The 72,089-nt window shown below is 42.6% G+C and overlaps 2 protein-coding genes across 16 annotated transcripts; one reads left to right on the plus strand and one right to left on the minus strand.

Moving 5' to 3' along the window:
- Positions 1-29,420: 29,420 nt before the first annotated feature.
- On the minus strand, positions 29,421-43,270 carry LOC311115572 (uncharacterized protein). Of its 15 annotated transcripts, none has more exons than XM_084190731.1 (12): positions 43,184-43,242; positions 42,345-42,459; positions 41,838-42,028; positions 39,175-39,261; positions 38,896-39,089; positions 37,110-38,748; positions 36,811-36,876; positions 35,369-35,501; positions 34,825-34,926; positions 33,699-33,892; positions 33,486-33,546; positions 31,372-31,429 (listed from the first exon to the last, which is right to left on the minus strand). In XM_084190731.1, exons 6-10 carry the CDS (start codon positions 37,940-37,942, stop codon positions 33,845-33,847), a joined length of 1,182 nt encoding a protein of 393 aa, XP_084046857.1. In that variant the 5' UTR covers positions 37,943-38,748; positions 38,896-39,089; positions 39,175-39,261; positions 41,838-42,028; positions 42,345-42,459; positions 43,184-43,242; the 3' UTR covers positions 31,372-31,429; positions 33,486-33,546; positions 33,699-33,844. The 15 variants fall into 15 exon arrangements, with proteins under 15 accessions (XP_084046852.1, XP_084046845.1, XP_084046853.1 ...); XM_084190733.1 differs by lacking the exon at positions 31,372-31,429 and adding an exon at positions 32,857-33,393; XM_084190726.1 differs by lacking the exons at positions 33,486-33,546; positions 33,699-33,892 and adding an exon at positions 29,421-29,536 and having other exon boundaries at positions 29,787-31,429; positions 41,838-42,031; positions 43,184-43,270.
- Positions 43,271-62,817: 19,547 nt separating this feature from the next.
- On the plus strand, positions 62,818-66,140 carry LOC311115575 (uncharacterized protein). The gene is made up of 7 exons (XM_084190734.1): positions 62,818-63,002; positions 63,659-63,853; positions 64,164-64,250; positions 64,929-65,182; positions 65,263-65,388; positions 65,618-65,758; positions 65,924-66,140. Exons 1-7 carry the CDS (start codon positions 62,999-63,001, stop codon positions 66,095-66,097), a joined length of 981 nt encoding a protein of 326 aa, XP_084046860.1. The 5' UTR covers positions 62,818-62,998; the 3' UTR covers positions 66,098-66,140.
- Positions 66,141-72,089: the final 5,949 nt, after the last annotated feature.

A 72,089-nucleotide genomic window follows, 5' to 3' on the forward strand; every position in this document is an offset into this window, starting at 1 on the left:
TAGTCTACTATATGTCCGTGCTATGTGAAGTAAGTATGGTGATTATTATTAAGGTTCTGGTCGTCTGGGATACCAACAAGTAAGGCTATACAACATACAATATCAATAAATATATATTTTCTCCTATTAGTGTATTTGAGTTTGTTCTGTCGTTTCTGGATGATTTAATTGAAATTGCAACCAACTTTCTAAGGCTTGTTTTAGATATAGTGATATTTGAGAGATTATTTCATTTCAAATAACTGAAAGTGAGAGGTTGTAATTTGAATAAATGGGGGAAATACCATTACTGAACATGTGGTGATTAGAACAAAAGATTTTACTCTTGACTTTGATGAATATTATCGCGCGGCAGTGTCCTAATGCCTGCGCGCAGTGGACTATTGGCATCGTTCGCCATAGCAGGCTGACATTAGATTAGAACATAAGATTTCACTCTTGACTTCAGCGACTATTATTGCGCATAAAGGGCCGGCAGTGTACTTTTGCGCGCACATTGTGCTTTTGCCTGCGCGCAGTGTGCAGTTGCATCCGCGCAGTGTACTATTGGCCTCGTTTGCCATAGCAGGCTAGCATTAAATTATAACACAAGATTTCACTCTTGACTTCAGCGACTATTATTGCGCATAAAGGGCCGGCAGTGTACTTTTGCGCGCACATTGTGCTTTTGCCTGCGCGCAGTGTGCAGTTGCATCCGCGCAGTGTACTATTGGCCTCGTTTGCCATAGCAGGCTAGCATTAAATTATAACACAAGATTTCACTCTTGACTATGGCGACTATTATTGCCTGTAAAGGCCAGCAGGGATCTATTGTTTTGGGCGCGCAGTGTATTATTGCGGGCGCACGCAAAGTGTATTGTTTTTTGGCGTACAGTGTGTTTTATGGGCACGCAGTGTATTGTTTTGGGTGCGCAGTGTACTGTTTTGGGTGCGCGGTCAAAAAAAAAGAGAAGCAAAGCATCCCTTCCGATAGCCGACAGAGGAGGCCTCCGTAACGGGCCAATCGGGGTGGTGGGGAGATGGTGTCCAATCAGCAGATGCCACTGCCGGCTTTATACATTTCACATGGGCATTTCGAGGCTATACTCCGACTGTCTAAGAAGGAAGCTAGCGCCATGGCCAGAACCAAGCAAACCGCTCGCAAATCCACCCGTGGCAAAGCCTACAGGATGCAGCTCGCCGCCATGGCTGCGCGCAGGAGAGCCTCCCCGTTACAGGCCTGGCACCGTGTCTCAGAGAGATCCGTCGTTACCAAAGCTCCACTGAGCTGCTCATCCGCAATGTGCCCTTCCAGCGCCTGGGGAGAAAAATCGCCCTGTTCTTCAAGACCGACCTGCGCTTCCAGAGCTCCGCCGTGATGGCCCTGCAGGAGGCCAGCGAGGCTTACCTGGTCGGTCTGTTTGAGGACATCAAACTGTGTGCCATCCACGCAAAGAGGGTGCATATCGTGCCCTAGGACATCGAGCTGGCCCGCCTTATTTGCAGAGAGCGCGCGTAAATTATGAAGTGATCTCCAAAATCCCACCTCAATATTTCCATCAAAAAGGCATAATTGATCTATTTATACGTGGTCCTCTGTAGCTCAATTGGTAGAGCATGGCGCTTGTAACGCCAGGGTAGTGGGTTCCATCCCTGGGACCACCCATACGTAAACATGTATGCGCACATGACTGTAAATCGCTTTGGATAAAAGCGTCTGCTAAATGGCATATTATTATTATATACGCGCACGTCTACATTTCCAACCACTTCGCCGGGAAAGAGCGACGCAACCGGCTACGGAAGAGACACCAACGGCCGGGTGAGTCCATTCAAAGCTACGTGGCTAATCTGAGGGATTTGGCTAGCTCTTGTAACTACGGGACACTTCAGGACGAGATCATCAGGGATCAGTTGATAGAGGGGACGTTATGTGAAAAGACATGGGAGAAACTGCTTTTGGAATCGGATAATTTACAACTAGATGGAGCTATTAAAATAGCACTCCAGGTTGAAGCGGCGTTGGAATGCTCTTCAATGCTAACAGACAGCTCTGCAGCATACACTCGGCCCCCAGCCATTCTCACACAGCAGCTTCAGCCAGAGCAGGCGCACTACAACGATCACGCGCTGCGCACGCCCTCCCACGTCGATAGCTGCATGGACACAGACACCGGCATGCCCGTGCAGCAGGCACACAGACAAACCAACAGAAGTAGCTGTGGCAACTGTGGGGCTAGCTCTCACAATTCAAGGGCTTCAAACTGCCCAGCCCGTGGGAAAATATGCAAGAACTGTTCAAAATACAATCACTTTGCGAAAGTGAGTGTGTCGTTCGGCCCCTGCTACTAGCTCGAAGTTGTCGATCATCCAAGTGTCAGACTGGGTCCGAGCCCGACGGCCTCAGCAGTACAACAAAATGCCCTCATTCTGGTCGGACCCCTTGCAGGTCAGTCGACAACTGGGGCCCGCCATATTTCATGATGAGCAATGGATCACGCTGGCACGCCAGCCGCCTCAGAAAAGTCCCTGCCCCTCGAGGAACACAAAGGCACACAAAACAGACATGCAGGCCAGAGACGCCACCGGATGGACCTCCTCCACCACTACCACCCGAGCCCCAGCCTCTGTGGGCTCCCCAAGGGCCAGATCCACAAGCGGTGGCGGATGAAGAAAGGCCTATGCGGGCACGAACTCGCCCTGCTTATCTGGGGGACTACTTAACCTCTTTTCATTCTTAGGCTCCGTTAGGTGTCTTAGTCAACCTCCAGGTTAATGGACTGAACTGGCTAGTTTGGAGAGTCCATCCGTTTAAGGGTTAATGTTTATTTCTTACAGGTATCACTCTAGGTTCTTGCCCTATGGACATTTTATATATGGTACCAGTCCCTGGTTTTGGAAAGGGGGGGAAATGTTATGTATGGTACGACGTGCTGTACGTCGTACTGTACGTTGTTATGGTTTACGATAGTGTGCTGCTTTACGGATGAATGGGTTGTCAGAATGTGTGGCACATTCATTAAACGACAGAGTGATGTACAATGTGAAACTGTGCAGATGTCCGTTCTTCTACAGCTAGGCTAGATATAACAAATATGACTCAAGTAAAAGTAGTCATCCAAATAATTACTTGAGTAAGAGTAAAAAAGTACTTGGTGAAAAAACTACTCAAGTACTGAGTAACTGTTGAGTTACTTGAGTTTATTTTTTAACACAAGGCAACAATCAGACAGACAAAAATACAAAATAATCATCTTTAGGCAAATTATAGTTCATCCAACAATAAAATAAATTAAAAATGAATTACAAAATAGCTTAAATTAAAATAATTCCGGTAAATTCAAGTACTTATCAAATAAAAAATAAAAAATAAAAAAATAAGCACAAGTAACACACATTTCCAAACCTTTATACTTTTTTTTACCAGGCAGAACTAGAATGAGGCAGCCCATAAACTCTCATAAACTGTGTATGTGTGTGTCTCCACAGTGACAGAACAACAGAAGGAAACACAAACATTTCATACCAGGTATGCTGAACAGAAAACTGCACACCAGAAGGAAGCGGTCAACATAAAATAATCAATAGGTGTTGATTAGGCCTACTCAGTACCTTTGTATTGCATGGCAAGCAACAGCCCTTTTTCTGTGTGCCTAGAAATTAATACTCTGATCTGTGATTAGGCCACACTGCACATCTCACTGAGCAGAGGAAAAGAGCAGCAATACACATCAACTGAAAAAGCACCAGTCCATGATAGATGGCCAAATAAAACAATATTGTAGGCCTAGTATCCCAGAACACAAATTAAGCTGAATGCATGTTCTCTAAAAGGCATCAGAGGAGAGTGATGTAGTTGTAGATGGGGCATTATGTTTACTTCCATCTCCAATATCTAACAAGAAAAGTCAGCAAAAAAAAAGTCACTTGTCCCCACCCCCCCAAGATAAGCAGCATAAAGCATGTATGATGTGTCTTTACAATGGAGTTATACATTAATAGCTCTGTGCTCTCTAGCACAACCATTACACAGTTAAGGGGATTACACGCTTTGCTCAAAAGCAGCTGAGAGAGGAGCAGCTTCCCCCATCTAGACTCCCACAGGCAGACAACAGATTTGGCAATATTCTAACCTTTAGGCTGACACTGGCCCTTTGACTGGTTGACTTCAGTCAACACTCCAGGAACTCTTTGGCACAGTAACATGAAAACCCTTTTATATTGAAGGCCCCAATGGGAGTTTGTGTGTGTGTGTCAAAACATGCAGAAACAAACTATTTCACCAAAGAATCGCTCAGTGATGTCACTATTAAGCTTCAACAGTAGCTGGCTCTCAAGGTTCTTGCTGTGAAGCTGTGATCGTTCAGCAGTGAACAAGAGTCCTGCATGACTGAAAAGTCTCTCACAGGCTGCAGATGCAGGAAGACCTGTGTTGACTTTGAGTGACAGCTTCTTGATGCGAGGAAAGGTGTGGAGTAGATCCATACCTGCAGGGGACAGACATGAAAGGTACCTCTCCAGCTCTCCTACTTGTGATTTTCCCAACTCCATGGATGCAAAGAAGTCGTCTTCATCAGAGAGGCCGCTGTTTGCGCTGGTGACATCATCCAAGTCGGTGTTGAGGTGATTTCTGATGTAGTCAAGGCCTGTGGGTTTTAGGGCAAGATAAATCGTTTTTCAAACGAATTAAGTCTGCACATTATTCTTACCCTTCTACTGTATAGGCTGTCAAGCTGCTGATGTTTGACATTAAAAGCTACCTGAGCTTCTAACTATATTGCCACCCTGTGGTTTGTCACTGACACACTATAATCCTAAATTACAGTAATATTATACAGAGTTATATAGGTCAATGTCTACTGGTTCACATTTGAATTGATAAACAATTATATTTACCAGCATTCAAGATGTTCTCCTCTGTGGTCCAGGATGTTCTGAATCTTGGTAGGAGTATTGCTGCTGCAATCAGCTCAGGCTCTTTCATGACGTCTCCAAAACGTTTCTGGATCCCTTGCTGCAGGGCGTGAACAAGAGGTGTACACATTTTGCAAGTTGACTTCAACCTCTTCAGCTTGTCCCGCAACTGGTAAGGTGTTGGCAGCAGGAGGCCCATATGCACAGATGATTCCCCTTGGAGGATATTAAGGACCATGGCAACAGGCTTCATCACAGCAGCATACTCGACCAAAAACCCAATTTCAGCTGGATTGAACCTATAAAAGATGTAACGATAAAACAATTACTTATAGCTATTTCTGGTACAATGTGTTTATTATGCATTGTACATGTTAAATGCACAAATAAATAAAAATAAAATAAATTAGTTAAATTATTTCATTCAAGTCATCCACAATTGTCACACCACCATGCAAAGAAAACTTAGTTACTTGAGACAAGTGGAATCACCCATTAATCAGCAAGGCTTATTTATTTCTATTATTCTTTTAAAACAAAATATACATTTAGTCAACTTACATCTTTATCTTTAATGCTGTGCAGACATTGCGAATTGCTTGTTCTCCTTGCTCTCGGTGAATGCGCACAATCCTTTCTACAGCGAGGAACAGGGAGCTCCAGCGTGTCTGATTGGGTCGGAGAAACAGCAGCTTGCATTCACGTTCCACTGTTTACATTTACATTTACATTTTAGTCATTTAGCAGACGCTCTTATCCAGAGCGACTTACAGGAGCAATTAGGGTTAAGTGCCTTGCTCAAGGGCACATTTACGTCATTTAGCAGACGCTCTTATCCAGAGCGACTACAAATTGATGCATTCACCCTATAGCCAATGTGATAACCACTTTACAATTATATATATATATATATTTTTGTTTTTCATTTGTTTTTATTTTTTATTTTTTAAATTTAAATTTTATTTTATTTATTTTTTCTTATTTTTTTATTTTTTTTGGGGGGGGGGTACTTACTTTATCCTATCCCAGGTGTTCCTTAAAGAGGTGGGGTTTCAAATGTCTCCGGAAGGTGGTGAGTGACTCCGCTGTCCTGGCGTCGTGAGGGAGCTTGTTCCACCATTGGGGTGCCAGAGCAGCGAACAGCTTTGACTGGGCTGAGCGGGAACTATGCTTCCGCAGAGGAAGGGGAGCCAGCAGGCCAGAGGTGGATGAAGGCAATGCCCTCGCCTGGGTGTAGGGACTGATCAGAGCCTGAAGGTACGGAGGTGCCGTTCCCCTCACTGCTCCATAGGCAAGCACCATGGTCTTGTAACGGATGCGAGCTTCAACTGGAAGCCAGTGTAGTGTGCGGAGGAGGGGGGTGACGTGAGAGAACTTGTGCCTGGATTAGGACCTGTGCCGCTTCCTGTGTAAGGCAGGGTCGTACTCTCCGAATGTTGTAGAGCATGAACCTGCAGGATCGGGTCACCGCCTTGATGTTGGCGGAGAACGACAGGGTGTTGTCCAGGGTCACGCCAAGGCTCTTCGCACTCTGGGAGGAGGACACAACGGAGTTGTCAACCGTGATGGCGAGATCATGGAACGGGCAGTCCTTCCCCGGGAGGAAGAGCAGCTCCGTCTTGCCAGGGTTCAGCTTGAGGTGGTGATCCGTCATCCATACTGATATGTCGGCCAGACATGCAGAGATGCGATTCGCCACCTGGTTATCAGAAGGGGGAAAGGAGAAGATTAGTTGTGTATCGTCAGCGTAGCAATGATAGGAGAGGCCATGTGAGGATATGACAGAGCCAAGTGATTTGGTGTATAGGGAGAAAAGGAGAGGGCCTAGAACTGAGCCCTGGGGGACACCAGTGGTGAGAGCACGTGGTGCGGAGACAGCTTCTCGCCACGCCACTTGGTAGGAGCGACCGGTCAGGTAGGACGCAATCCAGGAGTGAGCCGCGCCGGAGATGCCCAGCTCGGAGAGGGTGGAGAGGAGGATCTGATGGTTCACTGTATCAAAGGCAGCAGACAGGTCTAGAAGGACAAGAGCAGAGGAGAGAGAGTTAGCTTTAGCAGTGCGGAGAGCCTCCGTGACACAGAGAAGAGCAGTCTCAGTTGAATGACCAGTCCTGAAACCTGACTGGTTTGGATCAAGAAGGTCATTCTGAGAGAGATAGCAAGAGAGTTGGCTAAAGACGGCACGCTCAATAGTTTTGGAAAGAAAAGAAAGAAGGGATACTGGTCTGTAGTTGTTGACATCAGTGGGATCGAGTGTTGGTTTTTTGAGAAGGGGTGCAACTCTCGCTCTCTTGAAGACGGAAGGGACATGGCCAGCGGTCAAGGATGAGTTGATCAGCGAGGTGAGGTAGGGGAGAAGGTCACCGGAGATGGTCTGGAGAAGAGAGGAGGGGATGGGGTCAAGCGGGCAGGTTGTTGGGCGGCCTGCAGTCACTAGTCGCAAGATTATATCTGGAGAGAGAGGGGAGAAAGAAGTCAAAGCATAGGGTAGGGCAGTGTGAGCAGGACCAGCAGTGTCATTAGACTTAACAAACGAGGATCGGATGTCGTCAACCTTCTTTTCAAAGTGGTTGACAAAGTCATCCACAGAGAGGGGGGGGGGGGGGGGGGGGGATTCAGCAGTGAGGAGAATGTGGCAAAGAGCTTCCTAGGGTTAGAGGCAGATGCTTGGAATTTAGAGTGGTAGAAAGTGGCCTTAGCAGCAGAAACAGATGAAGAAAATGTAGAGAGGAGGGAGTGAAAAGATGCCAGGTCGGCAGGGAGTTTAGTTTTCTTCCATTTCCGCTCAGCTGCCCGGAGCTCTGTTCTGTGAGCTCGCAATGAGTCATCAAGCCACAGAGCTGGAGGGGAGGACCGAGCCGGCCGGGAGGATAGGGGACACAGGGAGTCAAAGGATGCAGAAAGGGAGGAGAGGAGGGTTGAGGAGGCAGAATCAGGAGATTGGAGGGAGAAGGATTAAGCAGAGGGAAGAGATGATAGGATGGAAGAGGAGAGAGTAGTGGGAGAGAGAGAGAGCGAAGGTTGCGGCGGCGCGTTACCATCTGTGTAGGGGCAGAGTGAGTAGTGTTGGAGGAGAGCGAGAGAGAAAAGGATACAAAGTAGTGGTCGGAGACATGGAGGGGAGTTGCAGTGAGATTAGTAGAAGAGCAACATCTAGTAAAGATGAAGTCAAGCGTATTGCCTGCCTTGTGAGTGGGGGGGGGATGGTGAGAGGGTGAGGTCAAAAGAGGAGAGGAGTGGAAAGAAGGAGGCAGAGAGAAATTAGTCAAATGTAGACGTGGGGAGGTTGAAATCCCCCAAAACTGTGAAGGGTGAGCCATCCTCAGGAAAGGAACTTATCAAGGCGTCAAGCTCATTGATGAACTCTCCAAGGGAACCTGGAGGGCGATAGATGACAAGGATATTAAGCTTAAATGGGCTAGTGACTGTGACAGCGTGGAATTCAAATGAGGAGATAGACACATGGGTTAGGAGAAAAATTGAGAATGACCACTTGGGAGAGATGAGGATTCCTGTGCCACCACCCCTCTGAACAGATGCTCTCGGGGTATGCGAGAACACATGGTCAGACGAGGAGAGAGAAGTAGGAGTAGCAGTGTTTTCAGTGGTAATCCATGTTTCCGTCAGTGCCAGGAAGTCGAGGGACTGGAGGGTAGCATAGGCTGGGATGAAGTCAGCCTTGTTGGCGGCAGAACGGCAGTTCCAGAGGCTGCCTGAGACCTGATACTCCAGGTGTGTGGTGCGTGCAGGGACCACCAGGTTAGAGAGGCAGCAGCCACGCGGTGTGAGGCGTTTGTGTAGCCTGTGCGGAGAGGAGAGAACAGGGATAGGCAGAGGCAGAGGCATAGTTGACAGGCTGCAGCAAATGGCTACAATAATGCAGAGGAGATCGGAATAAAATGAACTAAACATCAGGGAAAGGAGAGAGCAGGCCTCCCTCACCAAAAAAAAAGAAATATATATATATATATAACTCTCCCAACTTCCACCTCAGAAACTATAATTGTTTCACTGAACCACCCGAGTAAAACTCTCACAACTTCCACTTTAGAAATTAGAATTGTTGTAAACTACAGCAGACTGTTATCAGACTGGTTGACCTGCGGGTTTTATTCCAAAGAGCATGACACTTTGCAAAATCAGACCGAGACAGCCTCTTGTAGGTTTCGTTTGCAGCTCCTCCTGCAGCAGTGGCATCAACTGTGGATATAAGATTGAGGAGATGGCATGCACACTTTTGGTGCCTTGGAAGTTGGTACTCAAGGCCTGTGTTGTCATCCAGAATAGCAGACACATCTTGACACTCCACCTCTGACTCACTCTGATCTTCTGTTGCATCATCAAGGGTGGAGTCACTCTTCTTGTACATTGATGGCTTCCTCCTTTTTCTCCTCACCATATAATCAAAAGGCCTTCAGGAAGTTTGAGCCACTGTCTGTTGTCGCCATGGTCAATTTTTCCCTGATGTGGTACTCAGAATGTATTTCCTCTAATGCAGCAGCACGGACATCAAACGTGTGCGAGCCTTTGACAGGTCTACAAGCCAATGCAGCGGAGTGCCTCTCCAGTGAGGTGTTGTCTATCCAGTGACAGGTGACACCTAAGTAGCTACGTTGTCTGGCAGACCAGCAGTCTGTTGTGGTAGCAACATAGTTCACAGCACTCAGCTTTTTGATGATTATGCTCTTCTTGTGTTTTGCAGCTTCTTGTATTCTTGTGCATAACGTTTTCCTTGTCATTACTGTTTGAGGTTGCAAGGTTTCTATCAAAGTCTTGAAGGATGGCGTCTCAACCACAGAAAATGGTTGGTTGGCCTCACATACAAAATTTAGCACCAGCTTGTCAAGCGTTGCTTGTGTTACCCGTCCTGGGGCAGCAAAGGCTGTGATTTTTGCATTTTTCACAAGAGTATCACTGGAAGAGGAGGACTTACGCTTTCTGTGGTTCTCTAGTAAGTCTGTGTACTTTGCCAGTTTGTTGGGGAGAACCCTCTGTGGATAAAAAAAAAAAACTTTCATCATACATGTCAACTATGACAGACAAATTGAGAAATTTGTTTCCAGAAAATCACATTGTAGGATTTTTTATGAATTTATTTGCAAATGATGGTGGGAAATAAGTATTTGGTCACCTACAAACAAGCAAGATTTCTGGCTCTCACAGACCTGTGACTTCTTCTTTAAGAGGCTCCCCTGTCCTCCACTCGTTACCTGTATTAATGGCACCTGTTTGAACTTGTTATCAGTATAAAAGTCACCTGTCCACAACCTCAAACAGTCACACTCCAAACTCCACTATGGCCAAGACCAAAGAGCTGTCAAAGGAACCATAAACAAAATTGTAGACCTGCAACAGGCTGGGAAGACTGAATCTGCAATAGGTAAGCAGCTTGGTTTGAAGAAATCAACTGTGGGAGCAATTATTATGAAATGGAAGACATACAAGACCACTGATAATCTCCCTCGATCTGGGGCTCCACACAAGATCTCACCCCGTGGGGTCAAACTGATCACAAGAACGGTGAGCAAAAATCCCAGAACCACACGGGGGGACCTAGTGAATGACCTGCAGAGAGTTGGGACCAAAGTAACAAAGCCTACCATCAGTAACACACTACGCCGCCGGGGACTCAAATCCTGCAGTGCCAGACGTGTCCCCCTGCTTAAGCCAGTACATGTCCAGGCCCGTCTGAAGTTTGCTAGAGTGCATTTGGATGATCCAGAAGAGGATTGGGAGAATGTCATATGGTCAGATGAAACCAAAATATAACTTTTTGGTAAAAACTCAACTTGTCGTGTTTGGAGGACAAAGAATGCTGAGTTGCATCCAAAGAACACCATACCTATTGTGAAGCATGGGGGTGGAAACATCATGCTTTGGGGCTGTTTTTCTGCAAAGGGACCAGGACGACTGATCCGTGTAAAGGAAAGAATGAATGGGGCCATGTATCGTGAGATTTTGAGTGAAAACCTCCTTCCATCAGCAAGGGCATTGAAGATGAAACGTGGCTGGGTCTTTCAGCATGACAATGATCCCAAACACACCACCCGGGCAACAAAGGAGTGGCTTCGTAAGAAGCATTTCAAGGTCCTGGAGTGGCCTAGCCAGTCTCCAGATCTCAACCCCATAGAAAATCTTTGGAGGGAGTTGAAAGTCCGTGTTGCCCAGCGACAGCCCCAAAACATCACTGCTCTAGAGGAGATCTGCATGGAGGAATGGGCCAAAATACCAGCAACAGTGTGTGAAAACCTTGTGAAGACTTACAGAAAACATTTGACCTGTGTCATTGCCAACAGAGGGTATATAACAAAGTATTGAGTAACTTTTGTTATTGACCAAATACTTATTTTCCACCATAATTTGCAAATAAATTCATAAAAAATCCTACAATGTGATTTTCTGGATTTTTTTTCTTCTCATTTTCTCTGTCATAGTTGACCTATGATGAAAATTACAGGCCTCTCATCTTTTTAAGTGGGAGAACTTGCACAGTTGGTGGCTGACTAAATACTTTTTTCCCCCACTGTGTGTATGTATATATATATATATACACACACACACACACACAGTATCTCACAAAAGTGAGTACACCCCTCACATTTTTGTAAATATTTGAGTATATCTTTTCATGCGACATCACTGAAGAAATGACACTTTGCTACAATGTAAAGTATTGAGTGTACAGCTTGTATAACAGTGTAAATTTGCTGTCCCCTCAAAATAACACAACACACAGCCATTAATGTCTAAATCGCTGGCAACAAAAGTGAGTACACCCCTAAGTGAAAATGTCCAAATTGGGCCCAAAGTGTCAATATTTTGTGTGGCCACCATCATTTTCCAGCACTGCCTTAACCCTCTTGGGCATGGAGTTCACCAGAGCTTCACAGGTTGCCACTGGAGTCCTCTTCCACTCCGCCATGACGACATCACGGAGCTGGTGGATGTTAGAGACCTTGGTTCCCTCAATGAACTGTAGCTCCCCAGTGCCGGCAGCACTCATGCAGCCCCAGACCATGACACTCCCACCACCATGTTTGACTGTAGGCAAGACACTTGTCTTTGTATTCCTCACCTGGTTGCCGCCACACACGCTTGACACTATCTCAACCAAATAAGTTTATCTTGGTCTCATCAGACCACAGGACATGGTTCCAGTAATCCATGTCCTTAGTCTGCTTGTCTTCAGCTAAATGTTTGCGGTCTTTCTTGTGCATCATCTTTAGAAGAGGCTTCCTTCTGGGACGACAGCCATGCAGACCAATTTGGTGCAGTGTATGGTCTGAGCACTGACAGGCTGACCCCCGACCCCTTCAACCGCTGCAGCAATGCTGGCAGCACTCATACGTCTATTTCCCAAAGACAACCTCTGGATATGACGCTGAGCACGTTCACTCAACTTCTTTGGTCGACCATGGTGAGGCCTGTTCTGAGTGGAACTTGTCCTGTTAAACCGCTGTATGGTCTTGGCCACCGTGCTGCAGCTCAGTTTCAGGGTCTTGGCAATCTTCTTATAGCCCAGGCCATCTTTATGTAGAGCAACAATTCTTTTTTTCAGATCCTCAGAGTTCTTTGCCATGAGGTGCCATGTTGAACTTCCAGTGACCAGTATGAGGGAGTGTGAGAGCGATGACACCAAATTTTAACACACCTGCTCCCCATTCACACCTGAGACCTTGTAACACTAACGAGTGAACATTTTCACTTAGGGGTGTACTCACTTTTGTTGCCAGCGGTTTAGACATTAATGGCTGTGTGTTGAGTTATTTTGAGGGGACAGCAAATGTACACTGTTATTCAAGCTGTACATTCACTACTCTACAATGTAGCAAAGTGTCATTTCTTCAGTGTTGTCACATGAAAAGATATACTCCAAACTGCTACAGACCTATATCCAACCTGCCCTGCCTTTCGAAAGTATTCGAAAGCCAAGTTAACAAACAGATCATCGACCATTTCGAATACCACCGTACCTTCTCCGCTATGCAATCCGGTTTCCGAGCTGGTCACGGGTGCACTTCAGCCACGCTCAAGGTCCTAAACTATATTATAACCCCGATTGATAATAGACAGTACTGTGCAGCCGTCTTCATCGACCTGGCCAAGGCTTTCGACTCTGTCAACCACCGCATTCTTATTGGCAGACTAAATAGCCTTGGTTTCTCAAATGACTGCCTCGCCTGGTTCACCAACTACTTCTCAGATATAGTTCAGTGTGTCAAATCGGAGGGCTTGTTGTCTGGACCTATGGCAGTCTCTATGGGGGTGCCACAGGCTTCAATTCTTGGGCCGACACTTTTCTCCGTGTATATCAATGATGTCGCTCTTGCTGCTGGTGACTCTCAGATCCACCTCTACGCAGACGACACCATTTTGTATACATCTGGCCCTTCATTGGACACTGTGTTAACAAACCTCCAAACGAGCTTCAATGCCATACAACAATCCTTCAGTAGCCTTCAACTGCTCTTAAACACTAGTAAAACTAAATGCATGCTTTTCAATCGAACGCTGCTAGCACCCGCCCACCCGACTAGAATCACCACTCTCGACGGGTCTGACCTAGAGTATGTGGACAACTACAAATATCTAGGTGTCTGGTTAGACTGTAAACTCAACTTCCAGACTCACATAAAGAATCTCCAATCCAAAGTTAAATCTAGAATCGGCTTCCTATTTCGCAACAAAGCCTCCTTCACTCATGCTGCCAAACATGCCCTCGTAAAACTGACTATCCTACCGATCCTTGACTTCGGCGATGTCATTTACAAAATAGCCTCCAACACTCTACTCAGCAAATTGGATGTAGTCTATCACAGTGCCATCCGTTTTGTCTCCAAAGCCCCATACACTACCCACCACTGTGACCTGTACGCTCTTGTTGGCTGGTCCTCACTACAAGAAACACGAGCAATGGACATTAGACCGGTGGAAATTTGTCCTTTTGGTCTTGAGTCCAAATTGGAGATTTTTAGTTCCAACCTCCGTGTCTTTGTGAGACGCGGTGTAGGTGAACGGATGATCTCCGCATGTGTAGTTCCCACCATAAAGCATGGAGGAGGAGGTGTTATGTAGCTCAGTTGGTAGAGCATGGCGTTTGCAACGCCAGGGTTGTGGGTTCGATAAAATAATGTATGCGCTAACTGTAAGTCGCTCTGGATAAGAGCGTCTGCTAAATGACTAAAATGTAAATGTAAATGTTATGGTGTGGGGGTGCTTTGCTGGTGACACTGTCTGATTTATTTAGAATTCAAGGCACACTTAGCCAGCATGGCTACCACAGCATTCTGCAGCGATACACCATCCCATCTGGTTTGGGCTTAGTGGGACTATCATTTGTTTTTCAACAGGACAATGACCCAACACACCTCCAGGCTGTGTAAGTGCTATTTTACCAAGAAAGAGAGAGATGGAGTGCTGCATCAGATGACCTGGCCTCCACAATCCCCCGACCTCAACCCAATTTGAGATGGTTTGGGATGAGTCGGACGGCAGAGTGAAGGAAAAGCATTCAACAAATGCTCAGCAGATGTGGGAACTCCTTCAAGACTGTTGGAAAAACATTCCAGGTGAAGCTCGTTGAGAGAGTTCAAAGAGTGTGCGGGGCTGTCATCAAGGCAGAGGGTGGTTATTTGAAGAATCTCAAATATAGAATGTATGTTTATTTGTTTAGCACTTTTTGGGTTACTACATGATTCCATATGTGTTATTTCATAGTTTTGATGTCTTCACTATTATTCTACAATGTATAAAATAGTAAAAAATAAAGAAAAACACGAATGAGTGGGTGTGTCCAGACTTTTGACTGGTACTGTATATTTTCTTTTTTATATGAACAAGTGGATTTTTTTAAACCTCTGGTGCCTTAATTTCTACAGGACCAGAATATCTGCATGTACTGCTGCTCCTTTATATACTCTATGTATCTTTGAGTTCACTACTTTTTGAATCATGGAAGCTTTTTATAATAAGTAGATCACATGGGATGCATTGTTATTATTTAGCATGAACTGAGCCTTTTTTTGTTTTACTCATATACCTCTCTAGTCTACCTTACCATTTAATGTCAGTGAACAGTTAGCTGTCAAGAAGAGCAACCTCAGTGATTTTCTTCCAAAGTTGTACTCACCTCTACCTTGCCTATTATACACTTAATGATTACTCAGTAATGATCTATTCTTGCTATCATGTGACTATTGTATAGGTTATGGAAGGTCCTGTGCTCTAATGTATATAACCTTTTATTTAACTGATTTCATTTGTGTCCTTTATGATGAGTTATAGGTTTTCACAATCAGGTGACAAGTTGTATCAAGTGCTACATGAAACAAGGTGCTCACTGCCTACTATCCTCAAATTTATTTACGCTTCTACTCAACAAGAAATCATGTGTTTTCATTTAGTTTTATGTTGTAAACATTATGTTTAGTATATTATTCCAAACATACTTTCATTTATAGCAACAAGAATGGCCTTTTTTACTAATCACAGAAACCTGATTGTCAGACCTTTATTTCTTTGGCTACGATGCATCTTTCTGAATTGGCTTAAAGTAAGTTTGAGGGAGAGATTATGAACTTTGTGGGATGCTATGATGCAGGGTAATTTGTCCTGGAGAAAGTTCAGTATGTGAAATATTGAAGGGTTTTTGAGTCCAAGAAGAAGTAAAATGTCGTAACTCATAGCCAAACACTATTCATTGCACCTTATAATTTTTATTATACAGGAATTAATATTTTAAATAAATATGAGCTGGGATATGTTTAAGAAGTGATTTTGTTCATTCTGTTTTCTTAATGTCATGTTTCATTTGATTAGTATGACTTGATTATAACATTGACAGACACTTTTTTTTATGATTGTAGTTTTATATAGTAATATCAGTCAATTCTAAGCCATGTAAGACAGCCCTTCAGGTTCTGTCCACAATGTAATCTTTGCTAAAGATAACTCTGTATATCATACACTTGTGTCAGAGAAAGATATCACTCCTGTTCAGACAATGCTGTTCAATGTATTTAGTAATTTATCTAGCTTTTAATGATATATAATTGTGAAAATGGGTATATGTGCTATTACACTACACTATTGTCATTCCACATTACCTCCATATTTATGATCTGTTTGTTGAGCTCATTCCAAGACGGATATTTACAATCGGATTATATTGGCTTTTTGTTTTATTGTGGTTAGTCATAGTAGAGGTAGAATACTAACTTTCTGCTTGTTGTTTAGTATCACTATTTACGTTGTAATCTTAACCAAGGTGGAGAGTAGCCCTTTGTACAAGGATAGGGAAATGGCAAATCTTCTTGTTCATTTTTCATATATATGTGGATGCCATCATCACTAATTTTGTGACTTGCACTATTCAACATAAGATCATGGGAAATGGCAAACCAAGATGGGAAAAGTCCAGCTATCATGTAAGTGGACAGATTATAATTTGCTCAGTGCTTTTTTTGTAAAGAATATCAGGACTCAAATAATGTTTGAATTGGAAAAATGTTTAATCGTCCTTTCCACCTCCCAGACATATCGTAATGTTCTTTGTAATAAGTAAAATGAAAACGACTACTATGAAGGACTGTTAAACTGGTGTGTATTTTTTGCTGCCCTCATTGATTTGACTCCACTTCATTGTAAGCTAAGTAATTTTGCTAATACTGTGAAAATGTTTGTTGTGTAGCAGCTCTAATTTAGATTTTGTAGTTACATTGTGGCTTCACGACCAAATGCATTGTTCTGGCTAAGCATACAATGTATAGAAAAACCACTAAAGATACAGTATGTTTGATACAGAGGTCCTTTGGAAATGTGTTTTGTCATTTTTGTGTGAAAATAATCATCATTTAACTGTTATGTGTCAAATATAGAGATAATCATGCACAGTGCATGCGCTCATGCCACCAGTTGTGTTAATGCAGATGTTTGTGGTCCTCTGTAGCTCAGCTGGTAGAGCACGGTGCTTGTAACGCCAAGGTAGTGGGTTCGATCCCCGGGACCACCCATACACAAAAAATGTATGCATGCACGACTGTAAGTCGCTTTGGATAAAAGCGTCTGCTAAATGGCATATTATATTATATTACATGTTCGTCGTCAAACCCACTGGCTCCAGGCCATCTATAAATCACTGCTAGGCAAATCCCCGCCTTATCTTAGCTCATTGGTCACCATAGCAGCGCCCACCTGTAGTCTGCGCTCCAGCAGGTATATCTCACTGGTCATTCCCAAAGCCAACACCTCCTTTGGCCGCCATTCCTTCCAGTTCTCTGCTGCCAATGACTGGAACGAATTGCAAAAATCTCTGAAGCTGGAGACTCTTATCTCCCTCAATAACTTTAAGCATCAGTTGTCAGAGCACCTTACCGATCACTGCACCTGTACACAGCCCATCTGAAATTAGCCCACCCAACTACCTCATCCCTATATTGTTATTTATTTTGCTCTTTTGCACCCCAGTATCTCTATTTGCACATAATCTCTTGCACATCTAGCATTCCAGTGTTAATACTATTGTAATTATTCTGCACTATAGCCTATTTATTGCCTTACCTCCATAACTTGCTACATTTGCACACACTGTATATATATTTTCTGTTTTATTTCTGACTTTATGTTTTTTTTACCCCATATGTAACTCTGTGTTGTTTTTATTGCACTACTTTGCTTTATCTTGGCCAGGTCGCAGTTGTAAATGAGAACCTGTTCTCAACTGGCTTACCTGGTTAAATAAAGGTGAAAAAATAATAATAATAATAATAATAAAAAAAACTCAAATATTTACAAAAATGTGAGGGGTGTACTCACTTTTGTGAGATACTGTATATATGTGTATATGTTTGGGAGGGAACAGCTATGTGTTTGATATTTTCTAAGAAGTGATATGTGTCCCTAAAATAACTGGGGTGCTTAGTGGAGAGGGGGTTGATATAATTAAGATGTTGTAGGACTCACTGTTGCAGTCAGAAACCATTTCTCTTCCGGGGGGAACCTCAACGGGTACTATCCAGGTGTCTGGTTCTTTGTGTATACACCCACTCAATTGGTTGGCACTTAAAATAGCCTTTGGGGGGTTGAGTAGTCAAGTTGAAGCCGCAGTAGCGAATTTACTTGGCTTTGACGGCATTCTCGGTCTTCTTGGGGAGTAGCACCGCCCGGATGTTGGGTCCTCGTCGTTACGGAAGGCCAGCTGCAGGTGACAGGGGATGATGTGAGTTTTGGTGTTAGCTTCACACGCTAACGGCGAAGCTAACGGCGGAGCTAACAGCTAATACCGGAGCAAACAGCGAATCAAACGGGCCTGGAGGCCATTTGTGGTCGAGGCGAGAAGGGATACAGCTACGTCCGTGTTTGGTTGTATTTGGAAGGGACTAGTTCGCTTCATGTGGACTCTTCATTTGGACTGGACTGACTGACTCGACATGTAGGCGGGGTTCGGGAGCTTCAGAGCTAAGGGCAGGGCTACAGATTAGGTGTTCCTAAAGAACCGCTTGTCTAACAGTAGTTCCGCATTACATTAATTAATTTGCACTCAAATTTGATTTATTTTTATACTGTGTATTCTCCGTGTAAATTCATGTACCGTACCGAGACGCCCGTACCATTTCGGTTCAATACAAATACATGTACTGTTCCACCCCTACATCCAACTGTAATCAAAATTGCCACAGCCATAGTTTCAGTAAATGTGATTAGTATATGTTCTCCCTTTCATTTTTTAAAGGATGTTATGGATGAGCCAGACCTGTGGGATGCATCAGTGGTCCTCCTTACAACAGTCAGTGATGATGCCACAAGCCCAGTTCACTACCACCCAGTGAGAGTCTCTGTCGTCCTAGAGGGTGATGTGGTTGTCAATCTCCCCAGGCTTGCTGATGCCTTCCTGGTAATGTTCGGCCTGATTTATGCACTACATCTCAGCTATCCCAAGGGACTGACAAACACTTTTGAGTTCACACAGGAAATCTTACTTGGTCTTGATGACTCTAAACTGTCACCCAAGCTGCAGAATCTTAAAAATGAGCTGATGTTGTATGTGTAACTGAAGATCCAAAAAGGAGTGGTGGATTCTGATGGCTCACTCTGTTAGAGCATAGTCCATAATGAGAATATGTCATGTCAGGTCCATGTTGAATACTGTTCAACTGTTTATGTTAAAGTTGCTGCTCTACTCAACGGGTTTTCAGCCAAATGGCACAAAGTACACAGTGTCTTTGTACGTTTTACTGTACATTTAATTGTTGTTAAACTGAAATTCAGGGTTGAATTAAGTGTTTATATATGGAGGATATTTTTATTCATAATTCAAATTGAAAGGCCAAAGGGAAAACGAAGCGAGATCAAATTAAAAATATTATTATTTTACTACACTACTAGGAAAAATCATGCCATAATTAAATTTAAAAAGTCAAATTTAAAATGCAAAGTTTCAACTGTCAGCTGGAAGTCGTTTCAGACCCTCCCACCAGCAGTTGGGCCATGCCTCCTCATTTAAATTGACACCTGTCACTTCTAAATGAAAAGCTTAAATCAAAATGTAAAAGGTGAATCTGAAAATGTCAATGTCAAATGTAAAACGTAAAATTCAAAAGATAAAATGTCGAATTGAAAATTATAAAGGGGAAAGGCTAAAATAAAACAATTATATTTTAGATTTTAATTGAAGTATTTCCATTTTAAGCTTTTACATCATACATTTAATTATGGCATGATTTTTCCTAGTAGCGTAGTAAAATAATACTATTAATTTGATCTTGCTTCTTTTTCTCTTTGGACTTTCAATTTGAATTATGAATAAATATATCCTCCATATTTATACACTATGGCATTTTGTTTTTAAAAGGTGTACTATATAGCTTTGGGAAGTACATTTTTATCAGAAAGGAAAGCTCTTCATTGATACATTTTCATAAATAAATAAACTGTCCTCAAAGTTTCAGGCTACTTTACTTTAAAGTAGCCACCTTTCTAGTTGGAAACAGTGTTATAGGGACTTTATTTTCTTCTGAGGATGGGATGTTTATTCAGTTATGGAAATGGTTAAATACTTTTTATTGTCTTATTAATATTGTTAATTTTGCTTTTCGAGTTTGAATTAATTTTCTAAAACTATACAGTGCACCCTGAAGTTGCTAGATTTGAACCAGATAGCCAAAGGAAGGCTAAACACTGCCTTTGTACATGTTAATGTACGTTTTGAAATTTTAGCAGTTTTAGTTGTGAAGAATTTACAAGCAATTTGTTTATACATTGCTGCACTGCAAGTTTACAACCAGATGGCCAAAAGCGTGGCTTTGTAATTGTTTATTTAAATCTCTTTTTAATTCTTAATTATTTGTATTACTATTATTGTTATATTACTATTATTATTAAATAGATTGTTTCATTTTGTGCTAAAAGGCACAGGTGTGGGCAAATAATATTTCTAAACAAATGTTTGGTCACCACCCAAGACTTGCTGATGCCCTCCTGGAATGTTGTATTAACAGTATATAAGCTATTTGTGATATAATGATATTTTCTTAATGTAATTTTAGCTTTTCTGAGTTTGAATATGTTCTACTATTACATAGTTCATCTTAAAGTATAAACAAAATGCCCAGAAGTAGACTTGTTAATTGTTATTTTTTATTAATGTTTTTTTAATTCATATTTTTTTGCTAAAAGACTGGGCAAGAAAAGTTTATACTAAACATCTGAATAGATGATGTTTTTTTGTTTGACCTTTAAGTCAAGAGTACTTATTATTTTTAAGGCAATCAGTTGCCACAAATATTTTAAGTTTGGTGGTAAATTATTTTGAGTTGTAACAAGTCTATGCTTTTGAGTTATGGGTAATCAGAAGATTGATTGAAAAAACGAATAAATGTTAAGTTAACTCAGGATATTTATGTTTCATTTTCATGCTTGAAATTATTAAGTTCTCTTGAGATATTGCAATGAGAAAGATGAATAAATATTCTGAGTAGCATAAACTGAAAATGTTTGAGTTGGCTTAATCAGTACATTTAATTATAATTAAAAATTACATTTAACATGAACTCCAAATATATAAGCAATGATATACTCAAATGTTTGAGTTTATGAACTCAAAAAAACAGTGGCAACGGATTGCCTCACTTTCTTAAAGTTCTGCTTACTTATTCGGGTTTACAGTGATATGTCTGTGCTATGTGCAGGCAGCTAGTATAATTATTGTTTGTGAAGTAAGTATGGTGATTATTATTAAGTTTCTGGTCGTCTGAGATACCAACAAGTAGGCTATACAATATCAAGACATATGTATTTTTCTATTAGTGTATTTGAGTTTGTTCTGTCGTTTCTGGATGATTAAATTGAAATTGCATCCAACTTTATATGGCTTGTTTTAGATATAGTGATATTTGAGAATTGATTTCATTTCAAATAACTGAAAGTGAGAGGTTGTAATCTGAATAAAGGGGGGAAATGCCATTTATTGAACGTGGTGAGACAGTCTTACACATTTCTAGAGAACCAGTTCGGATTTAAGTATAACTTTTGTATGACTGAAGCTTTTAGTGGTAGGTCCAAGCTTAAAATATTTAATCAATTCTGTCCTCTCTATTGATATTCATTTTATAAATAGGCCCGTTTAATTTTGTCTGGCTTGCTGTTCCAAATCAAATGGAATATTTATTTTTCATATCAATTAAAAAACTGTTCGCTAGGTGTAGGCAAGACCGTAAACTGGGATAATACTATAGAGTTAATCAGTGTAATGTGAGGCTTCTTGTTTGCACGGGCAATGTCTCCGGCCAACTCCAGGATCTCAGCAGTCAGGCACTCGAGCACGGCAGCCAGGTAGACTGGTGCGACAGCGCCCACACGCTCTGCATAGTTGCCTTTGCGCATAAGCCTGGGCATCTCGTAATCATTCTTGATTTAAATGTTCATGTAAAATGTGTTCCCAACATTGAAAGAATGTCTGTGTTTGTGTGTGATTTTTTTATTCGAGGAAGATGAAGGGGGTGATGTCCTGCAGGACCTAGCAAAACATGCAAGGAAAATCGTTGTGTACTAACCTGGGATATTTACGTTAAGGATTATGTTTACCAATAGATGACAGTATTGACTCAATACGGGGTTTGCTTTCCGTTATCCGTAGTTGTTCAAATGTCTGACATATAACCGTGCTCGAGAAAGCCACAGGTAGCATAATGTATTTCAGCAGATTTCGTGCGTTTCTGTGTGAAAAGACACGAATTTATGTGCTACTTAATTCGTGCGAAAAGACACCAATTTAACCAGTAAGCTACACACAACAACCATAAACGGATAGCCTATTTTTCTTTATTATAGTTGTGAATATACAGAAATGTTGTCTTTATTTAATAATGTTTCAAACATTGTAGTTGTATGCCTATGTACTGTTTGAGATTTTCTGAACATAATTTGTGAGAAAATACACACATTTACGTGGGAAAAATTGTTTTATTACATTTTAGTCATTTAGCAGATGCTCTTATCCAGAGCGACTTACAGGAGCATTTAGGGTTAAGTGCCTTGCTTAAGGGCACATCGACAGATTTTTCACCTAGTCGGCCCGGGGACTAGAACCAGCGACCTTTCGGGTATTGGCACAACGCTCTTACCCACTAACCTACCTGCCACCCTTATTAATGTTAACGCTGTTTTCTATGCTTGATTTCGATTAATACTTTGGGATACTGGTGCACTTTTGGTCAGAAAGGCCCCTTTTCCGTGTAGGCAACAGTACACGATTTTCTTCATAATGCATTTCATATTTCGTAGAGTCTAAATTACACAATTTTCTTCATTATTCATTTAATACATGTTAAAGAGGTTAATGTAAAAATAATGAAATATGTCGGCTTTCACTTATGGCACTTCCAAGGCCTTTCTATTGTGGTTATGTCAATCATATTATATACTTAGGCTATTGTAACGCGTTCAACCAGTTAGCAAGTCAGAAATGTCCGTTTCCTAGTACCGACTAGCACTTGAATGCTGTATTATGCCAACTTCACATTCTCGTGGAAAATGGGAAGTTGTAACTCCCACATGATTGTGTTCAAGTGGTTTTGAAGTCGGAACAATTCTTAAACCAATAAGATTGGCAACAACATTTTCACTATTTCTCACTTGTAATTCCTACTTGGAGGGTCATTCAAGTGAAACTTCCCAGTCGGAACTAGGTATTTCCGATAACTCTGATAGCACCCTGAACACGACATTAATATGTGTGATCGACAACAGTAGGGTCTGGGTCCCGGCGTGTCCAGTCCCCATACCCATTCCATAGGAGTGAGTGTCAGTAGTCTACTATATGTCCGTGCTATGTGAAGTAAGTATGGTGATTATTATTAAGGTTCTGGTCGTCTGAGATACCAACAAGTAAGGCTATACAACATACAATATCAATAAATATATATTTTCTCCTATTAGTGTATTTGAGTTTGTTCTGTCGTTTCTGGATGATTTAATTGAAATTGCAACCAACTTTCTATGGCTTGTTTTAGATATAGTGATATTTGAGAGATTATTTCATTTCAAATAACTGAAAGTGAGAGGTTGTAATTTGAATAAAGGGGGGAAATGCCATTACTGAACATGTGGTGATTAGAACAAAAGATTTTACTCTTGACTTTGGCGAATATTATCGCGCGGCAGTGTCCTAATGCCTGTGCGCAGTGTACTATTGGCATCGTTCGCCATAGCAGGCTGGCATTAGATTAGAACATAAGATTTCACTCTTGACTTCAGCGACTATTATTGCGCATAAAGGGCCGGCAGTGTACTTTTGCACGCACATTGTGCTTTTGCCTGCGCGCAGTGTGCAGTTGCATCCGCGCAGTGTACTATTGGCCTCGTTTGCCATAGCAGGCTAGCATTAAATTATAACACAAGATTTGACTCTTGACTATGGCGACTATTATTGCGTGTAAAGGCCAGCAGTGATCTATTGTTTTGGGCGCGCAGTGTATTATTGCGGGCGCACGCAAAGTGTATTGTTTTTTGGCGTACAGTGTGTTTTATGGGCGCGCAGTGTATTGTTTTGGGTGCGCAGTGTACTGTTTTGGGTGCGCGGTCAAAAAAAAAGAGAAGCAAAGCATCCCTTCCGATTGCCGACAGAGGAGGCCTCCATAACGGGCCAATCGGGGTGGTGGGGAGATGGTGTCAAATCAGCAGATGCCACTGCCGGCTTTATACATTTCACATGGGCATTTCGAGGCTATACTCCGACTGTCTAAGAAGGAAGCTAGCGCCATGGCCAGAACCAAGCAAACCGCTCGCAAATCCACCCGTGGCAAAGCCTACAGGATGCAGCTCGCCGCCAAGGCTGCGCGCAGGAGAGCCTCCTCGTTACAGGCCCGGCACCGTGTCTCAGAGAGATCCGTCGTTACCAAAGCTCCACTGAGCTGCTCATCCGCAATGTGCCCTTCCAGCGCCTGGGGAGAAACATCGCCCTGTTCTTCAAGACCGACCTGCGCTTCCAGAGCTCCGCCGTGATGGCCCTGCAGGAGGCCAGCGAGGCTTACCTGGTCGGTCTGTTTGAGGACACCAAACTGTGTGCCATCCACGCAAAGAGGGTGCATATCGTGCCCTAGGACATCGAGCTGGCCCGCCTTATTTGCAGAGAGCGCGCGTAAATTATGAACTGATCTCCAAAATCCCACCTCAATATTTCCATCAAAAAGGCATAATTGATCTATTTATACGTGGTCCTCTGTAGCTCAATTGGTAGAGCATGGCGCTTGTAACGCCAGGGTAGTGGGTTCCATCCCTGGGACCACCCATACGTAAACATGTATGCGCACATGACTGTAAATCGCTTTGGATAAAAGCGTCTGCTAAATGGCATATTATTATTATATACGCGCACGTCTACATTTCCAACCACTTCGCCGGGAAAGAGCGACGCTACCAGCTACGGAAGAGACACCAACGGCCGGGTGAGTCCATTCAAAGCTACGTGGCTAATCTGAGGGATTTGGCTAGCTCTTGTAACTACGGGACACTTCAGGACGAGATCATCAGGGATCAGTTGATAGAGGGGACGTTATGTGAAAAGACATGGGAGAAACTGCTTTTGGAATCGGATAATTTACAACTAGATGGAGCTATTAAAATAGCACTCCAGGTTGAAGCGGCGTTGGAATGCTCTTCAATGCTAACAGACAGCTCTGCAGCATACACTCGGCCCCCAGCCATTCTCACACAGCAGCTTCAGCCAGAGCAGGCGCACTACAACGATCACGCGCTGCGCACGCCCTCCCACGTCGATAGCTGCATGGACACAGACACCGGCATGCCCGTGCAGCAGGCACACAGACAAACCAACAGAAGTAGCTGTGGCAACTGTGGGGCTAGCTCTCACAATTCAAGGGCTTCAAACTGCCCAGCCCCTGGGAAAATATGCAAGAACTGTTCAAAATACAATCACTTTGCGAAAGTGAGTGTGTCGTTCGGCCCCTGCTACTAGCTCGAAGTTGTCGATCATCCAAGTGTCAAACTGGGTCCGAGCCCGACGGCCTCAGCAGTGCAACAAAATGCCCTCATTCAGGTCGGACCCCTTGCAGGTCAGTCGACAACTGGGGCCCGCCATATTTCATGATGAGCAATGGATCACGCTGGCACGCCAGCCGCCTCAGAAAAGTCCCTGCCCCTCGAGGAACACAAAGGCACACAAAACAGACATGCAGGCCAGAGACGCCACCGGATGGACCTCCTCCACCACTACCACCCGAGCCCCAGCCTCTGTGGGCTCCCCAAGGGCCAGATCCACAAGCGGTGGCGGATGAAGAAAGGCCTATGCGGAAACGAACTCGCCCTGCTTATCTGGGGGACTACTTAACCTCTTTTCATTCTTAGGCTCCGTTAGGTGTCTTAGTCAACCTCCAGGTTAATGGACTGAACTGGCTAGTTTGGAGAGTCCATCCGTTTAAGGGTTAATGTTTATTTCTTACAGGTATCACTCTAGGTTCTTGCCCTATGGACATTTTATATATGGTACCAGTCCCTGGTTTTGGAAAGGGGGGGAAATGTTATGTATGGTACGACGTGCTGTACGTCATACTGTACGTTGTTATGGTTTACGACAGTGTGCTGCTTTACGGATGAATGGGTTGTCAGAATATGTGGCACATGTCATTAAACGACAGAGTGATGTACAATGTGAAATTGTGCAGATGTCCGTTCTTCTACAGCTAGGCTAGATATAACAAATATGACTCAAGTAAAAGTAAAAAGTAGTCATCCAAATAATTACTTGAGTAAGAGTAAAAAAGTACTTGGTGAAAAAACTACTCAAGTACTGAGTAACTGTTGAGTTACTTGAGTTTATTTTTTAACACAAGGCAACAATCAGACAGACAAAAATACAAAATAATCATCTTTAGGCAAATTATAGTTCATCCAACAATAAAATAAATTAAAATGAATTACAAAATAGCTTAAATTAAAATAATTCCGGTAAATTCAAGTACTTATCAAATAAAATAATAATAATAAAAAAATAAGCACAAGTAACACACATTTCAAAACCTTTATACTATTTTTTACCAGGCAGAACTAGAATGAGGCAGCCCATAAACTCTCATAAACTGTGTATGTGTGTGTCTCCACAGTGACAGAACAACAGAAGGAAACACAAACATTTCATACCAGGTATGCTGAACAGAAAACTGCACACCAGAAGGAAGCGGTCAACATAAAATAATCAATAGGTGTTGATTAGGCCTACTCAGTACCTTTGTATTGCATGGCAAGCAACAGCCCTTTTCTGTGTGCCTAGAAATTAATACTCTGATCTGTGATTAGGCCACACTGCACATCTCACTGAGCAGAGGAAAAGAGCAGCAATACACATCAACTGAAAAAGCACCAGTCCATGATAGATGGCCAAATAAAACAATATTGCAGGCCTAGTATCCCAGAAAGGGGCGGTGTGTTCATTAGGGCGATATGGGCGACGCACTGCAAAACGGGAAAAGGAAGGGATTTTTTTTCTAATCAATTATATCACGGCAACAGTAGTTATCAGTGTTCTAATCTAGACGTCTGATCTGCCACTAAATGTCCAATCAGGCTAAAGTCGTGCTTCAAATGGCCCCGCCCCTTTTGGGGCGATTTCAGTCAGGTTGAAAATCGCCCAGGGGTCTCTCATAGACTATCATGTAAAATCTATTTTTTTTCAAATATCAGAGCTTTCAATACAATCTCTATGGGTTTCTGAGGGCTTGCACTTACGCGCTTTCGTCATACGTAACATAACCATGAACGTAACTAAGAAAAGAGCGGGTAGCAGCGTCAATCAATTCACGTACTACTATCAACATGGCTAGCGTTCAGTGCAACTCGATTGTCTCTTTGAAAGAAGTTCACATAAAAGACCATTCAAAACGAGCTACTGGAGTGTATGCTAGCGGTCATGAGGGAACATATTGTGTAGGAGGTGAAGTCGGCGAACTTCGTAGCTATCCAAGCTGACGAGACCACGGACGTTTCTACACAGACACAGCTGGTGCTTGTGCTGAGGTACATAGATAGCAACCACAAAGTGCAGGAGCGCTTTTTTGAGTTCCTTCCCATCTCGGAATCAACCTCAGTCTCAATCGCCAGTGTGCTTTTGGAGAGACTGAACGGTCTTTTTGCCGATGACGTGAAAGTCAAACTGTAGTGCACTGGCACTGTACCAGGTTCTCATGAGCTACAACCTCCAGGAGACGTTCTCTGAGACTGTGACTCTGTTGAACATCCTCATAACTACTCCCATGACAACAGCTGAAGCTGAGAGATGTTTCTCAACTTTGACACGAGTTAAGACATTCCTGCGAAATTCAATGGGCCAGGAACGTCTGAATGCACTGGCCATGCTTTCCATGGAGAGTGAACTAGTCCTCAGCATGCCTGATTTCAATGAGAAAGTCATTGACCGCTTTGCTGCATTGAAAGAGAGAAGAGAACAGTTTCAGTACAAGTAATGTAGCCTCTCTCTCTTTGTCCCTCCCTGTCTGTCTCTTTAACACACACACACACCCAAATCAGTTCACAGTTGATGTTGTTTAAAATAGTTATTTTTCATTTTAAAAAAAGTAAAAAATAAATAATAATCTGTTCATGTTCATTTTTATAAATCTATACAATTGGCCAGAATATGGTTGTTCATATTTACAAATCTATACAATTGGCCAGAATATGGTTGTTCATTTTTACAAAGCCATACAGATAGCTGTGTTTACCTTTTCTAGAAATTATTTTCAAATTCTGTTTTCAGGCAAAATGTCTATCACTGTTCATTTTCACAAATCTATACAAGAGGGCAGAATATGGAAGTCTATAAAAAATTCTTATTACCAATAACTTGCATCAATGTTTTCAGTAGCCTCTATCAAAAGCTCCTGCTTGCTTGTTGTGAATTATGCTCAGGTGCACATATTTCCAATTCAACCATGAGGCAAAAAATGTGGTAAAAGCTCTTGTTGATCCTGCAATCTGAACAAATACCAAGATACTGTATTTTCAGCTGATATTTCATTTGTTTATGGAAATGCATATTGTTTATGCAGTGTTGAGGAATGTGAAAGAACACCCTTGATTATTTTTACTGTGATAACTTATTTTGCTTTTGTAAGCCAACACTTTTGAGATCAGTCAATAAATGCTTCTGGCATTGACTTATATGCTGCCCCTGTCTTCATGATGTTGCTGGACATATCTTTTTTAAAATGTGTGTAGGTCACCTAAATCATCAGAAAAATTGCCCCCCCTGAGAATTTTTTCAGGAGCCGCCACTGATCCCAGAACACAAATTAAGCTGAATGCATGTTCTCTAAAAGGCATCAGAGGAGAGTGATGTAGTTGTAGATGGGGCATTATGTTTACTTCCAGCTCCAATATCTAACAAGAAAAGTCAGCAAAAAAAAAGTCACTTGTCCCCACCCCCCCAAGATAAGCAGCATAAAGCATGTATGATGTGTCTTTACAATGGAGTTATACATTAATAGCTCTGTGCTCTCTAGCACAACCATTACACAGTTAAGGGGATTAAACGCTTTGCTCAAAAGCAGCTGAGAGAGGAGCAGCTTCCCCCATCTAGACTCCCACAGACAGACAACAGATTTGGCAATATTCTAACCTTTAGGCTGACACTGGCCCTTTGACTGGTTGACTTCAGTCAACACTCCAGGAACTCTTTGGCACAGTAACATGAAAACCCTTTTATATTGAAGGCCCCACTGGGAGTTTGTGTGTGTGTGTGTGTGTCAAAACATGCAGAAACAAACTATTTCACCAAAGAATCGCTCAGTGATGTCACTATTAAGCTTCAACAGTAGCTGGCTCTCAAGGTTCTTGCTGTGAAGCTGTGATCGTTTAGCAGTGAACAGGAGTCCTGCATGACTGAAAAGTCTCTCACAGGCTGCAGATGCAGGAAGACCTGTGTTGACTTTGAGTGAAAGCTTCTTGATGCGAGGAAAGGTGTGGAGTAGATCCATACCTGCAGGGGACAGACATGAAAGGTACCTCTCCAGCTCTCCTACTTGTGATTTTCCCAACTCCATGGATGCAAAGAAGTCGTCTTCATCAGAGAGGCCGCTGTTTGCGCTGGTGACATCATCCAAGTCGGTGTTGAGGTGATTTCTGATGTAGTCAAGGCCTGTGGGTTTTAGGGCAAGATAAATCGTTTTTCAAACGAATTAAGTCTGCACATTATTCTTACCCTTCTACTGTATAGGCTGTCAAGCTGCTGATGTTTGACATTAAAAGCTACCTGAGCTTCTAACTATATTGCCACCCTGTGGTTTGTCACTGACACACTATAATCCTAAATTACAGTAATATTATACAGAGTTATATAGGTCAATGTCTACTGGTTCACATTTGAATTGATAAACAATTATATTTACCAGCATTTAAGATGTTCTCCTCTGTGGTCCAGGATGTTCTGAATCTTGGTAGGAGTATTGCTGCTGCATTCAGCTCAGGCTCTTTCATGACGTCTCCAAAACGTTTCTGGATCCCTTGCTGCAGGGCGTGAACAAGAGGTGTACACATTTTGCAAGTTGACTCCAACCTCTTCAGCTTGTCCCGCAACTGGTAAGGTGTTGGCAGCTATAGGCCCATATGCACAGATGATTCCCCTTGGAGGATATTAAGGACCATGGCAACAGGCTTCATCACAGCAGCATACTCGACCAAAAACCCAATTTCAGCTGGATTGAACCTATAAAAGATGTAACGATAAAAAAATTACTTATAGCTATTTCTGGTACAATGTGTTTATTATGCATTGTACATGTTAAATGCACAAATAAATAAAAATAAAATAAATTAGTTAAATTATTTCATTCAAGTCATCCACAATTGTCACACCACCATGCAAAGAAAACTTAGTTACTTGAGACAAGTGGAATCACCCATTAATCAGCAAGGCTTATTTATTTTTATTATTCTTTTAAAACAAAATATACATTTAGTCAACTTACATCTTTATCTTTAATGCTGTGCAGACATTGCGAATTGCTTGTTCTCCTTGCTCTCGGTGAATGCGCACAATCCTTTCTACAGCGAGGAACAGGGAGCTCCAGCGTGTCTGATTGGGTCGGAGAAACAGCAGCTTGCATTCACGTTCCACTGTTTCATGAGCCATGGTTGACCTGCTGGTTTTATTCCAAAGAGCATGACACTTTGCAAAAGCAGACCGAGACAGCCTCTTGTAGGTTTCGTTTGCAGCTCCTCCTGCAGCAGTGGCATCAACTGTGGATATAAGATTGAGGAGATGGCATGCACACTTTTGGTGCCTTGGAAGTTGGTACTCAAGGCCTGTGTTGTCATCCAGAATAGCAGACACATCTTGACACTCCACCTCTGACTCACTCTGATCTTCTGTTGCATCATCAAGGGTGGAGTCACTCTCCTCTTGTACATTGATGGCTTCCTCCTTTTTCTCCTCACCATATAATCGAAAGGCCTTCAGAAAGTTTGAGCCACTGTCTGTTGTCGCCATGGTCACTTTTTCCCTGATGTGGTACTCAGAATGTATTTCCTCTAATGCAGCAGCACGGACATCAAACGTGTGCGAGCCTTTGACAGGTCTACAAGCCAATGCAGCGGAGTGCCTCTCCAGTGAGGCGTTGTCTATCCAGTGACAGGTGACACCTAAGTAGCTACGTTGTCTGGCAGACCAGCAGTCTGTTGTGGTAGCAACATAGTTCACAGCACTCAGCTTTTTGATGATTATGCTCTTCTTGTGTTTTGCAGCTTCTTGTATTCTTGTGCATAACGTTTTCCTTGTCATTACTGTTTGAGGTTGCAAGGTTTCTATCAAAGTCTTGAAGGATGGCGTCTCAACCACAGAAAATGGTTGGTTGGCCTCACATACAAAACTTAGCACCAGCTTGTCAAGCGTTGCTTGTGTTACCCGTCCTGGGGCAGCGAAGGCTGTGATTTTTGCATTTTTCACAAGAGTATCACTGGAAGAGGAGGACTTATGCTTTCTGTGGTTCTCTAGTAAGTCTGTGTACTTTGCCAGTTTGTTGGGGAGAACCCTCTGTGGATGAAAAAAAATCTGTAATTTTCATCATACACGTCAACTATGACAGACAAATTGACAAATTTGTTTCCAGAAAATCACATTGTAGGATTTTTTATGAATTTATTTGCAAATTATGGTGGAAAATAAGTATTTGGTCACCTACAAACAAGCAAGATTTCTGGCTCTCACAGACCTGTAACATCTTCTTTAAGAGGCTCCCCTGTCCTCCACTCGTTACCTGTATTAATGGCACCTGTTTGAACTTGTTATCAGTATAAAAGACACCTGTCCACAACCTCAAAACAGTCACACTCCAAACTCCACTATGGCCAAGACCAAAGAGCTGTCAAAGGAACCAGAAACAAAATTGTAGACCTGCACCAGGCTGGGAAGACTGAATCTGCAATAGGTAAGCAGCTTGGTTTGAAGAAATCAACTGTGGGAGCAATTATTATGAAATGGAAGACATACAAGACCACTGATAATCTCCCTCGATCTGGGGCTCCACGCAAGATCTCACCCCGTGGGGTCAAACTGATCACAAGAACGGTGAGCAAAAATCCCAGAACCACACGGGGGGACCTAGTGAATGACCTGCAGAGAGCTGGGACCAAAGTAACAAAGCCTACCATCAGTAACACACTACGCCGCCGGGGACTCAAATCCTGCAGTGCCAGACGTGTCCCCCTGCTTAAGCCAGTACATGTCCAGGCCCGTCTGAAGTTTGCTAGAGTGCATTTGGATGATCCAGAAGAGGATTGGGAGAATGTCATATGGTCAGATGAAACCAAAATATAACTTTTTGGTAAAAACTCAACTTGTCGTGTTTGGAGGACAAAGAATGCTGAGTTGCATCCAAAGAACACCATACCTACTGTGAAGCACGGGGGTGGAAACATCATGCTTTGGGGCTGTTTTTCTGCAAAGGGACCAGGACGACTGATCCGTGTAAAGGAAATAATGAATGGGGCCATGTATCGTGAGATTTTGAGTGAAAACCTCCTTCCATCAGCAAGGGCATTGAAGATGAAACGTGGCTGGGTCATTCAGCATGACAATGATCCCAAACACACCGCCCGGGCAACGAAGGAGTGGCTTCGTAAGAATCATTTCAAGGTCCTGGAGTGGCCTAGCCAGTCTCCAGATCTCAACCCCATAGAAAATCTTTGGAGGGAGTTGAAAGTCCGTGTTGCCCAGCGACAGCCCCAAAATATCACTGCTCTGGAGGAGATCTGCATGGAGGAATGGGCCAAAATACCAGCAACAGTGTGTGAAAACCTTGTGAAGACTTACAGAAAATGTTTGACCTGTGTCATTGCCAACAAAGGGTATATAACAAAGTATTGAGAAACTTTTGTTATTGACCAAATACTTATTTTCCACCATAATTTGCAAATAAATTTATTAAAAATCATACAATGTGATTTTCTGGAGAAAAAAAAGTTGACGTGTATCTATGATGAAAATTACAGGCCTCTCATCTTTTTAAGTGGGAGAACTTGCACAATTGGTGGCTGACTAAATACTTTTTTTCCCCACTGTATATTACTTTGGTCATTTTTCCTTTAACCCATTAATGTTGTAGGTGCGCCTTTTTTCAACAGTTCCCAATAGAAATCTGTACCGCACCTGCTGCTATTTCAACCTCTAAATGGCTGCCTATGAAAAGCCAAGTGACATTTACTCCTGATGTACCGACTGACCTGTTGCAACCTCTACAACCACTGTGCTTATTATTTGACCCTGCTGGTCTTCTATGAACGTTTGAACATCTTGGAGAGAAATGTGCCCTTAATGGCCACGTATTGTTGTAATCTCCACCCTGCACAGGCAGAAGGGCACTGGGCACCCCTCAGAGCCTGGTTGTTCTCTAGGTTTGTGCCTTTCTAGGCAGTTTTTCCTAGCCACCGCGTTTCTACATCTGCATCGCTTGCCGTTTGGGGTTTTAGGCTGGGTTTCTGCATAGCACTTTGTGACATCTGTTGATGTAAAAAGGGCTTTATAGATCCACTTCAGTGATTGATTGATTGATGGTATAATTGTCAAAATACCAGTGGTAAAAGGTGTGTACCTTGATGAAACCTCAAAATGGTACGTACAACGGATTCAAAAATGGACATTTCAAACCGCAACTGTATGGGAACAAAATGGACATTACATTTTACAATGACATCCTTCATTAAAAACACCTATTTGGTATCTCTTGTATACAAAAACACAATGGAAAATACAGTGGCAGTGACCCTTTAAAACACACCTTGCAGAATAAACGTGTCTTCCTTACCCTCTAACCTCTTTAGGCTAGATGACCGCCACGGGCCCATCGGGGACGGGGTCCCAGACCGCCATGTGCTCGAGCCCCGCCTCTCGGTGACCATCCCCCGGTAGGCAGAGGTTGGTCCCAGCACAGATTCTGTGCCCCAGGCGGCTTCACCAACAACAAGCGGGCCTGTGGTAGAGGACACCGTTCCTGACCTGCTACCAGAAAAAATGAAGGGAGAGAAGAGTTCCAAAAGGCACCTCAGCGTTTAACTACGAAGGTGTTACAAAGTAACCGTGACATTCAGTCTATGACAATTGTCCTCTGGCCTGTCATTCTGCTTAAGACAGTCATTTGTTCTTGAGGCCTGTCATCTTGACATTGAGCTTTGAGCAGTCCAGCTCCACAAACACTTTCTTGAATGCCTTGAACGTGTACTCCGGCTTTTGGGGGTGGCTGAGATTCAGAGCATACAGTGAGGGGAAAAAGTATTTGATCCCCTGCTGACTTTGTATGTTTGCCCACTGACAAAGACATGATCAGTCTATAATTGTAATGGTAGGTTTATTTGAACAGTGAGAGACAGAATAACAACAAAACAATCCAGAAAAACGCATGTCAAAAATGTTATAAATTCATTTGCATTTTAATGAGGGAAATAAGTATCTTGTCCCTGACATCCTTGGAGAGGTCTTTGGTCTTGGCCACGGCGGAGTGTATGGAATCTGATTGATTGATTGCTTCTGTGGACCGGTGTCTTTTATACAGGTAACACGCTGAGATTAGGAGCATTCCCTTTATGAGTGTGCTCCTAATCTCAGCTCGTTACCTGTATAAAAGACACCTGGGAGCCAGACATCTTTCTGATTGAGAGGGGGTCAAATACTTATTTCCCTCATTAAAATGCTAATCAATTTATAACATTTGGACATGCGTTTTTTTCTGGAAGTTTTTGCTGTTATTCTGTCTTTCACTGTTCAAATAAACCTACCATTCAAATTATAGACTGATCATTTCTTTGTCAGTGGGAAAACGTACAGAATCAGCAGGGGATCAAATACTGTTTTCCCCTCACTGTATGTCATGCCAAGAAGAATGGCAGAAGCCTTTGCAAAACTCAGACCGGTGATCACTTAAGGATGACGCCTACCTCCTCTGGACCATCACTCGCCACGGCACCCTCCTCGTTGATCGCATAGATTTGCTTTACATGTTGCGCAAGGTCTTGCAGGAAATGACCCCCCTCAGCTTCCTGTAGAATAAATAACACACAAATACAGACATTCTGTCAATGTGGGGAACACATTTTATTCCACCTGGATTACGACATGCCCTTATTTGTTATCAGATTGCAGTGAACATTCTCTCCCTCTCTCACACACTCACACACGTGATCGAATATCCATGGATGAAAATGCTTTATTGCCCCCACACGGTAGTCTTTAATGAGGCCACCTCCAGTAAAGCTGAACAATAATTCCTCACTGAACTCACATCATGACCCTGATATAGAATAAAATCACTGATCTCATTGGATTCAATCTGTGCATGTGAAATATATGAAATCACAGACCCAAGTATCCTATATTAGCAAAAGGTGTACAATAGCACAGTGGGGCCCGTGGCTTAAATTGCAGCACCGAACATCAGCCAGCTAAATACAAAACAGTGCATTTTTCCTGAGGATACTTTACCATCCAGCATGACCCGCAATCTGTCTGAAAGTACTCCTCCCTTGGAATGGAATAAGGACAGCAGCTTAGGGGTGTCCTGCATAAACCTTGCCTCAAGATGCTTTGCGGTGAGCCTGTGGAATTGTTCATTGATCTGAAAGACAAATACTGAAATATCATCAAGCAAGGCTCATAACAAAGAGGTTTGTCATAGTGACAACATCATTTGGCATTTTCTTTTTTTGCCTGCCGACTCACCTGAGAGGCTTCTAAACAGAGCAGGCTATCTGTCTCAACACGGTTGATACGCTACTAGCTAGTTCGCGCTAATACAGACAAACCTAAATTAGCTAACGTTAGCTTAGCTTAGAAAGTAACCTAGCTAGCTACCTACTAGCTAAAGGTAGTATGACACAAATAAGGGGACGCGGAAACGTAGCGTGGGACGCCGTATTCTCGGCATATTCAACAGCGTTTAAATAATGCATTACCTTCAACAATGTTATCTTGTGATCAAGCCATCAATGTTAGGTGATTTTTGGTGATGTCAAAATGTTAGCAATTAGCAAGTTTGAAATTTCAGTGAAAATACTATTTTCAGCTTTTTGATGAGCGGTTTTGAGAAAAAAAACCTCACGTATTATCGCCATTCGGGCCCCAGTTGTTGGCCACCTTACTATTCAGTTCCATTACAAGATATATCCGTTCAATTTTGTTCAAGAGACACACGGCCCGCGTACCGGAAGTGTTTGACTAGTTGGCTAGGCTTCCGGTAAAAAATAATGAATTTCCTGTCCAGTTTTCATTGCGTGGCCCGGTGCACCCCCCTCTTGAGGACGATTAAAAAATGGTCCATCAGCTACAATGTCTCATCATTTGTCTTATAGATTAATCTTATGTTTTGAGAAAGTAGATAACAGTTTAAATCTAAAATATGAGTATTAATAATTTACATCAAATAAACCTTTATTTTCAGTGATGTGCATTGACATAAACAATGAAAACACTTGGAGTTTGTTGCAGAGATGCACTTGGAAAGTAAAGGAAGAACTACACAAGAGTGGTTCCATATATATATATAGCATTTTAGACTTATTTTTTTGTACAAATAAATAATTTCTTATGAACACAAACAATTAAATCTCGACCTCCATCCTTATATTGTCACAAAAATCACAATAATATTCCAGCTCCACCGCTACCTCTTGATCCCACTGCACACACCTGCAGTGGAACCAGTGCTGGCAGAAGTCACAGCACAACCATGGCACCTCGGATCTACACTCCTGAGAGGAGCTTGCAGGCGGATCACGCTCCCCGCAGCGAGCACAGCAGGTGGTCTTCTTTTATACCAAATAATAGATGGATTAATATGGTTTTACAAAATGTAGAAGTTCTTCAGCAACAATAGTAATTGATACAACTGAGAGAGAGAGAGAGAGAGAGAAAAACAGATGAAGTACCTGAGAGCGGTGCCATGGGTGGCGTGACCGACGTGACCGGTGGAGCTTTTCTCTTCCTTTTCTGTGCTGCAGTTTGAGAAAAAGTACTGTTAGACAGAGCATGTTTCATGAAAACCCTTTTCCACTTTTTTACACCAACACCTCTGGAGGAAGCCGCAGAGGTTTTGGAGGAGGTGGAGATGACTTGAGGGCTGGTGCTATGCACTGTAGATATGTAAAGAGATATTCTGTTGTTTACATTGCTGTTGTATAAAACAGATAACAAACAGTCATTTTTATGTAATTTAACACGCGTTTACCTGTGGAGGTGGCGGTATTCAAATTGCAGGGGGCCAGGGACACCAGATGAGGCCGCTACGGTGGTGTGACCAGGGGAGTCTGAGGAGGCAGTTGGTCCAGAGGAGGCCGTGTTGGTGGTGACAGACAGGGTGGGTGGTGTGCATCGCGGTGGCGGTGGACAAAACCGCCGACGATGGCTTGGAGGAGCCGGTGTTTGTAACGGTGGGGTTGAGGGGCCGACGACGGTGTGGCCGGGAGAGTAGGCACGTGGCCTTCTGCAGCTGGGGACTCCGGCGGCTCCTACAGGTGTTGCACACCGGGAGGCACTGGCAGTGGTGATACAGCTGTCAGGAGTGGTTCCGGCAGGGGGTCCCGCAGAGGCGATGGCGCCAATGGTCTCATCCACGGCAGGCCTCTCCTGTGCCCTCTGTGTTCTGAGGGCTGCCCGACGCTCTTTCTCCTCTGTCTCGGCCCTCTCCTTCTCACCCCTCTCCTGCCACCGGCGCGTGTATTCCTCCCCGGTGAGGCACGTGGTGACCACAGCGACTCTTCTGTATCGGTCCATCCGATACTTCAGGACAGTAAGGATGTGCGCCAGGTCCTTCGCTATCAGCCCACCCTCTATTAGGGGGTGCTCTTCTAGAGCTAGGCCTGGGACTGGGACTGGAGATGGGGCTGAGGGTCCTCCTGTGGTCGCTGGGGAGGAGGCGCTGACAGATGGCACAGTGCTGCTGGTTCCAGGAGAGACGGTGGTGGGACACAGTAGGGACAGAGACAACATTAAACGGGACCCTTCAATGGCTGAAGGGTCAAAAAGGGAAGAGGCCACACTTATTAAACCCTTCCACCACATAGCGCATGTCCTTGCATCGCTGGTACGAGTAGCGGAATACTCTGGCAAATTCTGATTTGTTTACCATGTAGGAGTGGTCAAAATGGCTAAGGTCTCCAGCTACCTTGGAGAACTCAGCCTTTAAAGGGCCAAAGTATGCCACGTCCAGCGGCTGCAGGACACGGGTGCAGTGTGGTGGAAGACAAAGAAGTAGAACCCCTTCCCTTAGTGCCGCCGCGAGCACCTCCGGGTCCATGTGGCTATTGTGCCCATCGAAGAGGAGAAGGAGAGGGCGCTCCTTCACTGCATGCTTAATGAAGTGCAGAAACCACTTCCTGAACATGGTCCCCGTCAATGTAGCCACCGCTAGCCAAGGCTTGGGGGGGGGGCATCCAAGTGTGTAGTGGCCACCGGGGAAACACTTGGGGTAGATGATAAAGGGGGAGGGGGGAGAATTGGGGGGGGGGACATCCTCCCCAGCTGCGTTGACGCAGGCCAGCACTGTGATGTGCTCCTTGGTCCCAGGAGCCTGCTGGTACACGTGTTTTGCGGGCCGGGGAGCAAGCACTTTGTGCCTGCTCTGGTCGCTACGAAACCCAGACTCATCGCAGTTATAGATTTGTCTGGGTTTCTCCCTCAACCCACTCTCCTTCAAGTGCTTCTCATAAGAAGCGAAGAAGGTGTCCATCGTCAGACGCGTGCCACACTCAGCACTCCCCCTGTCCTGGGTGTCCGGCCTCCTCACGCGCAGGTTCTCGTGGCTCCTCCTGAACATTTCCCACCACCGCTTCCCCAGTGGTGGGATTGTTTCCCCTGGGTGCCGAAACCTACAATAGAATAGAATACATATAAGTGTCCATCCAGGATGAAAATGTTTGTTTTGGCATCACCATACACATCCACATTTACATCACACACATTGAGAACAGTCAGTCAACCAGTCTACATACATAAATACAGAGAACACCAAATACCTGCATATTTTGTCGGCGTATTTCATCAGCCTCTGTCTGGTGAAGGGGATCCCACGGCCGACGCAGTAGATACAGTACTGCACCAGAGAATTTTCATCCTCTGGTGCAAGCAACGTGGGCGGTCCACTGCGACAACCACGGGTCACCAGGCCGCTCAGCCTGTCCGCCAGGGTCTGCCGAGGTACACCACGCACCTTGGTAGATAAGAAAACCAAACTGTTACTAGCAGATAAACATCACATACACACGGTACTCTCCTAATAACAAAATAAGCCTAACCTTGGCAGCCTGGGGGATAGCCATCCCTGCCCAGCAGTCCTCCATGGCACGGAACACGTCCACTGCTTCCTCTTGACTTTCTCCACGCTGTGGTGTTAATACATGTACCTAAATAACTTGGCATACTATACACATTTTGGAAAGATATCTGAATATGTATACACATTTACATTTCACAGCCAAGGCATTGAAAGGTGATGAACGTTTACACAATAACTAAAAGTGTACCCAAGTTTTTTGTGTGATGTTATCTGTAATGACAATTAGTGTCCCAATGAGTTTAATATTGATGGATACATTGTACAATTTGACTAAATACTACCTCGATGTAGCTGTTGTAAGACGAAACATACCCAACAGTGATAGGTGTCAAACAGTTCACGGGTCAAAGTTCCAAATACATTTTTGCAGATTGTGCAAAACGCCTCCGTCTGATACGATAAAGCTTGACCACATTCCGCTGTTTTCGTGATATGTATTATCTAACGCTTTAAATGTTTTCCCTTTTTGCTGTCTTAGCACTTCTATCAACATTTAGCAACTAAGCTAGTAACATTAGAAAATCCGTTAGCTATTTTTCAGAGGTAAACAGATGGATATTACATGATGTGTGGTCTGTCGCGCAGTCGAATTTTAGAATACGCAGCGTGTTCCACTAAATGTGTACATATAACTTATTTGAAAACGCTCAAAACCTGCCTTCACTTTCTCAAATTGCACTGAAAATGGGTGGTCAGCTAGCTAGAAGGGTGTCGTTAGAAGCAAAACGTACCGTTGAATTTAAACGTTGACCTCGCAGCGATTTAGTCATCCTACCGCTAGAGAGTGTCAGAGGTTTGGGGAAAATTAGCTACAAGTTAGCTAGCTAGTCTAGGCTAGGCTACGTTAGCTAGTAACACATGACCAAACGAGAGCTCGCTAACCATCGGTCACATACGACCCAACAAATGTGCAGACAAAACATGTCATCCAAAAAACTGTCATGCAGAGGCCCAAACTTTACAGTGGAGCACGGAGGCCATCTTGTGGTTAAATGTGGGTACTGCACCTCATGGTGATTCCCTTTCAGCATTTGCTCTTTAGGCCAGCGTTTCCCAAACGCGGTCCTGGGGTCCCCAAGGGGTGCGCGTTTTGCGTTTTGCCCTAGCACTCCACAACTGATTCTAATACTCCAGCTTGATGATGATGAGTTTATTATTTGAATCAGCTGTGTAGTGCTAGGGCAAAAACTCCCAAAACGTGGCCCGAGTTTGGGAAACCCTGCTTTAGGCTAATACTAGCCTATTAGGATGACTTGGTTCGATCACTTTAATGGCAACTGCTGAACTCTGGTTTTCACTAATTACTTGTCCCAGGTCACCATTATGAATCCAATAGCAAAACAAATGTTTCAAAATTGCTCAATAATGAAAAAAGGCCAGGAAACGATGGGTTCTCAGCAATATTTCACCAACAACCAATCACTATTCACGCATAGACATTAGGATCATCAACAAATATTCCTAAGTCATACTACAAAAGGGTTGTAACGAAATGGATTTGTCTGTTCAATGCAAGTTCAACGTCAAAGAAAAAGTGCATCACCACAACAAACGTGTCTTTAGATACACTGTAAAAAATGACTTTGTGGAATGTACTCAAGCTATTACAGTCAACAAAAGCACACGTCATATTGTTGAGTAGATCTTTTTGCTTGTTTTTATGAGTAGATAAGCTTGAGTAAGTTGAGTTGATGTGGTCCAATACATTGAGTAAAGATGATAGAGACGTAAAAATGATTATATTACGTTGATTCGACTCAAATAGACATTGTGTTATTTTACCTGAATGATTCATCCTATTATGTATTTAGACCAACTTACTTTGGATTCACTCAATCACATCCCTTAAGAGAAAAGGTATCCGGACACCGGGAATCCATTTATTTAAACATCAACGGTTTGCAAAACATCTGTTATTATGAGTTGACAAATTACTGAATTGCTATCAACACTGCAGGTAAATCCTGATTGCTGCAGGTAGGAAACACCGTAGAAATAGGAACTACAACACTAACAACAAGTGACATTTACTCCTGATGTACTGACTGACCTGTTGCAACCTCTACAACCACTGTGCTTATTATTTGACCCTGCTGGTCATCTATGAACGTTTGAACATCTTGGAGAAAAATGTGCCCTTAATGGCCACGTATACTGTTATAATCTCCACCTGGCACAGGCAGAAGGGCACTGGCCACCCCTCAGAGCCTGGTTGTTATCTAGGTTTGTGCCTTTCTAAGGAGTTTTTCCTAGCCACCGCGTTTCTACATCTGCATCGCTTGCCGTTTGGGGTTTTAGGCCGGGTTTCTGTATAGCACTTTGTGACATCTGTTGATGTAAAAAGGGCTTTATAGATCCACTTAATTGATTGATGGTAGAATTGTCAAAATACCAGTGGTAAAAGGTGTGTGACCTTGATGAAACCTCAAAATGATACAACGGATTCCAAAAAGGAAATTTCAAACCGCAACTGTACGGGAACAAAATGGACATTACATTTCACAATGACATCCTTCATTAAAAACACCTCTTTTGTATCTTTCGTATACAAAAACGCAATGGAAAATACAGTGGCAGTGACCCTTTAAAACACACCTTGCAGAATAAACGTGTCTTCCTTACCCTCTAACTTCTTTAGCGTAGATGACCGCCACGGGCCCATCGGGGACGGGGTCCCAGACCGCAATGTGCTCGAGTCCCGCCTCTCGGTGACCATCCCCCGGTAGGCAGAGATTGGTCCCAGCACAGATTCTGTGGGCCAGGCGGCTTCACCAACAACAAGCGGGCCTGCGGTAGAGGACACCGTTCCTGACCTGCTACCAGAAAAAATGAAGGGATAGAAGAGTTCCAAAAGGCACCTCAGCGTTTAACTACGAAGGTGTTACAAACTAACCCTGACATTCAGTCTATGACAATTGTCCTCTGGCCTGGCATTCTGCTTAAGACAGTCATTTGTTCTTGAGGCCTGTCATCTTGACTGTGTGCTTTGAGCAGTCCAGCTCCACAAACACTTTCTGGAATGTCTTGAACGTGTACTCCGCCTTTTAGGGGTGGCTGAGATTCAGAGCATATGTCACGCCAAGAAGAATTGCAGAAGCCTTTGCAAAACTCCGACCGGTGATCACTTACGGATGACGCCTACCTCCTCTGGACCATCACTCGCCACGGCACCCTCCTCGTTGATCGCATACATTTCCTTTACATGTTGCGCAAGGTCTCGCAGGAAATGACCCCCCTCAGCTTCCTGTAAAATAAATAACACAAAAATACAGACATTCTGTCAATGTGGGGGACACAGTTTATTCCACCTGGATTACGACATGCCCTTATTCGTTATCAGATTGCAGTGAACATTCTCTCCCTCTCTCACACACACACACACACACACACACACACACGTGATGGAATATTCATGGCTGAAAATGCTTTATTGGCCCCACATGGTAGTCTTTAATGAGGCCACCTCCAGTAAAGCTGAACAATATTTCCTCACTGAACTCACATCATGACCCTGATATAGAATAAAATCATTGATCTCATAGGATTCAATCTGTGCATGTGAAATCTATGAAATCACCGATCCAAGGATCCTATATTAGCAAAAGGTTGATCACTTCCTGTCTTTTGTCGTGCAAATGTCTAGCTAGCTAGCTAGTCTAGGCTACGTTAGCTAGTAACACATGGCCAAACGAGAGCTCGCTAACCATCGGTCACATACGACCCAACAAATGCGCAGACAAAACATGTAATCAAAAAACTGTCATTAAAATAATGTACATTTGTCCAGCATAGATTTGACTTGCAAAAGTGGCTGATTTTTGCGCATCATTTCCTGTATTTATGTTAAATTATTTGGAATACATTCACCACACTAAATCATGTTCACACGCACAAACAAATAATTTACTTCAAGATTTAAAGTTTAAGAGAGTGAGTACTCAATTGGACGACATTTCATTGTTACATACCTAGTCTCGTCTCAGATCAATTTATTATCAGACTTCTTGAGGTAGTGACGTTTTTGTATTTCGCAGCAATAGTATCTCTTCTTCTGTCACTAACTTCGGGGTGCAGCGCATATGGTTCAGTGGCGCTCATCAGCGCCATCTACCGTCGGGGAGTTTGAAAAAGGAACATTTTGCTCTATTTACCGTGAAGTAAAATCATAATAGTCATCATCATAATAGTAGTACATTACAGTATATATTTGAGTAAAATAGTACAATTTAAAGGGAGTATGTCAGGGTCAATTACTGACAAATGAGAACACACCTCAGGGGTCATTTTGGGACAAAACGCACCACTTTGTGAAGGTTTTGTTTTGATTGAAGAGCAAGAAAAGTATTAATTGGTTCCACTTCTTTCCCTTCTAAATGCGTTTGCCTAAGGAAAGCCAGTATGCACATATCTAAATGTTATAAAACAATTTTTTTTTTTTTGCCACTCAGAACACAGACATTTACCTTAAGGGGAGTTACCCTCATTTTAGACTTCCCAACCATACATTTTCATGACAGTGTTCCTAATCTGTAGTAGGCAAAGCAGTTGAAAATCGGTAGGTTAACACCAAACCGTGAAGTGATTATGAATTCAGAGCAGTCAGATTAGGTCATAGTCAAATACATTTGAACAAATGAACAACAATATCACATGGAAAGTGATGTGAGCATTGCATTGTGGAAAGCAATGACTTTACAAGAACATGTATTGCAATGCGAAGCATGTATTTCTAGATTGTATTATTTGGTGTGCCTGTATTATTTGGTGTGCTCTACTTGAACATGTGCTTAGAGTTTTGAAACCACTGCCTATATGATGAGCTGTTGTATTTATTTTTTTACCACATACTTATGAAAATTGCACCGGTTGAGAGATGATGGCTCTCTGAGCCTACGGTAAAGAGTACTTCTAATCCAGCAGGAGGTGCTAAGATCCCTCCCTATATTACTTGAATGATGAGTTGACTTATTCCTTATAGCTCGCTCTCTGCCAATAAGGCGGGCCAGCTGGATGTCCTAGGACACGATGGTCACCCTCTTTGCGTGGATGGCACACAGTTTGGTGTCCTCGAACAGACCGACCAGGTAAGTCTCGCTAGCCTCCTGCAGGGCCATCACGGTGGAGCTCTGGAAGCGCAGGTCGGCGATTTTTCTCCACAGGCGCTGGAAGGGCACAATGCGGACGAGCATCTCAGTGGCCGACGGATCTCTCTGAGACACGGTGCCGGGCCTATAACTGGGAGGCGCTCCTGTGCGCAGACTTGGCGTTGAGCTGCTTCCTGTAGGCTTTGTCAAGGGTGGATTTGCAGTCGGAGTATAGCCTCGAAATGCCCATGTGAAATGTATAAAGACGGCAGTGGCATCTGCTGATTGGACACCATCTCCCCACCACCCCGATTGGCCCATTGCGGAGGACTCCTCTGTCGGTTACTGGAAGGGATGCTTTGCTTCTTTTTTTTTAGGACCGCGCGCCCAACACAATACACTGGGCGCCCAAAACAATAGTCCACTAAGCGCGTGCATACAATAGCACACTGCTGGCCCTTTGCGCGCAATAATAGTCGTCAAAGTCAAGAGTGAAATCTTGTGTTATATTTTAATGCTAGCCTGTTATGGCAAACGAGGCCAATGGTACACTGCCTGCACACAACTACACACTGCGCGCCGGCAAAAGCACACTGTGCGCGCGCAACAGCACACTGACGGCCCTTTATGCGGAATATTAGTCTCCAAAGTCCAGAGTGAAATCTTGTGTTCTAATCTAATGCTTGCCTGCTATGGCAAACGAGGCCTAGTAGGTGTTATTGTTCATTCATGGCCTCATATGGGAACATGATATAGTGCCATGTATGTAAGTAATAGTCGACATAATTGTGTATACACCCACTCAATTGGTTGGCTCTTAAAATAGCCTTTGGAGGTTGAGTTGTCAAGTTGAAGCCGCAGTAGCGAATTTACTTGGCTTTGACGGTCTTCTTGGGGAGTAGGTAATGGGGGCTTCTTGTTTGCACGGGCAATGTCTCCGACCAACTCCAGGATCTCAGCAGTCAGGCACTCGAGCACGGCAGCCAGGTAGACTGGTGCGACAGCGCCCAAACGCTCGGCATAGTTTTGCGCATCAGCCTGGGCATCTCTTAATCCATCTTGATATAAATGTTCATGTAAAATTTGTTCCCAACATTGAAAAATGTCTGTGTTTGTGTGTAATTTTTTTCCCCAGCAAGATGAAGGGGGTGATGTCCTGCAGGACCTAGCACAACATGTAAGGAAAATCGTTGTGTACTAATCTGGGATATTTACGTTAAGGATTATGTTTACCAATCGATGACAGTATTGACTCAATACGGGGTTTGCTTTCCGCTATCCGTCGCCATTTAAATGTCTGACATATAACCGTGCTCGAAAAAACCACAGGTAGCATAATGTATTTCAGCAGATTTCGTGCGTTTCTGTGTGAAAAGACACGAATTTATGTGCTACTTAATTCGTGCGAAAAGACAGCAATTTAACACACAACAACCATAAACGGATAGCCTATTTTTCTTTATTTTCTTTATTATGGCTAATTAAACGTTATGAATATACAGAAATGTTGTCTTTATTTAATAATGTTTCAAACATTGTAGTTGTATGCCTATGTACTGTTTGAGATTTTCTGAACATCATTTGTGAGAAAATACACACATTTACGTGCAACTTAATTCGTGGGAAAAATTGTTTTATTAATGCTAACGCTGTTTTCTATGCTTGATTTCGATTAATACTTTGGGATACTGGTGCACTTTTGGTCAGAAAGGCCACTTTTCCGTGTAGGCAACAGTACACGATTTTCTTCATAATGCATTTCATATCTCCCACATGATTGTGTTCAATTGGTTTTGAAGTCGGAACAATTCTTAAACCAATAAGATTGGCAACAACATTTTCACTATTTCTCACTTGTAATTCCTACTTGGAGGGTCATTCAAGTGAAACTTCCCAGTCGGAACTAGGTATTTCCGATAACTCTGATAGCACCCTGAACACGACATTAATATGTGTGATCGACAACAGTAGGGTCTGGGTCCCGGCGTGTCCAGTCCCCATACCCATTCCATAGGAGTGAGTGTCAGTAGTCTACTATATGTCTGTGCTATGTGAAGTAAGTATGGTGATTATTATTAAGGTTCTGGTCGTCTGAGATACCAACAAGTAAGGCTATACAACATACAATATCAATAAATATATATTTTCTCCTATTAGTGTATTTGAGTTTGTTCTGTCGTTTCTGGATGATTTAATTGAAATTGCAACCAACTTTCTATGGCTTGTTTTAGATATAGTGATATTTGAGAGATTATTTCATTTCAAATAACTGAAAGTGAGAGGTTGTAATTTGAATAAAGGGGGGAAATGCCATTACTGAACATGTGGTGATTAGAACAAAAGATTTCACTCTTGACTTTGGCTAATATTATCGCGCGGCAGTGTCCTAATGCCTGCGCGCAGTGGACTATTGGCATCGTTTGCCATAGCAGGCTGGCATTAGATTAGAACATAAGATTTCACTCTTGACTTCAGCGACTATTATTGCGCATAAAGGGCCGGCAGTGTACTTTTGCGCGCACATTGTGCTTTTGCCTGCGCGCAGTGTGCAGTTGCATCCGCGCAGTGTACTATTGGCCTCGTTTGCCATAGCAGGCTAGCATTAAATTATAACACAAGATTTCACTCTTGACTTCAGCGACTATTACTGCGCATAAAGGGCCGGCAGTGTACTTTTGCGCACACATTGTGCTTTTGCCTGCACGCAGTGTGCAGTTGCATCCGCGCAGTGTACTATTGTATTGTTTTTTGGCGTACAGTGTGTTTTATGGGCACGCAGTGTATTGTTTTGGGTGCGCAGTGTACTGTTTTGGGTGCGCGGTCAAAAAAAAAGAGAAGCAAAGCATCCCTTCCGATAGCCGACAGAGGAGGCCTCCGTAACGGGCCAATCGGGGTGGTGGGGAGATGGTGTCCAATCAGCAGATGCCACTGCCGGCTTTATACATTTCACATGGGCATTTCGAGGCTATACTCCGACTGTCTAAGAAGGAAGCTAGCGCCATGGCCAGAACCAAGCAAACCGCTCGCAAATCCACCCGTGGCAAAGCCTACAGGATGCAGCTCGCCGCCAAGGCTGCGCGCAGGAGAGCCTCCCCGTTACAGGCCCGGCACCGTGTCTCAGAGAGATCCGTCGTTACCAAAGCTCCACTGAGCTGCTCATCCGCAATGTGCCCTTCCAGCGCCTGGGGAGAAACATCGCCCTGTTCTTCAAGACCGACCTGCGCTTCCAGAGCTCCGCCGTGATGGCCCTGCAGGAGGCCAGCGAGGCTTACCTGGTCGGTCTGTTTGAGGACACCAAACTGTGTGCCATCCACGCAAAGAGGGTGCATATCGTGCCCTAGGACATCGAGCTGGCCCGCCTTATTTGCAGAGAGCGCGCGTAAATTATGAACTGATCTCCAAAATCCCACCTCAATATTTCCATCAAAAAGGCATAATTGATCTATTTATACGTGGTCCTCTGTAGCTCAATTGGTAGAGCATGGCGCTTGTAACGCCAGGGTAGTGGGTTCCATCCCTGGGACCACCCATACGTAAACATGTATGCGCACATGACTGTAAATCGCTTTGGATAAAAGCGTCTGCTAAATGGCATATTATTATTATATACGCGCACGTCTACATTTCCAACCACTTCGCCGGGAAAGAGCGACGCTACCGGCTACGGAAGAGACACCAACGGCCGGGTGAGTCCATTCAAAGCTACGTGGCTAATCTGAGGGATTTGGCTAGCTCTTGTAACTACGGGACACTTCAGGACGAGATCATCAGGGATCAGTTGATAGAGGGGACGTTATGTGAAAAGACATGGGAGAAACTGCTTTTGGAATCGGATAATTTACAACTAGATGGAGCTATTAAAATAGCACTCCAGGTTGAAGCGGCGTTGGAATGCTCTTCAATGCTAACAGACAGCTCTGCAGCATACACTCGGCCCCCAGCCATTCTCACACAGCAGCTTCAGCCCGAGCAGGCGCACTACAACGATCACGCGCTGCGCACGCCCTCCCACGTCGATAGCTGCATGGACACAGACACCGGCATGCCCGTGCAGCAGGCACACAGACAAACCAACAGAAGTAGCTGTGGCAACTGTGGGGCTAGCTCTCACAATTCAAGGGCTTCAAACTGCCCAGCCCGTGGGAAAATATGCAAGAACTGTTCAAAATACAATCACTTTGCGAAAGTGAGTGTGTCGTTCGGCCCCTGCTACTAGCTCGAAGTTGTCGATCATCCAAGTGTCAAACTGGGTCCGAGCCCGACGGCCTCAGCAGTGCAACAAAATGCCCTCATTCTGGTCGGACCCCTTGCAGGTCAGTCGACAACTGGGGCCCGCCATATTTCATGATGAGCAATGGATCACGCTGGCACGCCAGCCGCCTCAGAAAAGTCCCTGCCCCTCGAGGAACACAACGGCACACAAAACAGACATGCAGGCCAGAGACGCCACCGGATGGACCTCCTCCACCACTACCACCCGAGCCCCAGCCTCTGTGGGCTCCCCAAGGGCCAGATCCACAAGCGGTGGCGGATGAAGAAAGGCCTATGCGGAAACGAACTCGCCCTGCTTATCTGGGGGACTACTTAACCTCTTTTCATTCTTAGGCTCCGTTAGGTGTCTTAGTCAACCTCCAGGTTAATGGACTGAACTGGCTAGTTTGGAGAGTCCATCCGTTTAAGGGTTAATGTTTATTTCTTACAGGTATCACTCTAGGTTCTTGCCCTATGGACATTTTATATATGGTACCAGTCCCTGGTTTTGGAAAGGGGGGGAAATGTTATGTATGGTACGACGTGCTGTACGTCATACTGTACGTTGTTATGGTTTACGACAGTGTGCTGCTTTACGGATGAATGGGTTGTCAGAATGTGTGGCACATGTCATTAAACGACAGAGTGATGTACAATGTGAAATTGTGCAGATGTCCGTTCTTCTACAGCTAGGCTAGATATAACAAATATGACTCAAGTAAAAGTAAAAAGTAGTCATCCAAATAATTACTTGAGTAAGAGTAAAAAAGTACTTGGTGAAAAAACTACTCAAGTACTGAGTAACTGTTGAGTTACTTGAGTTTATTTTTTAACACAAGGCAACAATCAGACAGACAAAAATACAAAATAATTATCTTTAGGCAAATTATAGTTCATCCAACAATAAAATAAATTAAAATGAATTACAAAATAGCTTAAATTAAAATAATTCCGGTAAATTCAAGTACTTATCAAATAAAATAATAATAATAAAAAAATAAGCACAAGTAACACACATTTCAAAACCTTTATACTATTTTTTACCAGGCAGAACTAGAATGAGGCAGCCCATAAACTCTCATAAACTGTGTATGTGTGTGTCTCCACAGTGACAGAACAACAGAAGGAAACACAAACATTTCATACCAGGTATGCTGAACAGAAAACTGCACACCAGAAGGAAGCGGTCAACATAAAATAATCAATAGGTGTTGATTAGGCCTACTCAGTACCTTTGTATTGCATGGCAAGCAACAGCCCTTTTCTGTGTGCCTAGAAATTAATACTCTGATCTGTGATTAGGCCACACTGCACATCTCACTGAGCAGAGGAAAAGAGCAGCAATACACATCAACTGAAAAAGCACCAGTCCATGATAGATGGCCAAATAAAACAATATTGCAGGCCTAGTATCCCAGAAAGGGGCGGTGTGTTCATTAGGGCGATATGGGCGACGCACTGCCAAACGGGAAAAGGAAGGGATTTTTTTTCTAATCAATTATATCACGGCAACAGTAGTTATCAGTGTTCTAATCTAGACGTCTGATCTGCCACTAAATGTCCAATCAGGCTAAAGTCGTGCTTCAAATGGCCCCGCCCCTTTTGGGGCGATTTCAGTCAGGTTGAAAATCGCCCAGGGGTCTCTCATAGACTATCATGTAAAATCTATTTTTTTTCAAATATCAGAGCTTTCAATACAATCTCTATGGGTTTCTGAGGGCTTGCACTTACGCGCTTTCGTCATACGTAACATAACCATGAACGTAACTAAGAAAAGAGCGGGTAGCAGCGTCAATCAATTCACGTACTACTATCAACATGGCTAGCGTTCAGTGCAACTCGATTGTCTCTTTGAAAGAAGTTCACATCAAAGACCATTCAAAACGAGCTACTGGAGTGTATGCTAGCGGTCATGAGGGAACATATTGTGGAGGAGGTGAAGTCGGCGAACTTCGTAGCTATCCAAGCTGACGAGACCACGGACGTTTCTACACAGACACAGCTGGTGCTTGTGCTGAGGTACATAGATAGCAACCACAAAGTGCAGGAGCGCTTTTTTGAGTTCCTTCCCATCTCGGAATCAACCTCAGTCTCAATCGCCAGTGTGCTTTTGGAGAGACTGAACGGTCTTTTTGCCGATGACGTGAAAGTCAAACTGTAGTGCACTGGCACTGTACCAGGTTCTCATGAGCTACAACCTCCAGGAGACGTTCTCTGAGACTGTGACTCTGTTGAACATCCTCATAACTACTCCCATGACAACAGCTGAAGCTGAGAGATGTTTCTCAACTTTGACACGAGTTAAGACATTCCTGCGAAATTCAATGGGCCAGGAACGTCTGAATGCACTGGCCATGCTTTCCATGGAGAGTGAACTAGTCCTCAGCATGCCTGATTTCAATGAGAAAGTCATTGACCGCTTTGCTGCATTGAAAGAGAGAAGAGAACAGTTTCAGTACAAGTAATGTAGCCTCTCTCTCTTTGTCCCTCCCTGTCTGTCTCTTTAACACACACACACCCAAATCAGTTCACAGTTGATGTTGTTTAAAATAGTTATTTTTCATTTAAAAAAAAGTAAAAAATAAATAATAATCTGTTCATGTTCATTTTTACAAATCTATACAATTGGCCAGAATATGGTTGTTCATATTTACAAATCTATACAATTGGCCAGAATATGGTTGTTCATTTTTACAAAGCCATACAGATAGCTGTGTTTACCTTTTCTAGAAATTATTTTCAAATTCTGTTTTCAGGCAAAATGTCTATCACTGTTCATTTTCACAAATCTATACAAGAGGGCAGAATATGGAAGTCTATAAAAAATTATTATTACCAATAACTTGCATCAATGTTTTCAGTAGCCTCTATCAAAAGCTCCTGCTTGCTTGTTGTGAATTATGCTCAGGTGCACATATTTCCAATTCAACCATGAGGCAAAAAATTTGGTAAAAGCTCTTGTTGATCCTGCAATCTGAACAAATACCAAGATGCTGTATTTTCAGCTGATATTTCATTTGTTTATGGAAATGCATATTGTTTATGCAGTGTTGAGGAATGTGAAAGAACACCCTTGATTATTTTTACTGTGATAACTTATTTTGCTTTTGTAAGCCAACACTTTTGAGATCAGTCAATAAATGCTTCTGGCATTGACTTATATGCTGCCCCTGTCTTCATGATGTTGCTGGACATATCTTTTTTAAAATGTGTGTAGGTCACCTAAATCATCAGAAAAATTGCCCCCCCTGAGAATTTTTTCAGGAGCCGCCACTGATCCCAGAACACAAATTAAGCTGAATGCATGTTCTCTAAAAGGCATCAGAGGAGAGTGATGTAGTTGTAGATGGGGCATTATGTTTACTTCCAGCTCCAATATCTAACAAGAAAAGTCAGCAAAAAAAAAGTCACTTGTCCCCACCCCCCCAAGATAAGCAGCATAAAGCATGTATGATGTGTCTTTACAATGGAGTTATACATTAATAGCTCTGTGCTCTCTAGCACAACCATTACACAGTTAAGGGGATTAAACGCTTTGCTCAAAAGCAGCTGAGAGAGGAGCAGCTTCCCCCATCTAGACTCCCACAGACAGACAACAGATTTGGCAATATTCTAACCTTTAGGCTGACACTGGCCCTTTGACTGGTTGACTTCAGTCAACACTCCAGGAACTCTTTGGCACAGTAACATGAAAACCCTTTTATATTGAAGGCCCCACTGGGAGTTTGTGTGTGTGTGTGTCAAAACATGCAGAAACAAACTATTTCACCAAAGAATCGCTCAGTGATGTCACTATTAAGCTTCAACAGTAGCTGGCTCTCAAGGTTCTTGCTGTGAAGCTGTGATCGTTTAGCAGTGAACAGGAGTCCTGCATGACTGAAAAGTCTCTCACAGGCTGCAGATGCAGGAAGACCTGTGTTGACTTTGAGTGAAAGCTTCTTGATTAGAGGAAAGGTGTGGAGTAGATCCATACCTGCAGGGGACAGACATGAAAGGTACCTCTCCAGCTCTCCTACTTGTGATTTTCCCAACTCCATGGATGCAAAGAAGTCGTCTTCATCAGAGAGGCCGCTGTTTGCGCTGGTGACATCATCCAAGTCGGTGTTGAGGTGATTTCTGATGTAGTCAAGGCCTGTGGGTTTTAGGGCAAGATAAATCGTTTTTCAAACGAATTAAGTCTGCACATTATTCTTACCCTTCTACTGTATAGGCTGTCAAGCTGCTGATGTTTGACATTAAAAGCTACCTGAGCTTCTAACTATATTGCCACCCTGTGGTTTGTCACTGACACACTATAATCCTAAATTACAGTAATATTATACAGAGTTATATAGGTCAATGTCTACTGGTTCACATTTGAATTGATAAACAATTATATTTACCAGCATTTAAGATGTTCTCCTCTGTGGTCCAGGATGTTCTGAATCTTGGTAGGAGTATTGCTGCTGCATTCAGCTCAGGCTCTTTCATGACGTCTCCAAAACGTTTCTGGATCCCTTGCTGCAGGGCGTGAACAAGAGGTGTACACATTTTGCAAGTTGACTCCAACCTCTTCAGCTTGTCCCGCAACTGGTAAGGTGTTGGCAGCTATAGGCCCATATGCACAGATGATTCCCCTTGGAGGATATTAAGGACCATGGCAACAGGCTTCATCACAGCAGCATACTCGACCAAAAACCCAATTTCAGCTGGATTGAACCTATAAAAGATGTAACGATAAAAAAATTACTTATAGCTATTTCTGGTACAATGTGTTTATTATGCATTGTACATGTTAAATGCACAAATAAATAAAAATAAAATAAATTAGTTAAATGATTTCATTCAAGTCATCCACAATTGTCACACCACCATGCAAAGAAAACTTAGTTACTTGAGACAAGTGGAATCACCCATTAATCAGCAAGGCTTATTTATTTTTATTATTCTTTTAAAACAAAATATACATTTAGTCAACTTACATCTTTATCTTTAATGCTGTGCAGACATTGCGAATTGCTTGTTCTCCTTGCTCTCGGTGAATGCGCACAATCCTTTCTACAGCGAGGAACAGGGAGCACCAGCGTGTCTGATTGGGTCGGAGAAACAGCAGCTTGCATTCACGTTCCACTGTTTCATGAGCCATGGTTGACCTGCTGGTTTTATTCCAAAGAGCATGACACTTTGCAAAAGCAGACCGAGACAGTCTCTTGTAGGTTTCGTTTGCAGCTCCTCCTGCAGCAGTGGCATCAACTGTGGATATAAGATTGAGGAGATGGCATGCACACTTTTGGTGCCTTGGAAGTTGGTAATCAAGGCCTGTGTTGTCATCCAGAATAGCAGACACATCTTGACATTCCACCTCTGACTCACTCTGATCTTCTGTTGCATCATCAAGGGTGGAGTCACTCTCCTCTTGTACATTGATGGCTTCCTCCTTTTTCTCCTCACCATATAATCGAAAGGCCTTCAGGAAGTTTGAGCCACTGTCTGTTGTCGCCATGGTCACTTTTTCCCTGATGTGGTACTCAGAATGTATTTCCTCTAATGCAGCAGCACGGACATCAAACGTGTGCGAGCCTTTGACAGGTCTACAAGCCAATGCAGCGGAGTGCCTCTCCAGTGAGGTGTTGTCTATCCAGTGACAGGTAACACCTAAGTAGCTACGTTGTCTGGCAGACCAGCAGTCTGTTGTGGTAGCAACATAGTTCACAGCACTCAGCTTTTTGATGATTATGCTCTTCTTGTGTTTTGCAGTTTCTTGTATTCTTGTGCATAACGTTTTCCTTGTCATTACTGTTTGAGGTTGCAAGGTTTCTATCAAAGTCTTGAAGGATGGCGTCTCAACCACAGAAAATGGTTGGTTGGCCTCACATACAAAATTTAGCACCAGCTTGTCAAGCGTTGCTTGTGTTACCCGTCCTGGGGCAGCGAAGGCTGTGATTTTTGCATTTTTCACAAGAGTATCACTGGAAGAGGAGGACTTACGCTTTCTGTGGTTCTCTAGTAAGTCTGTGTACTTTGCCAGTTTGTTGGGGAGAACCCTCTGTGGATAAAAAAAAATCTGTAATTTTCATCATACACGTCAACTATGACAGACAAATTGAGAAATTTGTTTCCAGAAAATCACATTGTAGGATTTTTTATGAATTTATTTGCAAATTATGGTGGAAAATAAGTATTTGGTCACCTACAAACAAGCAAGATTTCTGGCTCTCACAGACCTGGTAACTTCTTCTTTAAGAGGCTCCCCTGTCCTCCACTCGTTACCTGTATTAATGGCACCTGTTTGAACTTGTTATCAGTATAAAAGACACCTGTCCACAACCTCAAACAGTCACACTCCAAACTCCACTATGGCCAAGACCAAAGAGCTGTCAAAGGAACCAGAAACAAAATTGTAGACCTGCACCAGGCTGGGAAGACTGAATCTGCAATAGGTAAGCAGCTTGGTTTGAAGAAATCAACTGTGGGAGCAATTATTATGAAATGGAAGACATACAAGACCACTGATAATCTCCCTCGATCTGGGGCTCCACGCAAGATCTCACCCCGTGGGGTCAAACTGATCACAAGAACGGTGAGCAAAAATCCCAGAACCACACAGGGGGACCTAGTGAATGACCTGCAGAGAGCTGGGACCAAAGTAACAAAGCCTACCATCAGTAACACACTACGCCGCCAGGGACTCAAATCCTGCAGTGCCAGACGTGTCCCCCTGCTTAAGCCAGTACATGTCCAGGCCCGTCTGAAGTTTGCTAGAGTGCATTTGGATGATCCAGAAGAGGATTGGGAGAATGTCATATGGTCAGATGAAACCAAAATATAACTTTTTGGTAAAAACTCAACTTGTCGTGTTTGGAGGACAAAGAATGCTGAGTTGCATCCAAAGAACACCATACCTACTGTGAAGCATGGGGGTGGAAACATCATGCTTTGGGGCTGTTTTTCTGCAAAGGGACCAAGACGACTGATCCGTGTAAAGGAAAGAATGAATGGGGCCATGTATCGTGAGATTTTGAGTGAAAACCTCCTTCCATCAGCAAGGGCATTGAAGATGAAACGTGGCTGGGTCTTTCAGCATGACAATGATCCCAAACACACCGCCCGGGCAACAAAGGAGTGGCTTCGTAAGAAGCATTTCAAGGTCCTGGAGTGGCCTAGCCAGTCTCCAGATCTCAACCCCATAGAAAATCTTTGGAGGGAGTTGAAAGTCCGTGTTGCCCAGCGACAGCCCCAAAACATCACTGCTCTACAGGAGATCTGCATGGAGGAATGGGCCAAAATACCAGCAACAGTGTGTGAAAACCTTGTAAAGACTTACAGAAAACGTTTGACCTGTGTCATTGCCAACAAAGGGTATATAACAAAGTATTGAGTAACTTTTGTTATTGACCAAATACTTATTTTCCACCATAATTTGCAAATAAATTCATTAAAAATCCTACAATGTGATTTTCTGGATTTTTTTTCTTCTCATTTTCTCTGTCATAGTTGACCTATGATGAAAATTACAGGCCTCTCATCTTTTTAAGTGGGAGAACATGCACAGTTGGTGGCTGACTAAATACTTTTTTCCCCCACTGTGTGTATACAGTGGGGGAAAAAAGTATTTAGTCAGCCACCAATTGTGCAAGTTCTCCCACTTAAAAAGATGAGAGAGGCCTGTAATTTTCATCATAGGTACACGTAAACTATGACAGAGAAAATGAAAATGAGGTTTCATCTGACCATATGACATTCTCCCAATCCTCTTCTGGATCATCCAAATGCACTCTAGCAAACTTCAGACGGGCCTGGACATGTACTGGCTTAAGCAGGGGGACACGTCTGGCACTGAAGGATTTGAGTCCCTGGCGGCGTAGTGTGTTACTGATGGTAGGCTTTGTTACTTTGGTCCCAACTCTCTGCAGGTCATTCACTAGGCCCCCCCGTGTGGTTCTGGGATTTTTGCTCACCGTTCTTGTGATCATTTTGACCCCACGGGGTGAGATCTTGCGTGGAGCCCCAGATCGAGGGAGATTATCAGTGGTCTTGTATGTCTTCCATTTCGTAATAATTGCTCCCACAGTTGATTTCTTCAAACCAAGTTGCTTACCTATTGCAAATTCAGCCTTCCCAGCCTGGTGCAGGTCTACAATTTTGTTTCTGGTGTCCTTTGGCAGCTCTTTGGTCTTGGCCATAGTGGAGTTTGGAGTGTGACTGTTTGAGGTTGTGGACATGTGTCTTTTATACTGATAACAAGTTCAAACAGGTGCCATTAATACAGGTAACGAGTGGAGGACAGAGGAGCCTCTTAAAGAAGAAGTTACAGGTCTGTGAGAGCCAGAAATCTTGCTTGTTTGTAGGTGACCAAATAATTATTTTCCACCATAATTTGCAAATAAATTCATAAAAAATCCTACAATGTGATTTTCTGGATTTTCTTTTCTCAATTTGTCTGTCATAGTTGACGTGTACCTATGATGAAAATTACAGGCCTCTCTCATCTTTTTAAGTGGGAGAACTTGCACAATTGGTGGCTGACTAAATACTTGTTTTCCCCACTGTATATATATATATATATACACACACACACAGTATCTCACAAAAGTGAGTACACCCCTCACATTTTTGTAAATATTTGAGTATATCTTTTCATGCGACATCACTGAAGAAATGACACTTTGCTACAATGTAAAGTATTGAGTGTACAGCTTGTATAACAGTGTAAATTTGCTGTCCCCTCAAAATAACACAACACACAGCCATTAATGTCTAAATCGCTGGCAACAAAAGTGAGTACACCCCTAAGTGAAAATGTCCAAATTGGGCCCAAAGTGTCAATATTTTGTGTGGCCACCATCATTTTCCAGCACTGCCTTAACCCTCTTGGGCATGGAGTTCACCAGAGCTTCACAGGTTGCCACTGGAGTCCTCTTCCACTCCGCCATGACGACATCACGGAGCTGGTGGATGTTAGAGACCTTGCACTCCTTCACCTTCCGTTTGAGGATACCCCACAGATACTCAATAGGGTTTAGGTCTGGAGACATGCTTGGCCAGTCAATCACCTTTACCCTCAGCTTCTTTAGCAAGGCAGTGGTCGTCTTTGAGGTGTGTTTGGGGTCGTTATCATGTTGGAATACTGCCCTGCGGCTCAGTCTCCGAAAGGAGGGGATCATGCTCTGCTTCAGGATGTCACAGTACATGTTGGCAGTAATGGTTCCCTCAATGAACTGTAGCTCCCCAGTGCCGACAGCACTCATGCAGCCCCAGACCATGACACTCCCACCACCATGTTTGACTGTAGGCAAGACACTTGTCTTTGTACTCCTCACCTGGTTGCCGCCACACGCTTGACACTATCTGAACCAAATAAGTTTATCTTGGTCTCATCAGACCACAGGACATGGTTCCAGTAATCCATGTCCTTAGTCTGCTTGTCTTCAGCAAACTGTTTGCGGTCTTTCTTGTGCATCATCTTTAGAAGAGGCTTCCTTCTGGGACGACAGCCATGCAGACCAATTTGGTGCAGTGTATGGTCTGAGCACTGACAGGCTGACCCCCGACCCCTTCAACCGCTGCAGCAATGCTGGCAGCACTCATACGTCTATTTCCCAAAGACAACCTCTGGATATGACGCTGAGCACGTTCACTCAACTTCTTTGGTCGACCATGGTGAGGCCTGTTCTGAGTGGAACCTGTCCTGTTAAACCGCTGTATGGTCTTGGCCACCGTGCTGCAGCTCAGTTTCAGGGTCTTGGCAATCTTCTTATAGCCCAGGCCATCTTTATGTAGAGCAACAATTCTTTTTTTCAGATCCTCAGAGTTCTTTGCCATGAGGTGCCATGTTGAACTTCCAGTGACCAGTATGAGGGAGTGTGAGAGCGATGACACCAAATTTTAACACACCTGCTCCCCATTCACACCTGAGACCTTGTAACACTAACGAGTGAACATTTTCACTTAGGGGTGTACTCACTTTTGTTGCCAGCGGTTTAGACATTAATGGCTGTGTGTTGAGTTATTTTGAGGGGACAGCAAATGTACACTGTTATTCAAGCTGTACATTCACTACTCTACAATGTAGCAAAGTGTCATTTCTTCAGTGTTGTCACATGAAAAGATATACTCCAAACTGCTACAGACCTATATCCAACCTGCCCTGCCTTTCGAAAGTATTCGAAAGCCAAGTTAACAAACAGATCATCGACCATTTCGAATACCACCGTACCTTCTCCGCTATGCAATCCGGTTTCCGAGCTGGTCACGGGTGCACTTCAGCCACGCTCAAGGTCCTAAACTATATTATAACCCCGATTGATAATAGACAGTACTGTGCAGCCGTCTTCATCGACCTGGCCAAGGCTTTCGACTCTGTCAACCACCGCATTCTTATTGGCAGACTAAATAGCCTTGGTTTCTCAAATGACTGCCTCGCCTGGTTCACCAACTACTTCTCAGATATAGTTCAGTGTGTCAAATCGGAGGGCTTGTTGTCTGGACCTATGGCAGTCTCTATGGGGGTGCCACAGGCTTCAATTCTTGGGCCGACACTTTTCTCCGTGTATATCAATGATGTCGCTCTTGCTGCTGGTGACTCTCAGATCCACCTCTACGCAGACGACACCATTTTGTATACATCTGGCCCTTCATTGGACACTGTGTTAACAAACCTCCAAACGAGCTTCAATGCCATACAACAATCCTTCAGTAGCCTTCAACTGCTCTTAAACACTAGTAAAACTAAATGCATGCTTTTCAATCGAACGCTGCTAGCACCCGCCCACCCGACTAGAATCACCACTCTCGACGGGTCTGACCTAGAGTATGTGGACAACTACAAATATCTAGGTGTCTGGTTAGACTGTAAACTCAACTTCCAGACTCACATAAAGAATCTCCAATCCAAAGTTAAATCTAGAATCGGCTTCCTATTTCGCAACAAAGCCTCCTTCACTCATGCTGCCAAACATGCCCTCGTAAAACTGACTATCCTACCGATCCTTGACTTCGGCGATGTCATTTACAAAATAGCCTCCAACACTCTACTCAGCAAATTGGATGTAGTCTATCACAGTGCCATCCGTTTTGTCTCCAAAGCCCCATACACTACCCACCACTGTGACCTGTACGCTCTTGTTGGCTGGTCCTCACTACATGTTCGTCGTCAAACCCACTGGCTCCAGGCCATCTATAAATCACTGCTAGGCAAATCCCCGCCTTATCTTAGCTCATTGGTCACCATAGCAGCACCCACCCGTAGTCTGCGCTCCAGCAGATATATCTCACTGGTCATTCCCAAAGCCAACACCTCCTTTGGCCGCCATTCCTTCCAGTTCTCTGCTGCCAATGACTGGAACGAATGGCAAAAATCTCTGAAGCTGGAGACTCTTATCTCCCTCAATAACTTTAAGCATCAGTTGTCAGAGCACCTTACCGATCACTGCACCTGTACACAGCCCATCTGAAATTAGCCCACCCAACTACCTCATCCCTATATTGTTATTTATTTTGCTCTTTTGCACCCCAGTATCTCTATTTGCACATAATCTCTTGCACATCTAGCATTCCAGTGTTAATACTATTGTAATTATTCTGCACTATAGCCTATTTATTGCCTTACCTCCATAACTTGCTACATTTGCACACACTGTATATATATTTTCTGTTGTATTTCTGACTTTATGTTTTTTTTACCCCATATGTAACTCTGTGTTGTTTTTATTGCACTACTTTGCTTTATCTTGGCCAGGTCGCAGTTGTAAATGAGAACCTGTTCTCAACTGGCTTACCTGGTTAAATAAAGGTGAAATAAAAATAAAATAAAATAAAAAACTCAAATATTTACAAAAATGTGAGGGGTGTACTCACTTTTGTGAGATACTGTATATATGTGTATATGTTTGGGAGGGAACAGCTATGTGTTTGATATTTTCTAAGAAGTGATATGTGTCCCTAAAATAACTGGGGTGCTTAGTGGAGAGGGGGTTGATATAATTAAGATGTTGTAGGACTCACTGTTGCAGTCAGAAACCATTTCTCTTCCGGGGGGAACCTCAACGGGTACTATCCAGGTGTCTGGTTCTTTGTGTATACACCCACTCAATTGGTTGGCACTTAAAATAGCCTTTGGGGGTTGAGTAGTCAAGTTGAAGCCGCAGTAGCGAATTTACTTGGCTTTGACGGCATTCTCGGTCTTCTTGGGGAGTAGCACCGCCCGGATGTTGGGTCCTCGTCGTTACGGAAGGCCAGCTGCAGGTGACAGGGGATGATGTGAGTTTTGGTGTTAGCTTCACACGCTAACGGCGAAGCTAACGGCGGAGCTAACAGCTAATACCGGAGCAAACAGCGAATCAAACGGGCCTGGAGGCCATTTGTGGTCGAGGCGAGAAGGGATACAGCTACGTCCGTGTTTGGTTGTATTTGGAAGGGACTAGTTCGCTTCATGTGGACTCTTCATTTGGACTGGACTGACTGACTCGACATGTAGGCGGGGTTCGGGAGCTTCAGAGCTAAGGGCAGGGCTACAGATTAGGTGTCCCTAAAGAACCGCTTGTCTAACAGTAGTTCCGCATTACATTAATTAATTTGCACTCAAGATTGATTAATTTTTATACTGTGTATTCTCCGTGTAAATTCATTTACCGTACCGAGACGCCCGTACCATTTCGGTTCAATACAAATACATGTACTGTTCCATATGGAGGACTAAAAGTGCCACAATTAAATAAATAAATACACCATTAAATAATTACTTAAATGTGTCATTAATTAATTAAATGTGTCATTAATTAATTAAAATTAGAATTAAATACATAAATGTGTAATTAAATGTATCATTAATTAATTCAAATACCGATTCATTTTATGTAAAATACATATATAATTATTTCACTATTTACATTTACATTTCATGGTCCTGCGTTGGAGTGATTCATGAATTACTTAAAACTGTCAAACTGACCCATCAAAAGTTGGTAGGCGGAACCTAACGCCTGATTGGTTACCCTCTGCATCAAGCCAAAACTAATCAATTCCGGATAATGGATTGATGCAGAGCTACTGAACACATTCCAATACACTGGGTGGCGCTATTCACCTCTACGTTGGTTTAGTTACACGGTTAAACAGTACTTTCATTGCAACGGCTAAAAATCAAGAGAAGACTCGGTCCTGCTAGCCCCAATGTTGAGACGCTGTGTGAGGTGCAGGACAAAATGTCTAAAAGTTGCCCGGAGCTGCTGAGAGAAGCAGCGAATTTGATTGAGGAAGCTCTGAGCAGAAGTCCAACGGCTCCCGCGGCACCGGTGACTCCGGCAGCTCAGTCACAGCAGATACCGGCCGCTCAATCACGTACACCTGTCCAAGGTAAGCTAAGTAATTTCATGTTAGCCAGGTGTGCTACTATTTAATGATTCGGGACACACGTGTAGGTTAAATTAGATCGACTCGAACATGTATTTGCATGCGGTATTATGATGCTTCGTGCGTGACACGTTTATTGTTAATGGGGGGGGAAGCATAAACCTAGCTAGTTCGCTAATCGGCTAAATGGTGTTAGCTGGCTTGAGCATCCCAAGATAGAAGTAGAGGCTGTTTTAGCTGACTGGTGACCATTGAGCTGTTACGTTTTTCTGTGTTGCAGCGGAGGTAGCAAGGCTCTTTGCGCCATATAACATTGGAGCCAGAAGGAATATGACGAGACGACCAGCACAAGTCCAAGTTAGCCGAAGAAGCTACACACACACTGTCTGTTGTTTGGCTGACCACAATGCGGATAAAATTCCAAGCATACTGTTTAAAGCTGAACTTCTTACTTCAGGACTTGGAGAGCAAAAAGTAACATTTTCAGGTCAGTGCGAAACTAGGCATTTACCAAAAGTAAAAAAAGTTTGTACTGTCTGTGGCTTGTTGAAATTATTTGCATTTCTTTTTATAGTGACTCAAACTTAATTGGTGTTCATAGTGTCAATAATAGTTATCACAGGCTTATTTGCTTAATTTAAGGTGAGGTGAGTTATGATTTTGTTTTGTTTTTTTCTCCAGGGAATGACCACGATCCCATGGTTATAACAAATAAACTGATGGAAGTGTTTCCGAAGCTCCAACAAGGGGGAGGCTTTGAATTTCTAAAACTTGTAGGATCTACTCGCAGTCTAAATCTTGCGTTGCTTCAGTGTCCCAGCACTGGATACACCCTTGCCTATCTGAAAGATCCATCGACGATGATTGGACAGGCTACAATCTACATACGTCCACTTCAACAGGATCTACCCTTAGATTGTGTACATACATTTACAGAGACTTAGTTTAATACATAATCAAAACAAAGATTACTGGTGACTTTTAATCATTAATTAAAAGCCATTTGTTGTTGTTGTTGTTAGGAGAGCTCACGTCCTGCCTCTGGTCCAGTCATCCCCTGCATCACTTGTCAGAAGGAAGTTCCCTTTTCAGAGATGAAGCTGCACAGATTGAGCTGCAATGGGTATGTACTTCTTAAAGCAATGCAAGGGTAGCATAATTTATTTTCTTTGGGAATATGTCTCTCTTATTGTTGTGCACACAAATAAGCGAGTATGACCATCATTTCAATTGTGTTAACTTCAAGGACACCCATGCAGGAATCAGAAAGAGAACAAGAGGGAGGCCAAAGTGAAGAAAATGATAGTGAGACAGCCCTAGTCAGTGACAGTGTTCCAGTGAGGCCTGAAACATCAGCTGAGAGTGCAGTAGTACCGGCAGTGATTGTCAACGAGGAGTTGGATCGCAAAGAAACAGACAGTGGTTTGTGTCATCACAATAGTGTTGCTATAAGATTGTGTGTAACTGAAAAGTTAATAGAAAGATAACACCTGTAGGATATTATTAGATAAGATAATACAGTTACAGACAATTAATAACATGCAACTGGGTTTTTCTATTTTTCTAATATTTAGTTGTAGTTGTTTAGTAGTGCTGTTTTTATGTCAACTCAGCGTTGTGACAGGTTCTGAAGATGTTGGGTCTCACGTTTTGTCAGTGAAATGAACAGAATTTTCCTCCTGTTCTGTAGAGTGAGAGGATATCTGTATATGCAGGTAACATGCCAACTCACAATATGTCTCTCTGTAATAGATAACTTTATTGTTGTTGTTTGTTTAGAATGGAAGCTTATTAAAGAACCCACTCAAGCTGCCAAAGTTTTCAAAGAGAATCTGCTAAGGGAACATGCAACTGGGAAACCACTTAGAATGAAGATGGATGTAAGGGACTCTGAAGAGGACAGGGAACGGGAGCTTCTCTTATTCTATAAACAGCAGCAAGAATGGGCATGTCCACTTCATTGTACTCTGGTTGGTAAGTAATATAACATTTATAATATAAATACATCAGTACAGTTTATACCACTCAAGTAGCTTATATGTAATTGTTAAATGGTAGAATGGAATGCACAAAATTATATAATTGATAAAAATGTTATATGTATGTATGTGAATATTGTGCACAATATACTCTTGTTATCTGGAATAATCAATATTAAGGATGCTATTCTAGAATTACAGCCAATAGAAGTTTTTCTCCCTTTCTTGTTAAATGTTACCAAATCCAGTTACCTGTATTAGGCCGCCACTTTTTTTCCAGTGTTATTATCAGTATTTTATTTCAGGTGATGTTGCTATCGGAGAGGGAGTGATGCGGTACTTTATGACAACAATCATATCCAAACTCCAGTTTGGATTCAGTCTAGATCTTGGTAAGTATCTTACTAATTTTTTGAAGGTTAATCCATCTATAAATTGCAGAAATGTCTGTCTGTAGCGCATGTCTCTCAGTTAGTCCGATGGATTTCAAACTTGACAGGTGTCTTGCTCTGGTCACGAGTAAGTGCAGTGCCAAGTTTGACGACGTTTGGATAAACGCAAAAGATAGCGTTACATATATAGGTAAAAGAAGCACACATTGGCTTTTGCCGCTCTTGCTGCTTGCCATTCTCACACTGCATGCAACGCTGACTGAGCACCTGTTTGTGTCGTGACTCACTCTACACCGCCTCTCTCTATGCGCGCGCACACACACACACGCGTACACGTACGTTCTGGTGGTTGATGAACGCGGATATGTGCTGTTTAGCGGAGGGCCGGTGGGCAATGTTTTGTGTCAGGTAAGTCTGTAGTAGGGTATACAGGGGAATTGAATTTGAAGTGGTTTGGGGTCCTTCTGTAAGTCATTTTGGAGTAGGCTACAATTTGGTTTAAGTGAATTCTACAAGCAGCAATACCACAGGCCAAGTAATCGCCACTAGTATGATGTAATATATCTATCTATCTATCTATCTATCTAACTATCTATCTATCTATCATACATTTTTATTTAATGTATTTAAGAGGTTAATTGTTGTGACTTTATTCCCTGCTCTCTTGGTACTTTACAGGAGGAATGGGCCGAACACTGCTATTTGAGGGTGAACCTGACCATCTTGTTCCAGCAGCATCAGAGGCACTTATTGAAAGCAACCTCTTCCGGGTTGCAGGAAGGATGTTGGGCCACACCTTTCTGCATGATGGTCCCCATGTCACAGGACTAAGTCCTGCTGTAATTCATGTACTGTTCAATGGGGACCCTGAAATGGCTACTGTTGTTACAGAAGACTGTCCTGATCTGCACATCAGGAGCATCATAGAACTGGTATGTAACCTAAAAGAAACTTTGCCATGTAAAAAATATTGCTTGGGCAGATATAATAACTTGTATGGTCTTAATTCTAGCTTGAACATGAAGATCTTACACCGGAACAGAAGGACACAGTTTCAGATCTTTCCATGTCTTGGGATCTTCCGGCAGTCACCAAAACAAATCGGAGATGGCTACATAACAAACTTCTACTCCATGCAGTGAGTTCCTGCTGGTTAAGTGACAGAATTCATCGCTGTACTTGTTGAAATTATAGAATGTGTTGTGAACCCTGGCTTGTTATGTTAACACAAGAGTTTAAGTACTAGAGTTTTAATGGATTTTTATAAAGCACTTTATTGTGTTTATTAACATTTTTCCTACTGTGCCAACTTTTGTCAAATTTGGGTTAAGGATTTGGGCTGTAATATGGGTCGGTCTGTCTCTTAGGTCGTTGGGAGGACCATGCGCCAAATTAAACAGTTGAGAAAGGGACTGAAAGATGTGATGGTATGGCCCCTGCTGACATCTAGGCCGGATGTTGTACCACTTCTTTTCCCCAAAATGGCTGAAATGCAGTTCACACCCCAGGTAAGTCAGTAATTTAGTTATATTTGTGACTTAACTTGATGAATTTACGTGTATTTTCAATGACTGAGATGGATATTTTTCCATTTTCTAAGAATTTGATCTGCATAGTCCTTCACCAAAATAAGTTCTCCCTTTTTTTAAATTACAATTTTTGTTTTCTTTAAGATGCTCCTAGAAAAAATCACATGGCCAGTTGAGGACAGTGATGATGAAGACTTTGACACCACCTGCCGCATCACTGGCTTTCTAAGGATGTTCATTGAAACAGGTATAAACCTTATTTTCTCTCTTTACAAATGCTTCTATGTCTCATGGATAGATATGATCAATTACAGTTGAACTAAATGTCTTTAATCCATTTTATGACTTTTAGCTTCATCAGGTACCCTGGCCCAGCCGCTGACATTCTGGGTTGGCTGGGAGATGCTTCCTCCTGAACTGAGAGTGATTTCTGGGGGAACCCTTCCTACGTCCTCCACATGCTTTGAAACCCTAAAGCTGCCAGCTCATTTCAAACTCTACATGGACTTTGAGAAAGCACTTGTCGCTGCCATAAAAAGTACTGGATTTGGGCTTGTTTAAGTTTTTTCAGACGTCAATTAGGGCTGGGCAATATTTTAATATTATATCTATCGTGATATAAGACTAGATATCGTCTTAAGGTGCTTTTCCATTACCAGTACCTACTTGACTCGCCTCGACTCGCTGTGCGTCCGTTTCCCATTGCAGATTTTAGGACGAGGCGAGTAGGTACCATGTAATGGAAAAGCACCATTAGATTTTGAAGAAGTGTAATATCGTTACATGGTAAGTTTAGTCTTTTCCTGGTTTCAAAGGCTGCATTACAGTAAAGTGATGTCATTTTCTGAACTTACCAGACTGTTCTAGCTGTTCTATTATTTGCCTTTTACCACTTAGTCATTATATCCACAATATGATAGTTATTTATCCGAAATCTAAATGTGGAAGATATTTTGTGAATGCACCAATTGTCAACCTTACAATATCGTTGCAATATCGACATCAAGGTGTTAGGTCAAAAATGTGATATTTGATTTTCTCCATATTGCCCAGCCCTAATGTCAATGCATACACAGTTCAGATGAATTGACACAAGTTCAGTGTCTTTGAAAACATTAACACACTGTGCAGTAGTTGACTTTTTTTTCTTCCATTTACTAAAATCAAACTGTTCTGCACCTTCAGTGCTAACAGTACAGCATTCATGTTAGTCATTCTGTGGACCATAATGAGACAGGAAGCTTCAAAGAAACAGCTTTTTTTCCTTTCTTTTAAAAGGAAAGTAAACTTTCAGTTTTTCCTTGCTTGTTCTAACACAACAAATAAAAACATGGGTTGGACATCAGTCTAAGATTCTTGATAACACTTCCACAGTCTCTACATATAGTCTAAGTGCATCAGTAACAGAAACTCCTGGAGCTGGCAAAATTGCAACCTCTTCATCTGAGAGCTCACGGGCCAGCTGAACCTCGGGGACTGACACAGTGCCTCGATGAAGGCAGTGAGGTCCGTTCCAATCGATCCCATATTCTTCAGGAACCTGAATGGATGACAAGCATAATCAGTCTTGTACTTAAAACTAGTTTGACATGTCCTTACACAAGATTGTTATTTTTGGTCACCAAGGCAGTGAGAAATGAAATGTTACTTATTCAGTTTTTTAAAATAATACAGCTTTGCATAGTATGCACTGTAGAAACTACAGCTCACAGGTTGATGTCTTTCCATAAGCGGGCTTCCTTCACCTTTCAAAGGGGCAGAGCTCCAAATAAAAAATACATTTAAATAATGCCCATATTATTATCTACTCACTTGGAACATGCACACCTCTTGCATTCAGGTGACCACGCATTAGCTTGTAGCCGGTGTTTGGATGACTTTGTGAATTTCACTTACAATACGGTCTAACTCCTCATCATTCACAGCTGAATAGAGATCTGTCTTTCTGTACAAACAAGAAAAACACAACATCAAGTAATGTTACCTTAAACGTCATATTCTTTCCGAGTGTATGAGAGCAGCAATTCATAAACAGAAAACTCATGAATTTAGTGTAAATACCTTAAACTGTATTGTTGCATGCGCCTCCTGATGGTCCTCTTTGACACACCGAACATCGCTGCAAATTTGAACTGCGGGAACTCCACAAAGAAGTTGATGCTCCAGAACTGCACTCGGTATGTCAAACGCCAAACGCCCCGGTCCCTGTGTGTGTTGGGCCTGAAGTGCCCTGGTACCAGAGAAGCGGTGGACAACTTCTTCTAGATTTGCAATCACTCTGTGGTCGATATCTTCGTCGGAAAGTGCGGAAATGACTCCAACAACTTCAATAAGTTCCTCTGCTTTACTAGCTACATGCTCTGGGTCAGCAGGTCCTGCTTCTACATCCTCTGCTAAGTTTAAAATGTCTCTAACCAACTCCCTGGAAAGTTCACGGAGATCCTCCATTGTCTCTATCCAGGTTGGCCTACTCTACTTCAGACCAAAGCAATGGATCAGACTAGATTCGCGTTAGCCCCGCCCACTGACTTTGATGGGTCAGTTTGACAGTTTTAAGTAATTCATGAATCACTGCAATGCAGGATCATGAAATGTAAATGTAAATAGTGAAATAATTATATATGTATTTTACATAAAATGAATCGGTATTTGAATTAATTAATGATACATTTAATTACACATTTATGTATTTAATTCTAATTTTAATTAATTAATGACACATTTAATTAATTAATGACACATTTAAGTAATTATTTAATGGTGTATTTATTTATTTAATTGTGGCACTTTTAGTCCTCCATAGTTCCACCCCTACATCCAACTGTAATCAAAATTGCCACAGCCATAGTTTCAGTAAATGTGATTAGTATATGTTCTCCCTTTCATTTTTTAAAGGATGTTATGGATGAGCCAGACCTGTGGGATGCATCAGTGGTCCTCCTTACAACAGTCAGTGATGATGCCACAAGCCCAGTTCACTACCACCCAGTGAGAGTCTCTGTCGTCCTAGAGGGTGATGTGGTTGTCAATCTCCCCAGGCTTGCTGATGCCTTCCTGGTAATGTTCGGCCTGATTTATGCACTACATCTCAGCTATCCCAAGGGACTGACAAACACTTTTGAGTTCACACAGAAAATCTTACTTGGTCTTGATGACTCTAAACTGTCACCCAAGCTGCAGAATCTTAAAAATGAGCTGATGTTGTATGTGTAACTGAAGATCCAAAAAGGAGTGGTGGATTCTGATGGCTCACTCTGTTAGAGCATAGTCCATAATGAGAATATGTCATGTCAGGTCCATGTTGAATACTGTTCAACTGTTTATGTTAAAGTTGCTGCTCTACTCAACGGGTTTTCAGCCAAATGGCACAAAGTACACAGTGTCTTTGTACGTTTTAATGTACATTTAATTGTTGTTAAACTGAAATTCAGGGTTGAATTAAGTGTTTATATATGGAGGATATTTTTATTCAGAATTCAAATTGAAAGGCCAAAGGGAAAACGAAGCGAGATCAAATTAAAAATATTATTATTTTACTACACTACTAGGAAAAATCATGCCATAATTAAATTTAAAAAGTCAAATTTAAAATGCAAAGCTTCAACTGTCAGCTGGAAGTCGTTTCAGACCCTCCCACCAGCAGTTGGGCCATGCCTCCTCATTTAAATTGACACCTGTCACTTCTAAATGAAAAGCTTAAATCAAAATGTAAAAGGTGAATCTGAAAATGTCAATGTCAAATGTAAAACGTAAAATTCAAAAGATAAAATGTCGAATTGAAAATTATAAAGGGGAAAGGCTAAAATAAAACAATTATATTTTAGATTTTAATTGAAGTATTTCCATTTTAAGCTTTTACATCATACATTTAATTATGGCATGATTTTTCCTAGTAGCGTAGTAAAATAATACTATTAATTTGATCTTGCTTCTTTTTCTCTTTGGACTTTCAATTTGAATTATGAATAAATATATCCTCCATATTTATACACTATTGCATTTTGTTTTTAAAAGGTGTACTATATAGCTTTGGGAAGTACATTTTTATCAGAAAGGAAAGCTCTTCATTGATACATTTTCATAAATAAATAAACTGTCCTCACTTTAAAGTAGCCACCTTTCTAGTTGGAAACAGTGTTATAGGGACTTTATTTTCTTCTGAGGATGGGATGTTTATTCAGTTATGGAAATGGTTAAATACTTTTTATTGTCTTATTAATATTGTTAATTTTGCTTTTCGAGTTTGAATTAATTTTCTAAAACTATACAGTGCACCCTGAAGTTGCTAGATTTGAACCAGATAGCCAAAGGAAGGCTAAACACTGCCTTTGTACATGTTAATGTACCGTTTTGAAATTTTAGCAGTTTTAGTTGTGAAGAATTTACAAGCAATTTGTTTATACATTGCTGCACTGCAAGTTTACAACCAGATGGCCAAAAGCGTGGCTTTGTAATTGTTTATTTAAATCTCTTTTTAATTCTTAATTATTTGTATTACTATTATTGTTATATTACTATTATTATTAAATAGATTGTTTCATTTTGTGCTAAAAGGCACAGGTGTGGGCAAATAATCTTTCTAAACAAATGTTTGGTCACCACCCAAGACTTGCTGATGCCCTCCTGGTAATGTTGTATTAACAGTTTATAAGCTATTTGTGATATAATGATATTTTCTTAATGTAATTTTAGCTTTTCTGAGTTTGAATATGTTCTACTATTACATAGTTCATATTAAAGTATAAACAAAATGCCCAGAAGTAGACTTGTTAATTGTTATTTTTTATTAATGTTTTTTTATTTCATATTTTTTTTGCTAAAAGACTGGGCAAGAAAAGTTTATACTAAACATCTGAATAGATGATGTTTTTTTGTTTGACCTTTAAGTCAAGAGTACTTATTATTTTTAAGGCAATCAGTTGCCACAAATATTTTAAGTTTGGTGGTAAATGATTTTGAGTTGTAACAAGTCTATGGTTTTGAGTTATGGGTAATCAGAATATTGATTGAAAAAACGAATAAATGTTAAGTTAACTCAGGATATTTATGTTTCATTTTCATGCTTGAAATTATTAAGTTCTCTTGAGATATTGCAATGAGAAAGATGAATAAATATTCTGAGTAGCATAAACTGAAAATGTTTGAGTTGGCTTAATCAGTACATTTAATTATAATTAAAAATTACATTTAACATGAACTCCAAATATATAAGCAATGATATACTCAAATGTTTGAGTTTATGAACTCAAAAAAACAGTGGCAACGGATTGCCTCACTTTCTTAAAGTTCTGCTTACTTATTCGGGTTTACAGTGATATGTCTGTGCTATGTGCAGGCAGCTAGTATAATTATTGTTTGTGAAGTAAGTATGGTGATTATTATTAAGGTTCTGGTCGTCTGAGATACCAACAAGTAGGCTATACAATATCAAGACATATGTATTTTTCTATTAGTGTATTTGAGTTTGTTCTGTCGTTTCTGGATGATTAAATTGAAATTGCATCCAACTTTATATGGCTTGTTTTAGATATAGTGATATTTGAGAATTGATTTCATTTCAAATAACTGAAAGTGAGAGGTTGTAATCTGAATAAAGGGGGGAAATGCCATTTATTGAACGTGGTGAGACAGTCTTACACATTTCTAGAGAACCAGTTCGGATTTAAGTATAACTTTTGTATGACTGAAGCTTTTAGTGGTAGGTCCAAGCTTAAAATATTTAATCAATTCTGTCCTCTCTATTGATATTCATTTTATAAATAGGCCCGTTTAATTTTGTCTGGCTTGCTGTTCCAAATCAAATGGAATATTTATTTTTCATATCAATTAAAAAACTGTTCGCTAGGTGTAGGCAAGACCGTAAACTGGGATAATACTATAGAGTTAATCAGTGTAATGTGAGGCTTCTTGTTTGCACGGGCAATGTCTCCGGCCAACTCCAGGATCTCAGCAGTCAGGCACTCGAGCACGGCAGCCAGGTAGACTGGTGCGACAGCGCCCACACGCTCGGCATAGTTGCCTTTGCGCATCAGCCTGGGCATCTCGTAATCCATCTTGATTTAAATGTTCATGTAAAATGTGTTCCCAACATTGAAAGAATGTCTGTGTTTGTGTGTGATTTTTTTATTCCAGGAAGATGAAGGGGGTGATGTCCTGCAGGACCTAGCAAAACATGCAAGGAAAATCGTTGTGTACTAACCTGGGATTGTCAGGGCGTGTGGTAGGTGTAGTGTAGGAATCAAACGCAGGACGCAGACTGAATGTTCCAAAGGCTGTATTACTGGCCCAACACAGGCAACAGGACAACTAA

This window comes from Coregonus lavaretus (assembly GCF_964263955.1).
Source record: "Coregonus lavaretus genome assembly, contig: HAP1_SCAFFOLD_294, whole genome shotgun sequence".
Classification (NCBI taxonomy): domain Eukaryota; kingdom Metazoa; phylum Chordata; class Actinopteri; order Salmoniformes; family Salmonidae; genus Coregonus; species Coregonus lavaretus.

Bases quoted from the DNA above. Each gene is read 5' to 3' on its own strand.
- LOC311115572 (XM_084190726.1), bottom strand. From the start codon at position 37,942: ATGTGGTGGAAGGGTTTAATAAGTGTGGCCTCTTCCCTTTTTGACCCT. The intron at 35,502-36,810 runs GTACTTCATCTG...TTTGTCTTTCAG, and splicing joins ACCCATGGCACCGCTCTCAG to ATCAATGAACAATTCCACAG. The intron at 34,927-35,368 runs GTAAAGTATCCT...TTTATTCTACAG, and splicing joins ATTGCGGGTCATGCTGGATG to GAAGCTGAGGGGGGTCATTT.
- LOC311115575 (XM_084190734.1), top strand. The intron at 64,251-64,928 runs GTAAGTATCTTA...GGTACTTTACAG, and splicing joins TGGATTCAGTCTAGATCTTG to GAGGAATGGGCCGAACACTG. The intron at 65,759-65,923 runs GTAAGTCAGTAA...GTTTTCTTTAAG, and splicing joins AAATGCAGTTCACACCCCAG to ATGCTCCTAGAAAAAATCAC.